We start from the raw sequence: 72089 nt of genomic DNA, 5'->3' as shown, positions 1-72089 counted from the left end.
TTGTGGGAGGATCTTAACTGTGTTCCTGCAGCACAGAGGGAGGTTCTTTACTGTACTTGTGGGTGGATCTTTACTATATTCCTGCAGCACAGAGGGAGGTTCTTTACTGTACTCATGGGAGGATCTTAACTGTGTTCCTGCAGCACAGAGGGAGGGTCTTTACTGTACTTGTGGGTGGATCTTTACTGTGTTCCTGCAGCACAGAGGAAGGTTCTTTACTGTACTTGTGGGAGGATCTTTACTGTATTCCTGCAGCACAGAGGGAGGTTCTTTACTGTACTTGAGGGTGGATCTTTACTGTGTTCCTGCAGCACAGAGGGAGGTTCTTTACTGTACTCATGGGAGGATCTTAACTGTGTTCCTGCAGCGCAGAGGGAGGTTCTTTACTGTACTTGTGGGTGGATCTTTACTATATTCCTGCAGCACAGAGGGAGGTTCTTTACTGTACTCATGGGAGGATCTTAACTGTGTTCCTGCAGCAAAGAGGGAGGTTCTTTACTGTACTTGTGGGTGGATCTTTACTGTGTTCCTGCAGCACAGAGGAAGGTTCTTTACTGTACTTGTGGGAGGATCTTTACTGTATTCCTGCAGCACAGAGGGAGGTTCTTTACTGTACTTGAGGGTGGATCTTTACTGTGTTCCTGCAGCACAGAGGAAGGTTCTTTACTGTACTCATGGGAGGATCTTAACTGTGTTCCTGCAGCACAGAGGGAGGTTCTTTACTGTACTCATGGGAGGATCTTAACTGTGTTCCTGCAGCACAGAGGAAGGTTCTTTACTGTACTTGTGGGAGGATCTTAACTGTATTCCTGCAGCACAGAGGGAGGTTCTTTACTGTACTTGTGGGAGGATCTTTACTGTGTTCCTGCAGCGCAGAGGAAGGTTCTTTACTGTACTTGTGGGAGGATCTTTACTGTGTTCCTGCAGCACAGAGGGAGGTTCTTTACTGTACTTGTGGGTGGATCTTTACTGTGTTCCTGCAGCACAGAGGGAGGTTCTTTACTGTACTTGTGGGAGGATCTTTACTGTGTTCCTGCAGCGCAGAGGAAGGTTCTTTACTGTACTTGTGGGAGGATCTTTACTGTGTTCCTGCAGCACAGAGGGAGGTTCTTTACTGTACTTGTGGGTGGATCTTTACTGTGTTCCTGCAGCACAGAGGGAGGTTCTTTACTGTACTTGTGGGAGGATCTTTACTGTATTCCTGCAGCACAGAGGGAGGTTCTTTTTGTTTCTTTCTGTCTTTTTTGTTACCCGCGTCTATTTTTATGTCGCCCGCGTCTATTTTTTTGTCGCCCGCACTTTTTGACGCGGCCGCGCCCAATTTATGCAACCGCGTCCTTTTTTTACACGACCCAACTTGACGTGCGACAAAAAAAATTTCCGCGCAACAAATTTTTCCGCTGCAAATTTTCACAGAGGTTTCGCCTCTTTGCCAATGGCGAAATGCGGAAATTCGCTGCGAATTCATGCCTGCCGAAAAAGTTCGCTCATCACTAATTAAGTCCATGTCTAATATATGTTCATGCCAACACTGGAACATTGAAATCCTCTATCGGAGACTTCTCTTCAGGATCACAGCACTTAAGTACGGAGTGTCGGAAAGCCCCAGGGATGACATTCTTGAAGATTCTAAATAGATTCTAAATAGATAGATAGAACCTACAGCTTTACTTAAGTTGCTGAAGATAAGTGATAACAATAAGAATACAGGTATGTTGCCCAAATGTCTTCCTTGATAATCCCTATTCAGCTGCTCCCAGCCACTTCCCAAAGCCACCGTTCTCCGGAGGATCAACAGAGCCGTAGATCATTCATAGCTGACAGAAGCCATGCTTAATAGATTTTCCTTTAAAAGGGAATTGGGTAATCCCGGCCTTTCATCCTGTGCTGTTATGGGTCAGAGGTCAGAATAAAGATTTGCTTTCTAATAAGCTCCTTCTGCCCATAAATATCCCACGGCACGCTCCGTGGCACCTCGGATCAGACTGGATATGCTGATAATGTCCAGAGCGCCTCTTTAAAGATGTTTTCCTCATAGAAATACACAAAGGGTCTACTTACTCTATAGTTACACAACTGCGTCAGCTTGTCCCCCCCCTTAGTTCACAGCTTGGGGTCTACCAATACCTAAGGCATAAAAACTAGCACCCTGGATTACTGTCCAGCTTGTATTATATTGAGAAATGTCCCAGGTCGCTCTCCGTAGGGCATGACATGTGATGGAATGCAGGTTTTATCATTGCCATTAAACATTCCCTGGGTTATTGTGCAATCATTCCTCAACCAAAACACTTTGGGGATTCATTGCTCGGGTTTAATGAAATCTGTATATCAAGGCGGGTTGGGATTCCTACACGGAGCCGTAGGACTGGACGTTTGACGGGGACCAGTCACAAAATGAGTTATTAGCCCATCTGCCTTTACTGCAAAATGCTTGGAGATGTCACATATATATTATTGGCTGCCCTGATATACCAAAGGGTTGGTTGGTGCTATGAATTCCCGGGGGAGCCCCGAAATTGATGGGGAAAACCTGGAAATAATATGATCATCAAACTCACAGTTGTCAGGATTTCAGCCCCCAAAAATGACATTATAAAACAAAATATTTCTGTTTCATTTGTAATCTTTATTAGCACTGGGCATTTCTATTATTAAAATAGGAACAAAATTTGCTCCATTAGATAAAGAAAAATGGATTTTTTTTAAAAAAAAGAGATTATAATTAATGTCCTTAATGGGGAACTATTACTTTCTAAATAAAAGTGTAACTAAGAGAGACTTTGTATCCTCATATTTGCCCTGTCAAAGAATCAGATCAAATTGACATTGGCAAATTGCCTATTTACATCTTGCCATAAGTGTTGGAGTAGGAAGACCACCAGGGGGCAGGCTGGAGTGGAACCGGGCAGGGCAGGCAGAGCCACGCTGCACCTGTAGAACTTAGGATCCAGATTTAGTGATGAGTGAATATTTTCGCCAGGCATGGATTCGCAGCGAATCTCTGCATTTCGCCATTGGCGAATTGTTTTGCAAAACTTTAGCGGAAATTCACTGTGGAAAAATTTGTTGCGCAGAATTTTTTTTGCCGCACGTGCAATGGTGTCAATTTTGGTGCGGTTGTGTAAAAAAAGGGGCGCGGTCGTGTCAAAAAATCGTGTGCGACAAAAAATAGACGCGAGCGGCAAAAAAGACGTGGGCGACCAAAACAAAAATTGCGCGACAAATGCGTTTCACGAATTTTCAACAGATTCGCTCATCACTATCCAGGTTGGCATCTCTACTGTAACTGGCAGAAGTCTCGGAGCAAAAGACATAGCTCTGTCCAATCACTGGCTGATGTGAAAGCATGTACGCACATCAACAACACGCAGGCCCCATACTATTAAAATAGCCAGGCCCTCCCCATCAAGGTGGTCCGCTGACAACAAGTAGAATGGGGCCCCAATACAAAAATTACCTGTGGGAGCATGGCCACACCCCTGAACTATCCCAGTCATGCCCATAATATAAAAACCCCTCCCATTATCCAGCCCACTCCGTTGCCCCTTCCTGACCCATGAATCATACTTGCAAATTTTTGGGGCCCTCTTTGCCATGGGGCCCCTGACTGCAGTACCCCCTGGTGGCCCTGTGTATGAAGTCTGTAAGAGTACAGAGCCTCATATAAGCCATCAACCTGCAATGATCAGGGGTATAGTTTCCCTTTAATCTCCCTCCCTGTGCCCTGTGTTTCAGACTGGGATAAATCAATGCATGCCCCCCATACATACCGATCCACAAAGTGCAACTCTCATAATCTATTTAACGGAAAAAAGCTGCATTTGAAATTTTAATAAGTGAATTTAATAACGTTAATATGAATTGTTTTTTGGGGGAAAGGAATAAGTATTAATGATTTTTTTTATTTTATCTGTATGGTGCTGAGATTTAGCTATATTTTGGAAGAGCATTTTGAGAGCTGACTGTGCAGGCTGCTTTAATGTAAACCATTAATATTATACGATATCGCTGACTTGCTTACTGGAATGTACAAGTGGCATCTATTTCTGACTCAGGATCTATACGGCTGCTCCCTCTGTCCTGGCCGGGCACCAGGTATAGGCCAACAGGTGTACTGACCTTTAGCCGTACATGCACAGTGCATTGGAAGCAGGTGTTTCCTCGCTTTATATAGTAGATTAGACTGAAAAAAGACACTTGTCTATCAAGTTTAACCTTTTGGACAAGTAAATCCTATGTAACTACTACCTGTTCCACAGGAAGGTGAAAGAACACCCACCTGAAATTACTTAATTATGAACTATAATGTAGACATTGATATTCTGAGACAATTTGCAATTGGTTTTCAGTTTTTTATTTTTCGTAGTTTTTCAGCTATTTAGCTCTTAGGTTAAAAGCGCTTCAGTTTGGAATTTCAGCTGGTTGCTAGGGTCTTGCTTACTTACAGGGTCGGACTGGGGGGTGCAGGGCCCACCGGGGCTCCTGCCCCAGGGGCCCTGCAGGTGCCCCCGCCGGTTGCATCCCCTAACACCCCCCCGCAGGGGCCCCCCTAACACCCCCTCAGGGGCCTCCACCCGGCGTCCTCCCCTGAGCGCGAGTAAATTAAACACGTCAGGGGAGGAACGGCCGGACAGGGGGAACGTCGCAAGGTTCGTATCTGGCCCAGTCCGGCCCTGCTTACTTAAGAAACCAGGCAGTGGTGTCAATGAGAGACTGGAATATGAATAGAAGAGGGAATAAATGAAAAGATGAGGAATAAAAAGTAACAATAAAAAAAAAAGACAAAAATTGTTTTGGCTAGCGGGGGTCAGTGACCCCCACGTAATGCTGGTAATCTTGTAATAAACCTTCTTTGTCTAGTATTTGCCCCTGGGCCACCCACTATGTCTTCTTTCTGCCCCTGTTGTATCATTAGCCTGCCTCGTTACGCCGCCGCCCCTTTACATCACCACCCTGCCCCCTTTAGCCACTCCCTTAGGGGAATAAAAATTGGTAGTTGTGATGTTTTTATAATTTAATATTCAATTAATTTGTGTGTGATTTGTTCACTTAATCTATTGGGATTTGTCCACTTCAGATTATATAACATGGTACTTTATTATGAGTATTTGGTCTCTTGCCTTATTATACACCTCCTAATAAAGTTTGATGTATTTATTTATATATACTCGATGCAGGGTTATAATGTAGCTCAGCAAGGTGTAGAGAATATAAGTGGAAGGTATATAAGGGAAATGAAGTGATAAGGATTAACACAACCTATAGGTAAATTTGGATGTACATCAACATTTTAAAGGTTTTTTTAGTGTCAGTATCACTTTAAGAACGTTGACAAAAGGGAACTGTGGTGCCTAATGATCTGGTTGTGGAGGGGGTTAATGGTCCCTGTGCAGGACAATATTGGGTAAATGAGTGTACTCTTTGGAAATATTATGTATTTCTGAAAAAACCATAGTCACTTTTAATGTCTGCGTGGGGGACAGCTTTATGGTACTTGAGAGCAAAGCAAGTTTCCCATAAAACACAGAGATTATTCAGATCTGTTTGTTCCTACCAACAGAATTTAAGTGGTAGTGGCACCAAATTGCCTAGATTTAAAGAAAAAAAAATGTTAACGGGAAACTTTACTGAAACACAACTTAAGCTTTTTGAGAAGTAAACATAATTTCAAGCAACTTATACAATATACATTAGTTCAAAAATATGCAGCCTTTTTATGATATAATAATATGGTTTGGAACAGTTCCCTAAGCCCCGCCCCCTGTTCCCCTGCTGATCCGGCTGGCTACTTTGTGACTCCAACAAATGTAACAGTAGTCGCCTGTCCTCACCCTGCCTTCAGCCTGCATCCTCCCAATCCCACAATTCCCTGCACACGTGATGTCAATAAGGAAAGGAATATCACAGTGCAATGCATTGTGGGTTATGTAGTTCCTGCATGCTGTCTGTAAGCTGTGGAGAAGTTGTTACAATTTGTAACATCAGTGTTTTAGTCCCTCCTGCAGAAAGAGAACAACTGTTTTGCAGCTGGATTTCAGCCTATAAAAATTGTATTTATTTATATTTTTGATGGAACAGATTACAGTGATAGGTATATTAGGGGTTTCTGTGTTGTGTGGGGTTCTTTAACAAATTTTGGTTTGGAAGCCGGAGTTCCCCTTTAAAATACAGCAATAATACACAAGGCGCTGTCAGTCTGAGTTGGACAAATAAACTCAGTAAGTGACATATATTCATGGCTCATTAGCTGAACAGAAACAGGTAAAGGGAAAACATGAGCGGTGAGCATGGAAAGCAGAATGGAAATCAGCAGTCCGGGGAAGAGCATCACCGTGTTCTCAATCCTCAGTTCCAGGTACCGGCTCTTCCTCCTCCTCCTCCTCCTCACCTCTATGTTCAGAAAAGGACTGGTGCCAGGAAATCCATATTAATCACAGGGACCTGGAACAGAAGGTCAAGGAAAAAACGAGAACAGCTGTCAGGTCACCTATGAGACTGGGTAGGATTCAGATAATGAACGAGGAGAGACTCATCTATTGTACCGCACTGCAGAATATGTTGGTGCTGTATAAGTACATGTTATATGTTATGTATATATGTTAACCGTAATGATAAATGGGAAAGGCAGCCAAAGTAGGAGAAGGGACCAGAGGCAGTGCCAAAAAGATGAGACATAGAGATCCTGCTGTAAAACATCCCAGAACATAAGATCACAAGGCTGATGAATAACGCTGCTTTAGGCACAGTTATATGTCTGGCTATAAAGTATTTTTCACTTGAGCCATATACCTTAATGGTAAATATGCTTTTATTGCAGCTCTTTAGTTTTGGGCACCTAGGGGGCACAATCGAGTCCGTTTTAGGGAAGGTATACATCGTATTTGTTGCCTATTTTCTCTATTTTGTTCCAGCACTAAGATTAAAGCATTTCTAAAATCTGTACACAGGGGTTTGTTCGTGCCTCATTTTTATTTTGGAAAATAATAAAAGTATAACTTTTTAGAACATTGCGCTGTGTTCCTGTTAATGGCCAACCACTGTTTTTTTAAATTAAAACCCTATTTTACTGGGGGTGCCAATTTTTTAAACTGGAAATTCGGCTCTGCTAGTCAAGAGAGTGCAATTGTGCTCTCTACACTAGAGATGCGCCCCGGTTCCCCCCCAGTGCTATAACGGTATGGGGGGGTGGTATCAGGGGCAGCTCAGGGGCCAAAAACACCCCTGGATCCCACCTAAAGTTTCCCCCTGCCCAGTATTTGACTGCCCTAACTATTAAATTATCAGCTAGTCCTGGGATTACAAATTATCGGCAATGTATTTGTCAGTAAATTTGTAAAACCCTATGAATCCCCTATAACAGGGGTGCCCAGACTTTTTCCCGGCGATCGAGTTTTGGCTCCTCCCCGCACTTCCGCATTTCCCGGCTTCACCGCGGTCCACCAGAAATCCATGGGGGATCGACTGGTGGACCGCAATCGACGTTTTGGCCACCCCTGCCCTATATAGTTACTCCTCATTAGCACAGGCCTGCCTCTGCTCTGTCCACTTACCCACCCAGGCCACCCATTTTCCCAACCTGTGACATCATCACTCCACCCCCAAATGATGTCACGCACGACCCCCACCTGAAGGCTGGTATTATACGGCAAAAAAGGTGGCAACCCTACTACCACTTATATAAAGTAGGCACAATACTCCTGGCTCACACACATACAGGACTTCCTGAGAAGCAGGGGAAGGTAACTCTACAACTTCGTTTTACTTCCTGTGTTTTGTTTACACTTGGTTGCTATGGCAGCTATCATCGTATGGTACCCTTTTAGTGGGGAGGGGTATTTGGGAAAGCCCTGTAAGTGCAGTACAGGTATCGGACCCCTTATCCGGAAACCCATTATCCAGAAAGTTCTGAGGCCATCTCCCATAGACTCCATTATAAACAAATAATTCTAATTTTTCAACATGATTTCCTTTTTCTCTGTAACAATAAACCTGTACCTTGTACTTGATCCCAACTAAGATAAAATTACCCCTTATTGGGGGCAGAACAGCCCTATTGGGTTTATTTCATGGTTAAATGATTCCCTTTTCTCTGTAATAATAAAACAGTACCTGTACTTGATCTCAACTAAGATATAATTACCCCTTATTGGGGCAGAACAGTCCTATTGGGTTTATTTCATGGTTAAATGATTCCCTTTTCTCTGTAATAATAAAACAGTACCTGTACTTGATCCCAACTAAGATATAATTACCCCTTATTGGGGGCAGAACAGTCCTATTGGGTTTATTTAATGGTTAAATGATTCCCTTTTCTCTGTAATAATAAAACAGTACCTGTACTTGATCCCAACTAAGATATAATTACCCCTTATTGGGGCAGAACAGCCCTATTGGGTTTATTTAATGGTTAAAGGATTCCCTTTTCTCTGTAATAATAAAACAGTACCTGTACTTGATCCCAACTAAGATATAATTACCCCTTATTGGGGCAGAACAGCCCTATTGGGTTTATTTAATGGTTAAATGATTCCCTTTTCTCTGTAATAATAAAACAGTACCTGTACTTGATCCCAACTAAGATATAATTACCCCTTATTGGGGGCAGAACAGCCCTATTGGGTTTATTTAATGGTTAAATGATTCCCTTTTCTCTGTAATAATAAAACAGTACCTGTACTTGATCCCAACTAAGATATAATTACCCCTTATTGGGGGCAGAACAGCCCTATTGGGTTTATTTAATGGTTAAATGATTCCCTTTTCTCTGTAATAATAAAACAGTACCTGTACTTGATCCCAACTAAGATATAATTACCCCTTATTGGGGGCAGAACAGTCCTATTGGGTTTATTTAATGGTTAAATGATTCCCTTTTCTCTGTAATAATAAAACAGTACCTGTACTTGATCCCAACTAAGATATAATTACCCCTTATTGGGGGCAGAACAGCCCTATTGGGTTTATTTAATGGTTAAATGATTCCCTTTTCTCTGTAATAATAAAACAGTACCTGTACTTGATCTCAAATAAGATATAATTAATCCTTAGCGGAGCCAAAAAAATCCTATTGGGTTTAATTACTATTTAAATAATTTTTTTATTAGATTTAATGTAGGGGATCCGAATTACGGAAAGAATCCTTATCCGGAAAACCTCAGGTCCCGAGCATCCTGGATAACAGGTCCCATACCTGTACCTTATTTAGTATAGGCACTTGACTATTGAAAGTATATATATATATATATTTATACTGTATATATATATATATATACTGTATATATATATATATATATATATACATTCCTGCGATTCTCATTTTTATGGGTCCCTATAATAGAAAAGACTGGACAGTTGGACAAAGTGTTTGCTGAAAATGACAGAGATACCCATGAATTCAGATAGCCATGATATTTCATGAGGCACAGGCCTCAGGTCAGGCCTACTGGTTATATGGACAGTTGCACCTCAAAGTGTCCCGTTATCCCCAGCAAACAGCTGCCCCGTCCCCCCTTTCCTCCTCCCGAGTTTGGTCCTTGTGATGTATAGAGGTCAGGGAAAGTTTACTCTTCCCGGCCTAATGGAGGTAAATAGCCGACTTATTGGAACAGCAAATCACGGGCCTTTAAAGAGCGACGGCAACAGACGATAAATGTGCGGCTTCCCCCTGACGCCTGTGCTAATGAGAGTCGCTCATTTGTTACTGCTGTGGCAGATGAGACTTCCCGAGCACATGGAAAACATAAGGGACATGGTCAGAAGGAGAGTAGTGCCCTTAATCTGCTGGGGTGGAATATTTATTTTATTTCTATGCTTTTCTTTTCCAAAAGAATTACAATGCCTTGTATATGGGCTCTCTTTACCTCTTGTATCGGTTATTGATTGCTTTATATGTTACTCTGTATGTCCAATGTATGTAACCCACTTATTGTACAGCGCTGCGGAATATGTTGGTGCTTTATAAATAAATGATAATAATAATATGGGGCCTTCCCCCGAGGACCCAAATTAAATCTCAAAGTCACTTTCACTATCCAAAAAGCAAATTTTAATTAATGATGGTCTTTCTCCTTATTTCTGCCAACTACTGTAGGAAAAAAAATAATTCACTTTATGATAGGAATGGTGCAGAGTCGCTGTAAACAGCAACAGGTTCTGACCTATAGGTTAAAAAAAAAAGCCCTGACTTGTGGAAATTAGTCTACACTCCATGAAGAGGTTAATGGTTGAACATTTCTATGCTATTTCAGCTTCACAAAACATTGAGGAATCCGAAAGGAACACCCAGGAATGAAAGTAATACCATTGGAGATAAGGCTTCAATCTCCAGTAACTGAATCCCAGGCACTAGGTACTTAGCTGACAGGACCTGACATTCAGGCCTCCATAAGCTGCATTCTTCTCCTTTACCTCATCCTTGACAGGTTTGTGGAGCAAAAGAGAAAACACTTCGGGCAGCTGTGAGGCAAGATGGGAGTGAGGAACATAGTGCCCAAACTTCTCCCAACTGGGCCATTTAAGGTCTTCACAGTCACAGATTGTGCTTCTTCTGCCAGGATATGGGTGTCGGCCATATTGGCTGATCATCTCAGATTACTGATAATGTGCAGCTGTTTGCGTAGTTCCATCCACCATCAATTTTGACCTGGTCTTGTCGGCCGAGGCACTAAATTGCTATTAGAAATTACCATTACGTAGAAATTCAGATGCAAATGATATATACAAGTGTTAAGGAGGCCATACAGGGGCTAAAAAAAGCTCTTGCTTTGGTCCTTCAGGAATGAGTCCGCAGCTTATTAGCCCTTGTATGGGGCCCTGCGACGAGCCTGTCAGACCGATATCTGGCTGAAGACTGGGCAGATCTCATTGATGTAGACTTCAAGCTGGGCATATCAGGGAAAGAACCAGTCGTGGCTATTTAAATGTATAGCCAGCTTAAAGGTGCCCATACACCTTTAGATCCGCTCGCTTGACGATGTCGCCAAACGAGCAGATCTTCTCCCGATATCCCCACCTACAGGTGGCCAATATTGGGAGAATCCAGGCTAATTCGATCCTTTGGCCCTGGGGCCAAACAATATAATTATAATGACAGGTATAGGCAAAGTCGGTCCGACTAGATTTTTTAACCTGCCCAATCGAGATCTGGCCGATTTCAGGCCAGATAATGGTTGGGCAGGCCCGTCGGTAGTGCCCATACATGGGTCTATTAGCTGCCGAATCGGTCTAAGGGACCAATATCGGCAGCTAGAATCGGCCCGTGTATGGGGACCTTAAGTCCCTTCTAATAGGAGGAGTATAACTTTGCCTCCATAAGGGGGGGCATTTATTTTGTGCAAGGAGTCAGGGCCAGGGATAGGCCTAGGGCACATGATCCCATTCTTTCTCCCCATGGTGGAAAAAGCCATGAAAATCACCAACTCTGGCATTTCCATGTATTTTTCACCAACATCATTATCATTGGGGAAGTGCTTTGAGCACAAAAAAGTCCTCCGACCCTCCAGCTGTTATGGAACTACAAATCTCACCATCCCGCTACAGCCTTCATTTGTGGAAAATGTAATGCATAATGTTCTCTGCGCACAAATAATAAGTTAATATTACAACACAAGTTAATATTTCTTTTCTTACAGAAATATAAAGAAATCTTACCCTTATTTTCTGTCTTGAAAAAAATAGCAGGCAAGGTCCAGGATTAAACCTGGTCTAGTAACCCATAGCAACCAGTAACTTTATATTTCTTTCTTTCTTTCTCTTTCTTTCTTTCTTTCTTTCTTTCTTTCTTTCTTTCTTTCTTTCTTTCTTTCTTTCTTCAAACTACATGAAAGGCTTTCTGTCTCTTTTCTGAATTATATTCTGTCTCTCTCTCTCTTTCTTTCTGTCTCCCAGTGTTTCTGTCAGTAAATTACCCCCCCCCCCCCCCGATCATTCGCTTGGGCAGCTCCAGCGTTGTCCTACTTCAGCTCTATGAAAGGCTTTCTCTCTCTCTGTTTTATCTGCTAATGTTCTCCAGAAATATCAGTTTTCCATTTCCCTTCAGATACCCAAGAACTATCAGCTTTCTGGCTTTTGACAAAGGCTTGTAGGGAACTCGGAGGAGAGAGCTATCCATGTTGTCATGTAAATAGCAAAACTGATGTCAGCTGCAGATAAGCTGCTATTGGCAAGCTGAAAGGGAGGCATACGGTTGCTACATTAGCATTAACCTTATTTTGAAAATCACATTTATTTAACTTTTATTGTGAGTCAGTCATCTAAACCAATGCAAGTATTAAATTATTAATAGGAAAAAAATCTGAGTGTGTAGGAGGGGGAGTAGGAGGGAGAGTATCCTTGTACTACATCTCAATAGCTATTCTAATGACATGGGACTTTTTACAAACATTGCGATGTGTCAGTCAGGTTTATCTTGTAGAAAAGTTTTACTAATGTTCTAGGAAAACAATTTAAAGGGGACGTAAACATGGTACTACCCCAGTATATGTTATATATAAAATATATATATTAGGCAAGTACAGAACTAGTAGGATTTATACTGGACAATTCCTTGCATTACTTCCCCCCCCCCCCCCCCCCCCACACACACATTGAAACAGAGGTTTTCTTTTTAAAGGGGTTAAAAACCCAGCCATGATGCTGTCCCACTGCGCCCCCTTAGTTTTGCTATAGAAGTTGCCAGCCTTCACCCTAAGGGTAAAGATACACGGAGCTACTAGTAGCAGCTACTTTTTCACGGCTACAAAAGCCAGAAAATCCCCTGCCATAGACAATACTGAGAACTGCATCTGCTAAAACACATGTAGCGACAATTATCAGTAAATGATCAGCACTGTCTGTTTTAGTAGCCACGACAAGTAGCTGCTACTAGTAGCTCTGTATGTTTTCATCCTAAAGGCTGTTTTAGATATTGGCCTCAGTGCAAAGTATTCCTACTGTCAGGGCAGTGTCGGACTGGGAACCCAGGGGCCCACCAGAAAACCTTAGACCATAGGCCCTCTCTCCAAACTATTTTTCCTCTCCCACCCACTAGTCTATTTTATTTACATGCTAGCATCTATTCTTCCATCCATTTCTAGTCTTCCTTCCCATTCAGAAATAGGGAATGACCATGAAACAGGCCAAATGGTCAAGAGCAGGAGGGCCCACTGACACCTGGGCCCACTAGGAGATTTCCTGCTATCCTGATGGGCCAGTCTGACACTGTGTCGGGTTTAGTCTGGCCTACCAGAGTACAAGCAGATCTGATGGTCCCAATGGAACCCAACTTAGGGCAATTCCCATCAGTCCACTCTTATTTCCATCCAGTGTGAGACTGAGAAGGCAGGGACCCACCAGAGAACCCTGGACCATGGGCCCACTCTCTAAACTTTAACTCCTCCTCTCCTCCTTCAAACTCTTTATTATCCCAGTCTCTTTTCTCTACATACTATACTCCATTCTTCCACCTATCAAGCTTCCTTGTTCCCATTCAGAAATAGGGAATGACTATGAAATAGGCTAAATAGTTAGAAGCAAGAGGGCCCACTGACCCCTGGGCCCACTGGCAGTTTTCTTGGTATCCTGGGGGGCCAGTCCGACACTGTTTCTATTATGGGCCTCTATAACAACCTATATCACTTTGCCAATATCTTATATCTAACTGCTGTGGGAGCGGGCCCAGGATGTCAGGTTATCTGTCGGACACTAGGAGACCCAGTTCGACCCCGGCTGAGTCTCAGCTAATTTGTCGCTGCATCTTTCCCCCATTACCGCTCACTGAGCGCTATTATTTCTCTAATTTGGCAGTGTCGGAGAGCTCTGTCGGCTGTGAGTTAATATAGAACTCTGGAGCTAACAGGAAGCACAGCGCATGATAAATTTGTACGTTTCCTGCAGAAACAGCAGAAAAGTGTGCCGTTAATAAAAATAGTCTTTGCTTTGCCCTGGTTCACTCTTCGCCAGGGCACTTTCCGATCTGCCTGCTGCCTCAGCGCTTTTGTCCTTTAAAAATAAATCAGGGTGCCCATGTAGAAACGTAACGGGATGTTTAGGGAAGACTAAAGAACCTTCTCAATTAGGTTACAAACAGCTTTTTGCCAGAAAATATCATTCTAAGCAACTTCCCAATATTTATTCATTTAACATTTTTCACAAGTTTAAAGTTATGCATAGGACTGGTCCCCGGTGGCCCAAAACCGACCCTTGCTCAACTGTTCCTCCCCTGACGCGTTAAATGTAAGCGCTCGGGGGAGGACGCCGGGTGGGGGGCCCCTGTGCGGGAGCCCCGGTGGGCCCTTCACCCCCAGTCCGACCCTGTTCTGACTCCTGAAACAATGTTGAAGAGGGCAGTGAAAACCTGACCTGGAGGAGAAGTGACTCCTAATATTGTTTCAGGAGTCAGAACCAGAAAATGCTAAGCAAATGCTGCTTCCAGTAGCTATTACATTGACAAATTATTTAACCTAACTGAATATAACACAATAATTGAATGAATCAAATAATTGATTTTAATAAATGTATATTAGGAAGTTGCATAGAATTAAATTGTGTTTTTTCGCAAGAAAAAGATTTACTGTGAAATTCTGCAATTCACCATTGGCAACATTCGTGAAACTGCCACAAAAATATGCCTTGAGCAAGAGCAAGAAAAAAGTTGCGTCAAAACAGTTGCGGGCGCATCAAAAAAGTCACGCGGTAGCCACATTTCATGAATTTTTCACTACTGCCATTTTATATGTGTTTATGAATAAAGTCGATTTCTCTATTTCTCACTTTAATGAACTCCCCCATTGCCCACATCCTGTTGTTGGCATCCAATAGCCCCTATAAATCCACTGGGAATTAAATTCCATGTGGATCTAACTATGTTAACGCATTTTGCAGTGGCTTTGGCTTCTATCTATGTATCTATCGATGACCTATCTATCTATAGGTATATCCAGTCATGTAACTTGGGTCCTGCGGATTCCCTTGTAGTGGTAATGGCGATTGCAATCCCCTTTTTTATGTGGGACCCCCCGTGTGTTTGTTTATCAGCCTGTACCTATTTCTGATGTATTATGTGGGTTGCAACATCTAAAGCTGAGACCATAGATTCCTATTATGAGGCTGATTTAGTACAAGGAAAGCAACTGGCTAGGCCACAACCTGCTGTGAGCAGCACAGGCCTCATCCATATATCAGGCTAGAATTCCTTCCACAGCTTCTGTCCCCCCAACAGGTGCAGCGTCAGACCCCACAGATTCAGATCACGGAAAGGAAAGTGTCTGGCAGGAACGGCACCAAGCCATGACCTTCTGCTGATAAACACAGGGACCCCACTGACTCACTGCCATTCCACTTAGAAAGAGAAAACATTCCTAAGCCTATGAATAGAATCCCATGATACTCAGCTACCGTATCCTTCCGCCAGTAGCCATGGATGAGACAAGATACTATAGTAGTTCCAAGCTCAAACATTTATGGGTACCCATTAAAGAGAGAATATGTAGTACAGGTATGGGACCTGTTATCCAGAATGCTTGGGACCTGGGGTTTTCCAGATAAGGGATCTTTCCGTAATTTGGATCTCCATAACTTAAGTCTGCTAAAAATCATTTAAATATTAAATAAACCCAATAGGACTGTTCTGCCCCCAATAATGGGTAATTATATCTTAGTTGGGATCAAGTACAGGTACTGTTTTATTATTACAGAGAAAAGGGAATCATTTAACCATTAAATAAACCCAATAGGGCTGTTCTGCCCCCAATAAGGGGTAATTATATCTTAGTTGGGATCAAGTACAGGTACTGTTTTATTATTACAGAGAAAAGGGAATCATTTAACCATTAAATAAACCCAATAGGGCTGTTCTGCCCCAATAAGGGGTAATTATATCTTAGTTGGGATCAAGTACAGGTACTGTTTTATTATTACAGAGAAAAGGGAATCATTTAACCATTAAATAAACCCAATAGGGCTGTTCTGCCCCCAATAATGGGTAATTATATCTTAGTTGGGATCAAGTACAGGTACTGTTTTATTATTACAGAGAAAAGGGAATCATTTAACCATTAAATAAACCCAATAGGGCTGTTCTGCCCCCAATAAGGGGTAATTATATCTTAGTTGGGATCAAGTACAGGTACTGTTTTATTATTACAGAGAAAAGGGAATCATTTAACCATTAAATAAACCCAATAGGACTGTTCTGCCCCAATAAGGGGTAATTATATCTTAGTTGGGATCAAGTACAGGTACTGTTTTATTATTACAGAGAAAAGGGAATCATTTAACCATGAAATAAACCCAATAGGGCTGTTCTGCCCCCAATAAGGGGTAATTATATCTTAGTTGGGATCAAGTACAGGTACTGTTTTATTATTACAGAGAAAAAGGAAATAATTTTTTATTATTTGCTTATAATGGAGTCAATGGGAGATGGCCTTTCCGTAATTTGGAACTTTCTGGATAACAGGTTTCCGGATAATTGATCCCATACTTGTATCATATAATGTGTATAAAGTTGCCCCAAGGTTTATTGAGAGGGATCCTCCAGCTGCCGGTGTCCCTGCTCACAAGAGCTTGCACTCAAACGGATAATGAAATTTATATTGATAAATACTGCATATACTTGAGGATGCACAAAGGGATTTCTCTTGTCTGTTTGCTTTTTTCCTGTTGAATCAATTACTCAGGAGTAAAGAAATGTGCAACAAATTTGCATGAAAAGCAATCTCCTGGAACTGCCAATGAATTGCCTGGCCTGTATATTTCTATGGTATATCCGAGCCCCGCAAACAATGCTGCACAGATGTAATTGAATTTGCTGCAGAACACTAAATCCCACACTGTCCCGGGCCCACAAATTCACATTCTCAGGATTTATGTGGCTATACTGCTCCTGTTTGGGAGAGGGGAAAAGGGGGGGAAAAAAAAGCTAAATTTCTTTCCTCCATTGCTAATAAAGCATCGGATCTTGGTTAACCCCAGTGTGCAGGGAGCTGTGTAAGAAGATTAAAAATGCATTACGGTATAAGACATAAGCAGCCGTTTGTATCAATGAGCAACAGCAAGGATATATAGATTTGTTTTGCCTACATTGCAGAACTGTCCCTGTCCCACATTAACACGTTAGGCAGCTGAGTGTACCAACGAGATTAATTGATGGAAAGCAAAGTATTTTAATCTCCATTTTGCTTGTGGTTATTGGATTACTCTGAGAGAGAGATAATGATGTCTATAGAGAAATGAGCAAATGTTGGACTCAAAACCATTAACAGTATATTGGGTTTCTTATGGCTTTAGAGAGTATACCCTGTTGTCAGTTTTGTCTTCAGGGGGATCAAGAAAGCAGTTGGATAATAGCCTGTGGCTGTGGGATAGCAGGTATAGTAGGGAGAGATGGTGCCTATAGTAGCAGTGGGATAATAGCCTCTGGGAAGGGACTGGGGCTGTGGGATTGCAGGTATAGTAGGGAGAGATGGTGCCTATAGTAGCAGTGGGGGGATAATAGCCTCTGGGAAGGGACTGTGGCTGTGGGATAGCAGGTATAGTAGGGAGAGATGGTGCCTATAGTAGCAGTGGGGGGATAATAGCCTCTGGGAAGGGACTGTGGCTGTGGGATAGCAGGTATAGTAGGGAGAGATGGTGCCTATAGTAGCAGTGGGGGGATAATAGCCTCTGGGAAGGGACTGGGGCTGTGGGATAGCAGGTATAGTAGGGAGAGATGGTGCCTATAGTAGCAGTGGGATAATAGCCTCTGGGAAGGGACTGGGGCTGTGGGATAGCAGGTATAGTAGGGAGAGATGGTGCCTATAGTAGCAGTGGGGGATAATAGCCTCTGGGAAGGGACTGGGGCTGTGGGATAGCAGGTATAGTAGGGAGAGATGGTGCCTATAGTAGCAGTGGGGGGATAATAGCCTCTGGGAAGGGACTGGGGCTGTGGGATAGCAGGTATAGTAGGGAGAGATGGTGCCTATAGTAGCAGTGGGATAATAGCCTCTGGGAAGGGACTGGGGCTGTGGGATAGCAGGTATAGTAGGGAGAGATGGTGCCTATAGTAGCAGTGGGATAATAGCCTCTGGGAAGGGACTGGGGCTGTGGGATAGCAGGTGTAGTAGGGAGAGATGGTGCCTATAGTAGCAGTGGGATAATAGCCTCTGGGAAGGAACTGGGGCTGTGGGATAGCAGGTATAGTAGGGAGAGATGGTGCCTATAGTAGCAGTGGGATAATAGCCTCTGGGAAGGGACTGGGGCTGTGGGATAGCAGGTATAGTAGGGAGAGATGGTGCCTATAGTAGCAGTGGGATAATAGCCTCTGGGAAGGGACTGGGACTGTGGGATAGCAGGTATAGTAGGGAGAGATGGTGCCTATAGTAGCAGTGGGGGGATAATAGCCTCTGGGAAGGGACTGTGGCTGTGGGATAGCAGGTATAGTAGGGAGAGATGGTGCCTATAGTAGCAGTGGGATAATAGCCTCTGGGAAGGGACTGGGGCTGTGGGATAGCAGGTATAGTAGGGAGAGATGGTGCCTATAGTAGCAGTGGGGGGATAATAGCCTCTGGGAAGGGACTGGGGCTGTGGGATAGCAGGTATAGTAGGGAGAGATGGTGCCTATAGTAGCAGTGGGGGGATAATAGCCTCTGGGAAGGGACTGGGGCTGTGGGATAGCAGGTATAGTAGGGAGAGATGGTGCCTATAGTAGCAGTGGGGGGATAATAGCCTCTGGGAAGGGACTGTGGCTGTGGGATAGCAGGTATAGTAGGGAGAGATGGTGCCTATAGTAGCAGTGGGATAATAGCCTCTGGGAAGGGACTGGGGCTGTGGGATAGCAGGTATAATAGGGAGAGATAGACATTGAGGCCCAAATAAGCCTGAGTGCTGTTGGCAGCAGTGATCCCCATCAGAAGGACAATAGGGTGAATATAAATAATTTGATATCCAAAATATGCTTTGCCACATGCTCTGTGTGTTACCCCCCTAATATACCGCTATTTCATATTTTCCTTCATACTCATGTATAAAAGATGAATCTGTAGGCGCTGGAAGTGGTTGTTGCTCTCCGCAAGTTCAAATCTCACTCTTCGAATTTTTTATGAACAGTTGAAATAATAAAATAAAAGCAGAACACAGATCCGATTTAACCCCCCCGGCCCCCTGAGAGAGAGAGACTTTGTTCTGCTGTGTTTATTTAGAAAGGATGGCTGTTCTAAGCCAAATCATATATATATATATGAATCCCCCCCAGTTGGCGCGCGGCTTCGGCAGTGTAAATATCCCCCTTGCGCTGCAGTAGTGAAAACCAGTATTCTCCCAGGGCTTTCCCTGACAGTTCATTGGGAGTGGTTTTTCCGAATATTTCTCGTGTGGTCTGGGCTGAGCCCAAGCTGTACACAGGTCTGTGATATGATACCAGATTTGGGCTACACAACTGTGAAATCCAGACGTTCCCCCTTAAATGGTCTGTTTCGCTTTCCTCCTCATTTCTCAAAAAAAAAAACCTAGGAATTTTTTTCTCTATTAAAGGGGAATGTTGCCCTCTCTATAATTATGGTTTTTTCTTAAATAGAGTGTTAAATATGAATATATGGAGTACTGAGGGCACAGGAACATTCCTTCTCTGCATAGCTGCATTTATACACTGGAGTGGGTGCTGCCATATTGGTTAAATTGGCCCGTGACCACACCTCTCTGCCGGCCCCCTATATAGAGGAATATATATATGTTAGATATAGATATTATATATAGATATATAGATATTTATTGGTTACAGATATATAGAAATACTTGGGGAACAGTCACCCTGCTATAGTTCCAGGGGTACCCAGGGCACAAATAAGCACTCACCCCAAATCCCCCCCTAACTGGCCTTCAGGCAGGGCCCCCTTAGCCCATAACAAGGTTACAGATATATAGAAACATTGGGGTAACAGTCACCCTGCTATAGTTCCAGGGGTACCCAGGGCACAAATAAGCACTCACCCCAAATCCCCCCCTAACTGGCCTTCAGGCTGGGCCCCCTTAGCCCATAACAAGGTTACAGATATATAGAAACATTGGGGTAACAGTCACCCTGCTATAGTTCCAGGGGTACCCAGGGCACAAATAAGCACTCACCCCAAATCTCCCCCTAACTGGCCTTCAGGCTGGACCCCCTTAGTTCATAACAAGGTTACAGATATATAGAAACATTGGGGTAACAGTCACCCTGCTATAGTTCCAGGGGTACCCAGGGTACAAATAAGCACTCACCCCAAATCCCCCCCTAACTGGCCTTCAGGCTGGACCCCCTTAGTTCATAACAAGGTTACAGATATATAGAAACATTGGGGTAACAGTCACCCCGCTATAGTTCCAGGGGTACCCAGGGCACAAATAAGCACTCACCCCAAATCCCCCCCTAACTGGCCTTCAGGCTGGACCCCCTTAGCCCATAACAAGGTTACAGATATATAGAAACATTGGGGTAACAGTCACCCTGCTATAGTTCCAGGGGTACCCAGGGCACAAATAAGCACTCACCCCAAATCCCCCCCTAACTGGCATTCAGGCTGGGCCCCCATATTGTTGCTAAGGGAACACTCCTTACATTATGGTGCAGCATGTGGTACATTCCTTTAGTGAATTCAATGGATAAAAGGAACAGGGAAGGGTGAATCCATCTCTGATATCCCATGTAACAGTGTCTGTGCCATATGTACGAGCCCCCGGGCTAATATTTTTTTTTGGATGCTGAAACTGTAAAAAATACTAATCGGCAGCAGAATTTTCCTCAGCTATGTATCTGCGAATTAAAAGCAGATGTAACGGTTACATATAGGACAGGTACATCCCAGCTATGTGCAAATCCTAACCTTATGTAGCATAGATATACATGGATTAATGCACCCCAATGGTACATGCCTATACATGATAAGGATATTAGAAGTCACTGAGGGGTTCTGTGCCCATATAAAGGCACAAGGCTGCAGGCTGAGTTATACAGGGAACTCTGAGTATCACTCATGTATTATAAGGGATAATGTACCCCCTACTGTAAATGATAAGGATATTAGCAGTCACTGAGGGGTTCTGTGCCCATATAAAGGCACAAGGCTGCAGGCTGAGTTATACAGGGAACTCTGAGTATCACTCATGTATTATAAGGGATAATGTACCCCCTACTGTAAATGATAAGGATATTAGCAGTCACTGAGGGGTTCTGTGCCCATATAAAGGCACAAGGCTGCAGGCTGAGTTATACAGGGAACTCTGAGTATCACTCATGTATTATAAGGGATAATGTACCCCCTACTGTAAATGATAAGGATATTAGCAGTCACTGAGGGGTTCTGTGCCCATATAAAGGCACAAGGCTGCAGGGGATGGAACTCTGAGGTGAAATATTATATTACATTATATATTATATATATTATACACCCTAAAATACTAATTAGAATTGATAACATCACTAAGCACCATTTCTAGGGATATACTTTATCCTATACAGGATATTTATTGCTTTTGTCTATTATTATTATTATTATTATTATGAGACAAATATGATTATTGCACATTTGTGTAAGAAATATGGCTGTATATATGTAGGCAAATATAATGCACATACTATTCATAAACCATGTTCCTTCAGGGCCCAACTAAGCGCCTTCTATGCCAGAACTTTCCACTGATTCATCAAATCTGAATCTATGGTGTGAGTGGCAGCCTTAATGCAGAATACTGGCTGAACCGCTCCCCTCCTTCTCTATTACTCCTGCAGGGGGCGCTGTGCTTCAGCCCCATCACACTGATCCCTGTGGCCATTCAGTGCCTGGAGGAACAAATTCATTACAAATATTTTCTGACAGTAATTGTGATAAAATCCCACCTGCTGGGAATTCCCAATTTAAGTTTAAATACATTTGCCCCACATTTGCAAGTGGGTGTAGGGGAAATGGTGGCATTTGGGTGGATCATGGGCAGAGTTTGGGCACAACTGGGGAATCTGTCTGTGTGAGCAACAGGGGTGTATTTTATAAAAGCTATGATCGATGGATAGATAGATAGATAGATAGATAGATAGATATACAGACAGGCAGAGATGAATGTATGGATAGATAGACAGATAGATAGATAGTTTATAGATAGATATTATTAACATTTATTTATAAAGTGCCAACATATCCCGCAGCGCTGTACAATAAGTGGGTTACATACATTGGACATACAGAGTAACATATAAAGCAATCAATAACCGATACAAGAGGGGAAGAGAGCCCTGCCCAAAAGAGCTTACAATCTACAAGGATAGATGATAGATAGATAGATAGATAGATAGATAGATAGATAGATAGATAGATGATAGATAGATAGATAGATAGATAGATAAATAGATAGATGATAGATAGATAGATAGATAGATAGATAGATAGATAGATAGATAGATGATAGATAGATAGATAGATAGATGATAGATAGATAGATAGATAGATGATAGATAGATGATAGATAGATAGATAGATAGATAGATAGATAGATAGATAGATAGATATAGACAGATAGATAGACAGAAGATGATAGATAGATGATGATAGATGATAGATAGATAGATAGATAATAGACAGATGGATAGGTAGATAGATAGAGACAGAGATAGACAGAGAGATGGATAGATAGACAGACAGACAGATTGATAGGTAGATGACAGAGACAGAGATAGATAGATAGATAGATAGATAGATAGACAGACAGAGAGATGGATAGATAGACAGAGAGATGGATAAGTAGACAGAGAGATGGATAGATAGACAGACAGATTGATAGGTAGATGTCAGAGACAGAGATAGATAGATAGATAGATGATAGATAGACAGAGAGATGGATAGATAGACAGATTGATAGGTAGATGTCAGAGACAGAGATAGATAGATAGATAGATAGATAGATAGATAGATAGACAGAGAGATGGATAGATAGACAGACAGATTGATAGGTAGATGTCAGAGACAGAGATAGATAGATAGATAGATAGATAGACAGACAGAGAGATGGATAGACAGACAGATTGATAGGTAGATGTCAGAGACAGAGATAGATAGATAGATAGATAGATAGATAGATAGATAGATGATAGATAGATAGACAGACAGAGATAGACACATCATGTAGGACAGTACAAGATGACAGACTAACCCTGTGGGTGCGATTATAAGCAGCAAAGCAATAAAAGTAACCTGCAGCCCCCCAGCCCAAAAGCCGATGCAGGATCCCCCCATCCAGCCCAGTGGGAGGGGCTGTCCCATGTCACAGGGACCCGTCCCCTGACACTCCCCCCAGCCCCAGCACTAACCACAAACCACGCTGGGTAGCAGCATGAAGCTGTGCGACTGTGTGCAACTCAGACAGACTTCCCTCTGGCCATGATCCATCCCTCAGCCGGGCAGCCCAGGGCACCATGCGGGCTCCCAGGGAAGCAGTGACCGACAGCCACCTTGTCTCCCTGCTTGTTACTGGGCTCCGGGGGGTTTGAGCAGAGCCGCAGTGCAATGAGTGCCCCCTTCCAACTTGGTCCCCGACCCCACTCATGGGATGTGGCATCCTAACGCTTCGGATTGGCTCTGGGCACCTGGGGGCACTGAGGGCTCAGCCCAAAGTCTCCCTCCTGCTGACTATGATCTTCCTATTCACCTACTTCTTCTACTGCCTGACCGGCTCCTGCTGTGACTCTCAGCCGGGCGTCGGCTCTTTGCGCTCCCGGTATCCTGTCAGCTCGGCGGGGTCGGTTCCCATGGGGACCGGGGTGCTGGGGGCGCAGGAGTCTCTGCGCTCAGACTTTACATCGAGGAACTCTTTGCTCTTGGATTCTATTCTTAGTGACTCTTTGCGCCCTGACTCTGCACTGAGGGAAGCCCTGCGCTCTGGCTCTGCGTCTGGGGATTCTCTGCGCTTTGGCGCTGCGTCAAGGGACCCTGGGAGTTCGGTCTCTGAACTTAGGAGCCCGGAATCTGTATCGAGGGACTCTCCTGCTCTTTGGAGCTCTCTCAGCTCTGGATCTAGTCTGATGGACAGGTTGCGCCCCAGTATTTCCAAAAGGGACCCCTCAAGTTTGGGAGCTGCTGAGGAGAACACGGTGGGACCTGTTTCTGACCCAAAGGACACTTTGCACTGGCAGGAAGCCTCCAAGGATCCTCTGAGCTCAGGCTTTGCCCTGAAGGAATCCCCACACTCAGACTGGCGGCCCCCCGGTTATGTCCCACTAGACTCTCTGCGCTCTGACTCGGACCCTTTGCGCTCTGCGCCAGTAGGAAGGACGCACATATTGGCCGCTGAGGATACCCAGCAAGCCGACTCATCCGACTCGCTAGAGAGTCAGTATAAAGGCATACCGGGTCACACAAGGGCACAGAATGGGACAAACCCCTATCCAGCTCCCAGTCCTGGGGCGATCTCCATCCACAACAGTTTTGGGACTAAAAGGTTCCCCCAGGCGATCATAGTGGGGGTGAAGAAAGGGGGGACCCGGGCCCTGCTGGAATTCCTGAGAGTGCACCCTGACGTCAGGGCATTGGGGGCCGAACCCCACTTTTTTGACAGGTGTTATGACAAGGGACTGGAGTGGTACAGGTAAGGGACACCCCATTTATATGTTACTTTAAATAACATTTGTCTGTCGGAGACAACACCGAGTGTTAGTGGGTAATGTAAGGGCTGCGCTTCAACTAAACCTTCTCCAACCGAACCCCAAGCTACTCCTTGTGTGGGAACTCATTTGTTCATTGGATTTACTGATAGACGTTCTATCTGTCTATCATCTATCTATCATCTATCTATCTATCTATCTATCTATCTATCTATCTATCATCATCATCTATCATCATCTATCTAGTATGTATGTCTCTATCTATCATTTATCTACTGTATCTATCTATGTATCTATCTATCTATCTATCTATCTATCTATCATCTATCTATCATCTATCTAGTATGTATGTCTCTATCTATCTATCTATGTATCTATCTATCATCTATGGATCATCTATCTATCATCATCTATCTAGTATGTATGTCTCTAGCTATCTATCATCTATCTACTGTATCTATCTATCTATCTATCATCTATCTATCTATCTATCATCTATCTACTCTATCTATCTATCTATCTATCTATCTATCTATCTATCTATCATTTATCTATCTATCTATCCATCTATCTATCAACTGTATCTATGTATGTATGTCTCTATCTATCATCTATCTACTGTATCTATCTATCTATCTATCTATCTATCTATCTATCTATCTATCTATCTATCTATCTATCTATCATCTATCTATCTATCATCTATCTATCATTTATCTATCTATCTATCTATCTATCTATCTAGTATGTATGTCTCTATCTATCTATCTATCTATCTATCTATCATCTATGGATCATCTATCTATCATCATCTATATAGTATGTATGTCTCTAGCTATCTATCATCTATCTACTGCATCTATCTATCTATCTATCTATCTATCTATCATCTATTTACTCTATCTATCTATCTATCTATCATTTATCTATCTATCTATCTATCCATCTATCTATCAACTGCATCTTTCTATTTATCTATCTATTTAGTATCTATCTATCATCTATCTATCTAATATGTATGTATGTATCTATCTATCTATCAGTCTGTCTATCTGTTAGGAATACAAAATCAGGAATACTGACATTCTGGAGATATAAAATGTATTATTGTTCTTTTTTTTCTATCATCTGCCTATCCATCTCTGTCTATCATCATCTATCTATTTAGTTCTCTCATCTGCCTCTTTTCATCATTTATTTCCCTACCTGATACCTGTGTTACTCTCCATCTGTTCCTGTGGGAGGGCAGGCTGTATATACAGAGGAGAGTGCCATGGCTCTATTCCCATGGATCCCTTTCAGAGTTCCCCTCCGACCAACTTTGATCTGACATAATTCAGGCTGAATCATCAACTGTTCTAGAAGTTACAAAGAAATCTCATTGATGCTTTGAGAATGTATTACATCCAGCTGCCAAGTTATACAGTGAGCCGTGTCCCATTCCGTCTGCTCAGTATCTATCTATCTATCTATCTATCTATCTATCTGTCTATCTATCTATCATCTATCATCTATCTATCTATCTATCTATCTATCTATCTATCTATCGTCTATCTATCTATCATCTATCATCTATCTATCTGTCTATCTATCATCTATCTATCTATCTATCATCTATCTGTCTATCTATCATCTATCTATCTATCTATCTATCTATCTATCTATCTATCTATCTATCTATCTATCATCTATCTATTTATCTCTATCTATCTATCTATCTATCTACCTATCAATGGTCTGTCTATCTGTCTGTCTATCTATCTGTCATCTGCCTGTCTATCTGTCATCTGTCTGTCTATCTGTCATCTGTCTGTCTATCTGTCATCTGTCTGCCTATCAAGAGCAGTAGATATGTTTACAGGAAGTTTTATTTACAATGACAGGAAATCATTATCTGTATGGGGGAAACTGTATTTTTCTGCTGTTCCAAGGCAGCTCTCATATTGCTTTTATTAAAAGTCCAACGAGTGCTGGTTTATTATTAGCCAATCAGTGACTGAGCTCTCTTACATCTATTTATTTTAAACATTAGGTCCTTTTGTTTGTTCTGGCTCAGCTGAACTTTCTTATCTGTTTTACTCTTATAACTGAATCAGAGATTTCAGTAAAAACCAATATCAGCTATATGAGGGCATGGAAGTATTATGGGCTGTATTAGGGAATGGCCAAGGCGAGCAGCTTGGTCATTTATATACATCTATATATATATATGTGTGTGTGTGTTCCCTGGCACTTATACATTTGTGAGAAAATCAAAGGCACAGACAGACCCTGCTTTCAGTAGCAATTACATTTACAAATAACTTCAAAACCATTTCATATATGTAATAAATGTGAACTGGAAAGTTGCTTAGAATGAAATTTTCTTTTCCCGGGCAACATTTTCAATAAATAGCCCCCATAGCCATTGCCGGGTTAAGAACTGAGTGGAAGGGGTCTCCCCTCCAGACTTTAGCCATAACTCAGCTGATGCTTTGGCATTTGAATTAGTGTAAAGGCAAAGTGTACCATTCTGCAAAATATAAATGTAGATGTATTCTGCTTCCCTGCTGCAAATCTTTTCATAGTGCATAGAGTTGAATTCTCAGTTGGCTTTCCCAGGCAGAGCAGTGCCAGAGGGACCGGGCACCCAAGGCCAGAGCTCCTGCTTGTCTCCCCTCCAGCTCCACTTGCTACAGTTACTCCCTTTTGCCCACTTCCCACCAAACCTTTGGTGCCCCAACCCTCCCAACATTTGCTCATGGACTGCTTCTGGGGCAAAGTTACAGAGGGCAGCAGAGACTGGGGTGCCCGGGGCCCATCATGGTTGTCACCTGGGGGCCAGTCGCAAGTTGCTCGGCCGAACATCAATCCCCCTCCCCCCCACCGTGTATCACACTTCCTGCTTGCGGCTGCGATGGGGAAATGGCGAGCACTGGGGCCCACAGTTACCGGTGAAGGGAGCAGGCCTGGGTCGGCGGGGGATCCACTGGGTTTTTTTAGGCAGGGTCGGACTGGGCCGCCGGGACACTGGGAAAAACTCCGGTGGGCCCCGGCCCTAGTGGGCCCCGTGGCCCAGACCCGACCCTTGATGCACTCCCTCTGCCCGACCGCTGCTCCCCTGATGCATTAAATTTACGCTCGCTCAGGGGAGGACGCCGGGTGGGGGTCCCTGCGGGGGGTTAGGGGGACCCCTGCGGAGGGAGGGGTTAGGGGATGCGGCCTGCAGGAGCCCCAGTGGCCCCTGCACCCCCCAGCCTGACCCTGTTTTTAGGGATGCAAATTCGGGTTCGGTTCAGTATTCGGCCGAATCTCTCATGAAGGATTTGGGGTTTGGCTGAATCCAATAAAAAGAGGATTCGGTGCATCCCTAGTTCTTTCCCACCGGCCCAGTCTGACTGAGCAGAGGTATGTGGCTAAGGCCCCAGGGCCCCCCAGTTCCCCGCTAGGCACACATTATCCTGCCTGCCCTTAGTGCCGGCTCTGTTCCCAGGCAATAACTGTGCCACTGAGCATTTTCCAGATGTAGCCGCCGTGCCCTTGTTCCACTCGGAAAGTCACACATAGGCCCTATTGTTCCTATAATTAACCATTATAACGTGCCCCCTTTAAACTCCGAGCCATGTATACGGCTAAGAACCTATTAACAGCCACAAGAATGATAATGAACTTTGTGCTGGGGCTATTTTCCATGGCCGGTCCCTCGGAGAGATCCAGCCCCTTGATGCTGCCATGTTGCTTTTTTTTTTCGCTTGGTTCTGACTTGCCGGCAGCTGTTCTGTATTGAAGGGAAAATCTGGGATTTAAAGTGTCTGCAGAATCAAACGCTTCCCCCAGTATTGTAATAATTAATGGCGTTTGATGTTCTGTGTGTTCCTGCCAAGAGTCTTTATAAGCCAGAACCCCCCCCCTCCCAAAAAACTTCTGGACAAATAGCAGAAACAAGTGCGAGCGGTTATTTGTACAAGAGGAAGCGTTTTATTCGGCGCGGGCAGTTTTATACAGTAGAAACGCCGATCTATTTGATCTTGCGCTGTCTGGGGCGCACAATAGTCCTGTATCTGCCCAAGTGTTTATTGGTTACAATGACATGTTATATATAGTTTCCTGCAGATGTGGTTGGACTACAATTCCCAGAATACCCTGGCAGCTATATAACCCATTATATGGTCACAGAACCCCTCAGTGACTGCTAATATCCTTATCATTTACAGTAGGCGGTACATTATCCCTTATAATACATGAGTGATACTCAGAGTTCCCTGTATAACTCAGCCTGCAGCCTTGTGCCTTTATATGGGCACAGAACCCCTCAGTGACTGCTAATATCCTTATCATTTACAGTAGGGGGTACATTATCCCTTATAATACATGAGTGATACTCAGAGTTCCCTGTATAACTCAGCCTGCAGCCTTGTGCCTTTATATGGGCACAGAACCCCTCAGTGACTGCTAATATCCTTATCATTTACAGTAGGGGGTACATTATCCCTTATAATACACGAGTGATACTCAGAGTTCCCTGTATAACTCAGCCTGCAGCCTTGTGCCTTTATATGGGCACAGAACCCCTCAGTGACTGCTAATATCCTTATCATTTACAGTAGGGGGTACATTATCCATCTATTCTGTATAAAGCTCTGTAGCATTACCAGTGGGCACAGTGGGACAATAACAAGCAGTGTAGCCACACAAACATATGTTTATATGCAGACATAGAGAAGGGAAATAGTATTATTCAGTATATGGCACGCCATACTCACACAAGCATATACAGTTGGAAGGGGCGGAGCTTCATAGAGAGTGGACTGGAAGGGTTAATATTTCCGAGGCCTTGGGGCAAGTGCAGTTAGAATGTTCCCAGGTATGATGAGGAGACTATAAAAATGATTAACTAGAAGATAAGCCATTGAATCATGAAAATAGACAGGCGCTGTCCCATAAGGGTAGAATTATGAATTTATTGGCTGACAGGGCACAGCGGGATTCCTGCGGCACGTTACATTAGTACAGTGCCAGACTATCAGCAAATCCATCATGGAGCCGCCACCTGCGCATCCCTACCCGGGCCCTACCTGTGGCTTCCCCGCTAATAATTACTGCATTTCCCAGCATCCTCAGCAATCCTAGTAGTGCCTAGTAGAGGTTACACTCAGCAGTATCATTATCTTCCTGGGTAGAAACAACATCTCAGCTTAACCTGATTTCCTATTTGCTTTCATTATTCTGATTGCATGAGACTGATCAGAATTAACTGCTGATTGGTAGTTATGGGTTACTGGCACGCATGGCGCAGCCCCCGCACATGCACTACGTACCCCCCCAACTCTAATTAAATTATACCCTTTCCCTCCCCCCCCCCCCATACTTTATAGTCCTTAGAAGGCCCTGACATGCACGGCCACACCCCTGGCCACTTCCTGGTCAGGACAGAACTCCACCCCCACCCAAGCCCCTCCCCTTTCATGATATAGAAGTATAGAAAGAGGCAGGTGGATAGATGATAGATAGATAATAGATAGATGATAGATAGATAGATAGATGATAGATAGATCGATAATAGATAGATGATTGATAGATAGATAGATAGATAGATAGATAGATAGTAGACAGACAGATGATAGATAGATAGATAGATCGATAGATAGATAGATAGATAGATAGATAGATAGATAGATAGTAGACAGACAGATGATAGATAGATAGATAGATCGATAGATAGCTCAGACTGGGCCGGTGGGACACTGGGAAAAAACCCAGAACCGGTCTCTGATGGGCGCTCTGGGCCCGAAGGTGCCCCTTCCCAACACGCCTAAGTAAACCCGCTCAGGGGAGGGGGTTGGGTGAGTGGCTGGGGCCGGGAGGTGTGTGGGGACCACAGCGGGGGTCCCTTGGAGGGGATGAATAGATGATAGAAAGATAGAAAGAAAGAAAGAAAGAAAGAAAGATAGATAGATAGATAGATAGATAGATAGATAGATAGATAGATGATAGATAGATAGATAGATAGATAGATAGATAGATAGATAGATAGATGATAGATAGATAGATAATAGATAGATAAATAGATAGATAGATGATAGATAGATGAATAGAAAGATAGATAGATAGATAATTGATAGATAAATAGATAGATGATAGATAGATGAATAGATAGATAGATAATAGATAAATAGATAGATAGATAGATAGATAGATGATAGATGGATAGATGGATAGATAGATAGATAAATAGATAGATAGAAAGAGAGTGGTTCCTACTGACAGTGTCTCAGGGGCGGTTGCTATGAGAGAGGCATGTGGGTTATGCTCGGTGTCCCATGTATGGGTGCTAGAGCAGGGCCCGGGCGTGGGAGGGTGCCCTTTGCTAGTGAGGGAATCCGATAGGGGAGACCCCTGACCTTAACCCCCGGACAGTTGTTATTTTGGATATTGCTTTCTAATAGAGCTAACAAGAGGGTCAGCCCCTGTGTAACACAAGCCTCCCCGTCCCACTCCCAAGGTGGCACATTTATTGCAGCCTGGAGTCTCCCCGGACACTTTCTGTGGCTCCCACATAACCCCCATCCCATCCATCCTCTTCCTCTCTTCCCAGCCCTCTCCCATGCCCGGCTCGCTCGTAAATTCTCACTTCATGGAGTTATTGGTGTAACCCGATGCTCGGAACCTGCTACTGTCTGCTCCCAGAATCCCCGCTCCAATGCATAGCGCTGCTCGTTTAAAGGGAATGTAAACCCAAAAATGGTTTTAAAGTTATTTGCAAGTGTAAGTGCTATTTAAAGCGGCATGTGTATGTCCCTTTCTATTCTCTGCCCTGGTGGTTCTGACCTTTGAAACCATGTAGCGGAAGCCAGCTGGTTAATAATACAGGGCTTGACTTCTGCTACATGGTTTCATGAGTCAGAACCACAGAAACAGAAAGGGAAGCCAAGCACTGCTTTCGGGAGCAAATAAAATTAATTTTCAATTAATTTGCTTAGAATTACATTTTTTTCATTTGGGGAAAGTTCTTTTTTTTTTACATTCCTTTTGAGGATGAAGATTCCAGAAATATCAACTATGCAAAAAGTAATAGAGATAACACCCCCTCACTGCACTGCTATAGTAATTGTCCGGGCTTTGTAAGGGCACAGCACCACCCCCATTCCTAGTCAACCATCCTAGATTTTTGGGGAGTCACTTAGTATTAGGTCCAGACTGGTAATCATTGGATTTTGGTAAATTCTGTAAGATGCCATATACTATTCACTATTTATTGGCCCTATGTGGTGCTGTTTGAACCGCTCTGTGCTTAGAATGCCAGGACCAATTTTGACTCCCAGTCCAAGCCAAGCCTTGGGAGAGGCCAAATCATAAGGTCCAGGGGGTGGGCACCCCTGCAGCAGCATGTGATAGTGTATTGTAGACCAAAAGGACTATTGATTGTTGATCAAAGGACTAGCCCATTTGCATTTGCAGAAAAGTGATGCACGGGGCTTGTAACCCATAGCAACCAATGAACAGGTAGCATGTACATCCACTAACCCTCTCATCTTTTTCCACTGGGTCTGCAACCATGGCCACTTGTATGCCCGCTCATATCATGCCATGGAGGCATCCAGGCCCGGACTGGCAATCTGTGGGTTTTAGCAAATGCCAGAGGGGCTGCTGTAAGATGCCATAGTCACTATTTATTGGGCTGTTTGGGCCTCTGTGTGCTTGGAATGCCAGGGCCCATTTGGGGGTCTCAGTCTAGACCTGAAGAGCCTCTGATGCAGGGGAGACAAATAGAGTTGGGGAAAATATGCTGTATTTATAGCCACAATTCAGTCTCCTATTGTTGTTAAACTACAGCTTTCAGAACCAGGGGCAGATCAATGGCTGATGGGGCACTGGGAAGTATCTTGCCCCACCCCAGACAAACCCTAACCACTCATTCCAGGGCATTGGTTCTCACAGGGGCAGCAGGTCCAGCTGGCTCATTAATATAGGTCCCAAACTGGACTTATTCTCCAAGGTGGGGGTTCCAGGGTGGCCATGTAACCAGCCCTAGCCATGCAACCCCACAGCAACTGAATCCTATAGACTGAAATAGACCTATAGAAGAAATCGTTAGCCTGATAGAACCTTCCCTCGTTAATAACCTTGCTTAGATGGAACATTCATATGTTTAAGGAACAAAAGCACGGAATTGGGACAGATACGCAGAGTTTCATGCCCGTCCGGGTTTGGCAATGAAGAGAAATGCCAGGACAGGGGCGATGCGGCCTTGCATGTTGTCATTAGGGGGCTAATTATCTCCCATAGGATAAAAACAGCCCCATTAGACAAATCACAGCTTTTGTCTGCCTTTAATGATAGACACATTCCCTAAATCTGCCTAATTAACACCGATTTACAAGCTGATCCTTATTAGCACTAAGTGGTGTCAGAAGGAGGAGCGGCGGGAATGTCCGTTTTTGTAGGGGGGGCCAGCCAATGGCGCAGGGAGAGAGAGTTTGACATGCCGTGATTAATTAGTGGATAGGACTCGTCGTTAGTGTCATTCGTTAAACCTGCCAATAAGCCCTGCCAGTTGGCTGTGAGATCCTGCCAGGCCGCTCTTTGCCTTGTCAATAGGCTTTCACTTATTGGCAGCTCTAATGAAAGCATATGGGGGGGGGGGGTGAAGTTAGCCCCCCAGCACCAGGGTGTATGATTAGGAAGTTAGATTGGAAGCTTCATTTGGGGCAGGGACTGACATGGTTAATAATGTGCTAAATTACAATTAACTGGTAACTGGTACAGTAAATGTGTAATTCTGGCTCTTTTAGCCAATATTTTTGGTGAATATTTTCACAAAACCAAAGCAAAACTCTGCTGGGAAAATACACACATAGGGGCAGATTTACTAAGACACGAAAACTTGGAGCGTATTTTCACCGGATTTTTCGTCGCCTGCGCAACTTTTTCGTACGCATGCGGTATGAAAATTTTGTGACTTTCGGATCGCCAATACGATATTATTGTGACTTATACAATTTTTTTGTAAGCATTTTCTTGATATTTGCGATCTTCAGAAATTTTCATATCCAATCCGAATTTATCCCATAGACTGCCCCATAGACTGCAACATCTAAAAATCGTAAAAACGATTACAAAATTGGAGCAAGAAAGTCAGCACAAAAAGAATGCCCATTGACTTGCATTTTTGCTGTTTCCAATGTTTTCCCACGGAAATTTTTGTATGAAGCAAAATAGGAGAGATTCGCTTATCACTACTGATGTTTCCTATTTGTCGACCTGCGTCCAACCCTAGCCCACCTGGACCCAGCCTATAATAGATCCCACCCACTTATATGCTCGCGCTCAACACGCCCATCGCTGAAGTTAGCGGAGCCAACAGAAGGAGAATAAACTGGGTTGGACTGGGCCAGCAGAACACTGGGAAAAAATACCTTGTCGGTTTTGGCGACCCAGACCCGATCCCTGCCTGCCCTTCCACCCCGATGGCAGCAAAAGTAATGGGGAAAGGGCTGGCACTTGGTGAGGAGGTGAGGGCCCCAGAGAGATGTGGGGGCCCCTTGGGTAGCAGCACCAGTGGGCCTTGCACATTCCAGTCTGACCCTGGGAATGAAGGACATTTTGGCACAAGCTGATGTTGCAGCCCACCAGAAATGTTGTTGCCCCGGCCTGTACCCCCCCATCCAGTGGGTATCAGACTGCCCCTTGCTACTACTGCCTACACCAGTGATCCCCAACCAGTGGCTCAGGGGGGCAACATGTTGCTCCCCAACCCCTTGGATGTTGCTCTCAGTGCCCCCAAACCAGGGAGTTATTTTTGAATTCCTGACTTGGGGGCAAGCTTTGGTTGAATAAAAACAAGATTTCCACCAAATAAAGCCCCCTGTAAGCTGAAGGGTGCATAGAGGCCCCTAATAGCCAATCACAGCCCTTATTTGGCTCCTCCATGAACTTTTATGGTACTTGTGTTGCTCTCCAAGTCTTTTTACATTTGGCTGTGGCTCTGGAGTAAGAAAGGTTGGGGAGCCCTGGCCTACACCAACACCTGCCTTGGGCAGCCCTAAAGCACAAAGCTCCTGCTGCACCTCGTATATATGAGTAAAGGCACCTATGGGCTTCCCATGTTCCAGCCCTTACTTGGCAGCCGCAAGATTCTCTTCCTATTCACTATCTGGTGCAAATCTTTGCACTTCCGGAATAAAGTCCCAATCATTAGTGTTGGATATCAGTGGGCGCTTGGATAAATGAAGCATTTCCAGCATATAATCTTGTACCCTTTACTGCATCCAATCGTAATTACCTTTATACATAGCGTTAAACCAAGTGTAAAGTGCAATGTATTGTTCCTTTCTCATTCCTACTGTGTGTCCGACAGCGCCCAGTGCAGCCATGTCAGAAAGATGTAGTGTTACTTCCAGCATTGGCTCTGATCTCCCTGCTTCATCCATCCTTGTTCCTTGGTCAAATTTTTCCCTAGCAAAGGGCCGGTGCCCGAGGCGGCCTCTCGCTGAGGGTCTGAGTGTATCGGCAGAGGAACAAGCATCCTGTTTTGTTTGCGCCAGAGATGAGTTTAAATGATACCATATGGGCGGTGGGGGCAGTGGAGCAGCACGGCCCTAAATTTGTTTCAGATTTCATTGCTTCCCATCTGTTTTGGCTTTTTGCTAATTGCGCAGCGACGAGCCGAGGGCTTTGACATTGGCCGTATCAGCGCTGGTTTGGAGATGTAACCAGTCAGCCTTGGGGGCGAGCGGCATATGCCTGTCAGTCAGATACTATCTCACTGTCTTCACTAATAAGGCGGAAGCCTCACCCCCCCCCTTCTCCGTGACAGATCTTAGGTCACAGAAAGTTTCCAAATATGGAGCAGAAATAAACAGATGGACAGACAAACAGACCAATGGCTTTAGATTGATATATAGATGATGGGCAGATAGAAGTTCAAAGCACTGTGTATTTGGCCCACTATGCTTCTTGCCACCCAATGAGTTGGAGATAGAGATTTTAGGCACAATTCTGCCAGATTGTAGCCATTGGGCCACTATCAGTGTGTTGTTCTGCCCATGTCTGGCAGTGGTGTATAGGGAAGCGGGCAGGACATGGGTGAACCCTTGCGCCCCATTAAATTAGTGAACAGGGGAAAGCAAGGTGCAATCCAGAGCACAGTCGTGCCACCCACGGGCCCGAGGAGGCGTAAGTGGCAGTAGTGTAACTAGATATTACTGTGCCCCACAGCAAATTACATTTAGGGTCTTACATTGGTAAGTTGATAGTTCTACCAAAATATATTGAAATTGCTCATTAATTAGACCCTCTCTCCTGGGCTCCCAAAGGGTCTGCTTCCTCTGTAGTTACACCACTTGTAAGTGGTAAATGGACCCATTAGCACTCCAGCACTCTTATGTGTTCTTCATTTCTTCACCTTTTTTACTTACCCTGTAATTTCATCATGATGCCTAATTAGAACTGGGCTGGCGGGACATAGGGAAAAAACCCGGGCCTTGTTGGTCCTGCCGACCCAGGCTTGATCCCTGCCAGCAGCGTTGGCCCTCTATCCACACCCCAGGGGGCAGGGGGGGTAAAGGGTGGTGGAGGCACGTCTGTGTTTTCCCTTATATGTCAGACTCCCGTCGCTGACATTCACAGGCGCTAAAGCAAAACATTTTAACAAGCCTCACCTTTAAAGTTCATGTTGCCCACTGACAGGTGAAGTGAAACCCCGAGTCTCCGTGGCCCACTCGCTGGTTCTGCAAACAAACCCACGCCCCACGTTTATTTTTCCAGGCAAGTAGAAATTCTCTTAGTGATGGGGGAAAAATAGCCAGTGGACATCCACATATGGCAGAACCATGATCCGGCGCTGTCTTCTGCTTTCCCAACCATAATTGCTCCGCGTTTAGCCGGGGATAATTGATGCAGTCACATAATGCTTCAAAAATGCTTAAAAGCTTGAGGGAATGCTTGGCAGTTCTTTAAAATAATAGTTCCGTGTGATGGCTGAATACTTTATAATTTAATCATTAATGAAGGCCTTTTTTCATGATTTAGAGAAAATCACAACCGGTTGGCCAACTCCAGCCTCTTTCCCAGCTAGGGTACTTGTTTAGTTTGTAGGACTGAAGAGAACAAGATTTAGGCCGAAATGTTGCCACCCCCTTGCCCCATATCCCCCACCCTTTCTACAACTCCTACAATGTAGATTGTTTCCATTTATTCCTGTTTATCTCCTGCAACCGCTACTTACTGCTGTCAGATAGGGTTGGTCCATTTTTCCTTCTTGCAGCTACATCCAGATGCAGTAGGTTCCTTCTGTATCACCTGCAAATTTAGCTGCTTCTTATTATCCAATTTAATTGGTTCCTACTTGCTCTCCCCTTCTCTCTGTACATTCAAATACATCTTGCTATCAGATAGTAGATGGATCCTCCATCTCCTTCATGCTCATCTGTTTCTTGCAATAAGATGTAGTAAGCCTCTCCTTCTCCTTGTTCCATTTCTTACAAGCTCGTCTGTCTCTTGCTGAAAGATGCGGTACGCTTCTTCCTCCTTTTCCACCTCCCACAAGATCATCTTCTTCTTGCTATAAGATGTAGTAACCTGCTCCTTAATCTTCTCTCATCTCCTACAAACTCATTGTTACTGTTATAAGATGTAGCAAGTTTCTCTTTAATCTTCCTCATTGCTTCGTGCTATAATGTGTAGTAAGTTTCTCCCTAATCTTCCTCCCTCTCCTATAAGGTCATTGCTTTTTTTGCTATAATGTGTAGTAATCTTCTCCCTAATCTTCCTCCATCCCCTACAAACTCATTGCTTTTAGCTATAAGATGTAGTAGGCTTCACCCTAATCTTCCTCCATCCCCTACAAACTCATTGCTTTTAGCTATAAGATGTAGTAGGCTTCACCCTAATCTTCCTCCATCCCCTATAAACTCATTTCTTCTTGCTATAAGATATAGTAAGCTTCACCTTAATCTTCCTCCATCCCCTACAAACTCATTGCCTTTTGCTATAAAATGTAGTAAGGTTCACCCTAATCTTACTCCATCTCCTATGAACTCGTTGCTTCTTGCTGTAAGATGTAGTAAGGTTCACCGTAATCTTCCTCCTACAAACACATTGCTTCTTGCTATAAGACCTACTAAGCTTCTCCTTGTCCTTCTGCCATTTCCTACAGACGTAGCTACTTCCTGCTCTGTGGCACAGAAGTTCCTCCTTACTCTATGCTTTGTCTCTTACAGACTTAGCTTATGTCTGTGTTACAAGTTCATATACTCATTACAGTCCAAGCTAACCCTTTCACGGTCTTGTCTTCCACCCCTACAAGCTTGGCTGACCCGGGGGTAGTAGACTCTTACTTGTGGAACCCTTTGATCCTACATAACTTGGCTTCCCTTTGTTCCACTACGCCAGTGCTGTCCAACTTCTGTGGTACCGAGGGCCGGAATTTTTCCGACCTACGTGGTGGAGGGCCGATAATGGAAGCCAGTTTTGACTACTCCCCTTTTTGAAACCGCACCCACTTGAAACCACACCCATGTTATCACATGACCATACCCATATTAATGGTTGTAGTACAGCAAAAACCTGCCATACTCTGCCTGCCCTACCCTGCCTGTGTGTCCCATACTCTGCCTTCCCTACCCTGCCTGTGTGTGCCATACTCTGCCTTCCCTACCCTGCCTGTGTGCTATACTTGGCTGGTTTGTGCCATACTTGGCCTGTGTGTGCCATACTCTACCTGCCCTACCCTGCCTTTGTGTGTGCCATACTCTGCCTTCCCTACCCTGCCTGTGTGTGCCATACTCTGCCTTCCCTACCCTGCCTGCATGTGCCTTACTTTCACTGTGTTTGCCATTCTTGGCTGGTTTGTGCCATACTTGGCCTGTGTGTGCCATACTCTGCCTTCCCTACCCTGCCTGTGTGTGCCATACTCTGCCTTCCCTACCCTGCCTGTGTGTGCCATACTCTGCTTGCCCTATGATGCCTGTGTGTATGGCACACACAGGCAGCCTACAGTGACACAATGCTGGCATTGCTCCTACAGTCTGCACAATAACTATATATTAAAAAACTTTTTAATTGCAGTACCACCTCAGTATATGTTCTTTTTGTAGTGTGCAGGGATTATTTGTGGGTTTCTACTGCTCCTGAGGTGTGAACAGGGGAACAATATGGGTGATTACAGCCTGAGCCTGAGGTGTGAACACTGCAGGGGGTGAACAATGCAGAGATTAAAAGGTGTGAACAACACAGGGGATTACATATTTAAACAATACAGCCTGATTACAGCCTGAATCTGAGGTGAGAACCATGCAGGGGGGCAGTTAATCACAGTACTGATACCATTTAAAGCTTACACAAGAGTAAGCCATCAAAGCAGCCAGACAGGTGGGGGGCCACACAGAGGGGGGTCGCGGGCCGCATGCGGCCCGCGGGCCGCCAGTTGGACAGCACTGCACTACGCCATGAGTTGTAACCTGCTCTCCCTCTGCATGGGGAAATAAATATACTGGCACAACCCCAGACTTACAATTAGTGTAATGAGCAATTAATTGTGTGTATCAGCACAGCACCACCATTATCCGTTTAGCCTTTTAGTGTTAGACTCCACTACTACAGCAATATTTTAATGAATATTTACCCAGGGCAACACAATGAACTCAGCAGAGTGGGTAATTTGAACTACAACATTATGCACTGCGCAGTCTGCGTGCCACAGGTTTGTGCATGGATAGTAGTGGAGATATCTCAGGAAATTCCAAGAGCAGAAGTCAAAAGGCTTTCCAGATACAATAGGCATGTTATAGGGCAGGGAGACAGATGGGTTTAGTGCAGCGGGGCTGAACAGCGGCATTCTTTGAGTGCAGTCTTAGTGGAGGGTAACAAGCCTTTGAATTCTGGCGGTAATGGGATCAGTAGTCTATTACCAGTTATTTGGTGCTTTCATGATGGGAAGGCAAGGTGCATCAGAGACCAGGGTCAGATTTCCGGGAACCCTCTGCTTTTCTATTCAACAGCACAATCTTTGTGGGATCTGCTAGGAATAGAATAGAACTGAAAAGGTGCTTGTTCCCACAGGCCGCTACCAACCCAGAGATACTTAATGGGAGGTGAAACTTATACATTTCTTCTACAGTTGCCTCCTATAATGGGAAATCTTTATCAAGACATGGTGCACACTTGCTTCTAGACCAAAAAGCAGTTTGCAAATCTGATTCTTCCATTTAATTTTGGCCCCGGGAGAAAGTAGTTAACAAACGCTGGTTTACACAATGGCAAAACCACTGAAAATTAAACAGAAGCCTTCTTTTGGATAAGTGATCCTCATTAAAGGCGACCATACACTAACCAATCCTCCATTGCATCTGACTGTTAGTGGCCATACATGTGCATGGCCTCTTCCCATTGTTCCCTTCATTCAGTCCAACAGACAAAACCATGGGAACTGCTGGTTGTAAAGATTTGCCTCAGCTGCCGTTGCACCTCATTGTCTTTCCATCAACATGGTGGCCAAAACATGGGCATGTATGTAGGTAGAGTTTTTCCTTGTATACTATAGGTTCTTTACATGATAGAGGGCTTATTTATGTAGGGGGGATTAAAGGTGGCCATACACTGGCAGATTTAAGCAACCAATTCGGTAGCTCATATGCCTGTTTATGCGACCCTCCAATGGGACCACCCAACCAATATTTGGCCAAAAAACAGACAGATGTCAATCAGGCAGGTTTAATTTTCCCATTGGATTGACAAGGCTGCCCTTGCCCCAGTGGCCTGTATTGTCATCATTGACATCATGTGTCATGGTCATGTGTTCATTTCCCCAATCCAAGCCCTTAGGTGGGCATATCGGGGCAAAATCCGCTTGTTGACCCTCGCCAAATGAGTGGATCCTATACTGTATGGCCAGCTTAATAGGCACGACATTGCATCCCGTAAACATACCATTCATTAGTACTGGCCAATACCCCCTCTGCAGGGCAGGTGTTCTTTGCACATCACTTATGGGCACAAGGCATCCCGGTACTTACAACATGCCCTGCCTTAAGCTGGCCATACACGCAGTAATATTTTTGTACTATACTCTGTGCATGTACGGTGTAGGGATGCACAGAATCCTGGATTCGGTTCGGGATTCGGGCTGAATCCAGTCTTTTTTCAAAGTATTTAGTTTTGGTCGAATCCCTGCTTGGTATTCGGCCGAATCCATCTGGGTAGGTTTGGGGGTTTGGCCAAACCCAAAAATGTGGTGCATCCCTAGTACGGTGGATCGACAAGGCAACCAGTTTCGCAAAAGCCTTGGATAACGGTCGTCTCGTCGATAGGGTGGGACAAAACATTTTGATTGGGCAGTGTTGAAGACACCCGAGCAAAAGCTGCGTTTAGGGTTGAATCATCAGATAGGGGTAGAATTCCTACTCTTTCTACCTTCATATCTGACCATTCAGCCCTGAACATCAGTGGAGGGTACGAACAATCTTTCCTGCGACCAATGGTCCAAAGATTGTAATAGTTACGTGTATGGCCACCTTTGGGCCCCATAAGTGCTCCTCCCAGCTCTATGGGTCACTCACATGTTTACATTTATTTCCATCTGCCTGTCCCAAGTGCAAATCTTTGTGCGAATCTCCAGGCACAGTCATATGGCATTTTGGGACAAAAATGTAGGCAAAAAAAACCTTATTTTGCACCATTTTTTGCACTTTGCATCATGTAACTTGAGGCTCTGTGAGAATATTAACAATCATTCCTTTTAGCGAGGAACATGCCCTCTAGTCCTGCTTTTCCTTAAATGTCTTTAAAGTCGAAGCTCGTCGCTGCCAGTAATACGTTTCCCTCTGATCTGGCTTATGGTCCGGCTGCAAAGTGTCCCCCCGACTCCCCAAACAGAAATGCTAAAGAGGGAATTCAGAGGTAAATGAGAAACTGAGCAGAGCACTGAGCAATAAAACGATCCTGACAAGCCCTGCAAAGAGAATGAATGGGAGACTGCAGAAAATGCCATGGTCTGCGGCACATAAAGCAGAGCCGCTCCGTCTTATAGTCTAGTTTATAAAATGCAAATTGATTTTATACATAACGAGGCATTTCCTGGAACCTTGCTTGATCGCTCACAGGGGCCAGAAGGACATTTTCCAGAAGTCCTGTGTATTGGTTTTCTTGGATTTCATGGGAAATGCACTGCTTAAAGGGAAACTATACCCTTCACAGAAGTGATTGCTTGCATGTAATACCCCTTAAATGGACAGTAAAGTACGAAGCTTGTAATTGGCTGTCATATGCAATGGCGTGCCACTCTTTGCTGTGGATGGGGCATACGTTGGCAATAGGCGAGGAAAACGATACCCACCCCATACCCCATGAGCCTTATGCTTGAAGGTGAGAAGGCTCCTAAAGAACTGTCCAACTGCACCCCCAATCTCTCCAAAATAGTCAGCAAAAGTTTATTACTTGGGATGCACCGAATCCATCATTTTTGCACTTGGCCAAATACAGAATCCTCCACCAAATATTCATCCCTTTATTCATATCACTTCTTAAAGGCATAGTAACAAATCCAGACCTGTCACTATGCTACATAGACCCTAGCGATGCTATAGTTTTCTGACTGATGTGCCCCCTGCCTCCCCCTAATAACCTGTGTTGGTCTCTGGCTTCAAGTTATACAGCATCCTGAGTAATGGCGGCCTTGGGGGCTGGACAATGTTCTGATAGGCTGTAGGACAAAAGTAAACAGTGCCCCAGCCTATAAAAACATTGTCCTGCCCCCACTGCGCCGTCACTCAGGAAGCCACGCCAGAGACCGAACAGGTTAGAATTGGTGAGAATGGTGAGCCGGGTGGGGCGGGGGGGCACAAAGCATACTGCACACAAGGCATAGGGACATGTTCCTGTTAAAATTGGAATGTGTTACTATTCCTTTAAACTTTAAAATCATTCTCTATTCAACACATAGCCCAGCAAAAAGCCCAAAATAGATATGATGTGCCCGGGTATCACCCCACCAACACCCCAGCTTGATGCCCTACACCTGTCTCGGGTTCCTCTAGCACAGGAAAAGGAAATGTCTATGTTTCTCTACTCTCCCCTCTCCCACCTGTTGGCTTCGCCTTGCCCCATTACACTCCCTTACTGTTGTTCCCACACATTTGTATTTATCCCCTACAAGTGGAATATTGTTATGTACCTTCAAACCCACCTTAGTAACCTCAAGAACTGATCCAGGCAACCTTGATATGCCACATTCATAACATTTCTGTCTTCCTATTTCCAGCAACTTTTGCATTCCAACCCTTTCCATGACCCCTTTAAAACTTGAACAGGTTTAATCAAGGCCACCACTGACACATCCTGCAAAAGACTGAGGAGATAATTCCGTTCCCATACTCCTTGACCTTTATGTAGTATTTGATACTGTTGACAACTTTCTACTTGCAAAGCATCCATAACTTGGCTCATTCCTGGCCTTTTCCCACCCATCTTCTACATTGCCTTTACTAGCAGGTCCTCTTCACTTCTGGAGCTCTCTGTAGGGGTTTCCTTCTAAGGGTCTGTGCTATGCACACTATGGCCTTACCATATTTATATTATAGTTAAATATTAAAGAAAAATAAAAACAAAGGCCCTTAGGCTGATGGCACTTGGAGCTGAAGGTAAAATACCGATTGCCACTGCAGTCTCCCATTGACTTGAATGAGAAACCCCTGACATGCTTGTTGGGATACACTTGAGCCAGTTAAAAAGTTCCCCTTTTACCATAATCCCTAAAATGTCCCTTTGGCCAAAGCACAAGATCCTATGAATCTGTAAGCAGCCTGTTTTGCTAAATATACCACCAGCTGCCAGTTTAGAGTGTCATAAAGTTCTTCCAGGGTGGGAACTAGGGGTAGGCAGCCTAGGGTGCAACGAGATGGGGCGGGCAAGTTAGTCTTGGACATTGGGGATGTGCACGAGCAGCAAGATAACGGTAGGGGTGGGATGAGAACTGTCAGAGGTATTGATGTGGGGAGGGGCTTGTGTGCAACTGGCAGCAGGTATGGGGCAGTATGGGTAGGTGTCTTGCCTTGGGCGCCAGTATAACTTGGCCTGTCATTGCTGGGGTCATGGGTTGGGGGTCTTGGATAGTAATCAGAAATGGGGTTGTCATAGCAATTGGATGGCGGCTGGCAAGTGGGAAGTTTGGAAATGGTAGCGGGGGGTCAAGTAGTACTTGATTTGGGTCCCAATACCTCTTGGCCCAGCTCTGATCCCCTTCAATCTCAAGTTAATTATTGGACTTGTTATTTAATTTATATGGTTTTTGAGTTAATAATGTTATAATTCTGTTCGTTTCCTTCCCTTAACTGAAAAATGAGGGTCGCTGACCCCGACAACCAAGGAAACAAAAAAGGTTAAATATCAGAGTTCAAGTTTATGACTATTCTGATATTTTATCGCTCAGCTTTCCTTTCAGGCCCTCTCCTATCTGCCATTGCGACTTCTGAACCCCAACTAGATAGCAGTTTGCATTCCAAGCCAACTAAAGACTAATTGCTGTCTAAGGATAAATCTGTGTCGTTCTACATATTACTGTGAAGGTTAACTTCCCCTTTAAGCCGGATTTCTGTCATGTAAGATACATTTGGTATTGCTCTGTATTTTTATCACCGTAGGATATGTTATTTCACTGCTCCATATAAACCTGAGGCTTTTCCTTAAAAGGAATTCGCTAGGAAACTCTATCAGTTGCACAGTCCTGGTTTATAGCCCAAGAACAGATCCATTCTCTTCCTCTAGGGGTAATGCTTGGGTTTCATTTGTGCTTTAAAGGGAGACTTTTCAACTAGTTTAATGCTTTAAGTTACCTGATATTCTTTAAAGCCACATCTGGCTTCCTGGTAGCTTATTAAGGGTGTATTTATCGTACGTATGGAGAAGGCTGTAGCTCAGGCTTGTAACAATAGGGCGCCTACGCTTAGAGATTTAGTTTGAAGACATTTATGGATATATTTCTATTGATCTTTTCCTTCTATCTTTTAAATGACTGAAATAAGCACTATTATGACCTAATTAGGGTGGAAAAGTGCTCCATAGTGACCAGAAGCACATTGATATTATTGATACCCAACAGAGGTATAAGCAGTTTATATTAAAGACACATTTAAGCCCCCTCCGAGGCTGACAGTCAAGGCAAAGACCCTCTCTTCCTTACCTTTACACCAGCCCCGAATAAATGAGGATTCCATAAAGCATTCTGGTTGGAGTAGCCTTATTTTATGCCATGTGGTCTAGGTGTGGATAGGTGATTGTATTGTCCATAAATGGACAAGAAAACTCACAGGAGAAGGTACAATTTCTGCACCCAATCAAAAGGCCACGAGGTCGCCAAGCGAGCGGATCTTCACCTGATATCCCCACGTACGGGTGGGCGATATCAGGGAACATGTAGGCTAAAGGTCCCCATACATGGGCCGATTCTAGCTGCTGATATGGGTCCCTCAGACTGATTCGGCAGCTAATCGGCCCGTGTAGGGACACTACCGACAGGCCTGCCCTACCGATATCTGGTTAAAAAATCTAGTCGAACCATTTTGGCTATGCCCATCGTTATAATTCGATCGTTTGGCCCCAGGGCCAAACGATCGAATTAGCCTGCACGTTCCCCAATATCGGCCCGTAGGTGGGGATATCGGGTGAAGAACCGCTCGCTTGGCGACCTCGCCAAACAAGTGAATCTTCGCGTGTATGGGGACCTTGATTTGATCGTTTGGCCCTAATTATAGTGGTGGGGGCAGGGGGGCAATGGGACAGTCGGTCCCCGATCCGATGCGGTCCCCGATCCGACTGAATCTTTTAACCTGACCGATCGATATCTGGCCAATTTCAGCCCAGATATCGGTCGGGTATGGCCATCGTTTCTGCCCCTACATGGGCCGATAAGCTGCCGAATCAGTCCAAGGGACCCATATCGGCAGCTGCAATCGCCCCGTGTATGGGGACCTCTAGCCATACGAAGAAGCCAATTATGGAAACTTATGGAGCTTATTTACAACTGCAACTGCAGTTATAGTCCAGGTACATCTCCCTCTTGTAGCGCAATTATGCTGGAAAACTGCATTGTGGGTAAAAAACATGTCAACTAGCATTCAGAATTGCACTTTGTACTTGTAATTAAGCCCCTGTGGCTGTACCAATTGAAGCTATTTCAGGCTTGATCCTCCCAAAATAACCCTGGCTGAAGACTTATGGTGCTGATACAGGGGCAGACCATTCAACCTCTCAAAGTGATTGCCTTCCTGATTTATATCTTATCATGGCTCGTTCAGATATTGATTTTGCCAAGCAGAAAAAAAAAACTGTTAGCCAAGCACCTCATAGGGATTCTACATGTTGGCCCTAGGGGCTGATTATTTAGAAAAGCACATAGATGACCCAATTGGGCAAAGATCAAATAGTCCCATGACCTGTCTATTAAGGTTCTTGTGCTTAACTGCAGAGCGGTAATTATTATTGATTTTTTTAATAACGTGCAACTTAGTTGGATACCCAAGATTTGCCCCGGGCACTGTGATAGTTTCAACTTTAAAGATATATTCCGTAAGACCTATCATTACCAACACTGAGGCCTTTGATTTGGATTTCCCAGATGCTTCCGAGGTGTAATTATCCGTAAAAAAAAGCCTGAGCTGTGTGTCATTCTGCTGGGGAGGCCGGTAAGAGCTCCAACATAGAAGATCTTAAAAAAGAAAAAAAGTGGAGGAGGCAGGGAAACCTCAAGGATGATGTGAGATTTGGTGCCTATGAAGGCATTTAGCAGATAACCACTTTAAAGGGAGATTACGAAGCGTAATAGTTGGTTAAAGCCCAGCCATCCTGTTCCGATCCCACTGCAAAAATGCATGAAATATGTTTGCCAGGAGGGCGCACAAAGGGCCCTTTCATTTCATTAATAGGACTCTTATGGGGAGAACACTTTCATTGGCTTTATGATTCTTTTTTCTGCCACTCTTCCGCCGTTTTTAACCGTTTTTGCAGGTCCGCCCCGACAGCCAGCGAGATAAAGTCAGATTCCCAAACATATAAAACCCATTAGTTTTATTTTTGAGGATTAGACGGAAACCCGTGCACCAAATAGGATCCTTAACGGGCTAAAAAGAAGGATTTTGCACTTAATGCACTTTCTTCCCCCGCCCAAAAGCTCCTCAGATTTTCGCTTTGCCACAGCCACGGATTTGCGGTGGAAATTCAGACTCTCGGAGGCTTCAATAAATGCAGTTTTAGTGAAACCATGAATTCACCCTGGGGATTAAGGTGGAGGCTTTCATAACATCTGCCCACTTGAAGAAGAGACAGAAATCATAGTTGGCTATGTCAACATATTTGACCCTAGCAGCGGGGATCAGAGCGTGGAGCCGGGGGTCTGTGATGTTACAATGAGCTTCCAGGAGATCGATGGGCCTCATTATAGGATTCATTTGCAATGCGGCCTTACAGCGAGGTGCATGCCCGTCCCAATGGGTCATAATTAACATTTTTAAATGAACTGCTGTCCCACTATCCACCTTCTTATACAGAAGGCATGTACTGAATATGGAATTTCTACATGTTCATTTGAAGTGGGAATATTCTCAGGAAATCAGCTTTAAAAGAAAAAAAAATCATAGCATTTATATTTGTATATGTTATAGGGGTAGTTCAGCTTTAATGTAGCTTTTAGTATGATGTAGATATTAATATTCAGAAATAATTTGCAATTGGTCTTTTTTTTTTATTTTTTGTGTTTTTTTTAACTATTTATTATTATTTATACATTTATTTATAAAGCGACAACATATTCCGCAGCGCTGTACAATAAGTGGGTTCCATACATTGGCCATACAGAGTAACATATAAAGCAATCAATACCCGATACAAGAGGGGAAGAGAGCCCTGCCCAAAAGAGCTTACAATCTACAAGGAGTAACATATTAAGCAATCAATAACCGATACAAGAGGTGAAGAGGGCCCTGCCCAAAAGAGCTTACAATCTACAAGGAGTAACATATAAAGCAATCAATAACTGATACAAGAGGTGAAGAGGGCCCTGCCCAAAAGAGCTTACAATCTACAACTATTTAGTTTTTTTTGTTCAGCAGCTATCTGGTTGCTAGGTTTCAGTTTACCCTGGCAACCAGGCAGGGACTGAAATATGAATAGTAGGGGCGCCAGAATAGAAAGATAAGTATAACAATAAAATAGCCTCATGGAGCAATAGCTTTGAGAAATGGAAAAGGAGAGGAAGAAAAATCAGAAACCAGTGGTGAAACTATAGAGAAAGCAGAGCCTGTGGTCACGGGACCTCTGTTCCTCTGTAGCTTTAGGGAACCCCCCCCCCCACTGCTTTCCAACCTGAGAGCTAGTGGGCGGGGAGCTGGGATGAGAGAGGTGGGTGGGGAGAGGGGGACGTAAGGGGTGGGAGGTGTAGAACAGGAGGGGTGGGGTGGGTAGTGCCTGAGTTGCAAACAGGGCCCCTCCGAAAATGTTTTGAAAGGGGGCCCTGCGCAGTCTATGAACATCCCTGTAAAAACTATAAAAATAAAGACCAATTGAAAAGTTGCTAAGAATGCCATTCTATAACATAATAAAAGTTAACTGAAATGTGGCCCACCTCTTTAAAGAGGGGGTGGGGTGTCCAAGTACTCACTCAAGGTCAGTTTGGTCCACCGGAGTACCAGACGGTCTCCCTGCAAGCCCAGACCCTAGTGGCCCCAAACCTGGGAGAATTCCCATCCGCCTGGGCCTATTTATCTGTATCTAGTAGTTGTGAGAGTGGGCCGGGATGTCAGGGTCTCAGTGGGGCCCAAGGAGGCCGAGTCTGACACTGTACTCACACCTGCACAATAGGTCAAAGCAACATTAGGTAATAAAACCACAATGGATTCTTGGATATCTTAGACAAGGGGGGTACAGAATAGAGGGTGGAGATTACTTGCATCCAGCTAGAATGGCACCATGGAATGTACCATCGCATTCTCTAAAGTCTGAAGTTCCAAGCCTCAGGCTCAATGAGCTCCGTCATGTCATAGATTGACTCATGTTGAGGTTGAAGGATTTTGTGCATAATAAATACCAAGCATTCATGTTTTTGAAAATATCATTCGAATTTGGGTGTTTTTGTGCAAAAAAAGTCAAATTGTGGAAAAACAATTGATTAGAATAACTTACCCCCCAAACGTCTTGCACACCAACCAAGTAAGCAAATAATTACAGTAATCATATATAAACACATCAGAGCCTATGAGCAGTAAGTAAAGGTGGCCATACACAGGCCGATTGTAGCTGCCGATATGGGTCCCTTAGACTGATTCAGCAGTTTATCGGCCCGTGTATGGGCACTACCGACAGGCCTGCCCGACCGATATCTGGCCTGAAATTGTCCAGATATTGATCAGGCAGGTTAAAAAATATGGTCGGATCAGGGACCGCAACGGCTCGTTGACGCGGTCCCCGAACCGACTGCACCCATTGCCGCTGTTATAATCCAATCGTTTGGCCCCAGGGCCGATCGAATTAGCCTACATTTGCCAGATATCGCCCACCTGTAGGTGGGGATATCGGGAGAAGATCCGCTCACTTGGCGACCTCGCCAAGTGACCGGACCTTAATGTGTATGGGGACCTTTAGAGAGGGACAGAAGGAAAGATATTGGAATAGCTATAGGTTCCCTTTTGGGGATTGTCACGTGGTCGTGGAGTTGTTTTAGAAAGAACCTTGGACCAAGGGTCCCTCCGTAGCCCTCTATAACAATCAATGTCACAATTTAAGGGGAAAATTATTATGGAAGTCAATTTTTTACAGCGTAATATTGGCATGCACAAATATCATGGTTCACAGAATAGTAGATAGCGTTTTAGAGGATGTAGAAGTAGCAGTAGGTTTGGGATACAAAAGGTTTATCTTCCCTCTTAACAGTACTAAAGGTGGCCACACACGTGACGATCTGCGATCTTTCGTGTGACCATCGCTCGCACGAAAGATCGTCAGACCCACCACTAACCGTTCAGGGCTGAAACAGCAGATAAGTAGGTAGAAACAATAGGATTTCTACCTCCTTCTGCCGATTCAGCCCTGACGGCAGATTTTGCTCAGACGCCTTCTATGGCGCCCAATCAAAATCTTTTGACCTTGCCGATCGGCGAGTCGACCGATATCAGCAGCCTCCTTGCCGATTTGCCATACACGCACCTAATATTGTACGAAACGAGGTTACGATGTGTAATATCAGCAAACCAAAATGCTATCTCCCTATGCTAGATAGGAGCCATCTTGTTCTTATCTAACATAGGGAGATTATATATCATTGGATGACCCTTTTGCATCTGTAATTACGTTCGGCCCGCCTACTCCGGAGAGCAATTTTATGGCACTTTAACATCATTTCATTGAAATAATTTTATTTCTCAATGTAATTTGTAGTCGAGATTCTTCTTTAGTTATAAAAAAAAACGTAACCCGTATTGTTGTCGGCCGGCGAAACATACAATCCGTCGGTGGGACTTGTTAAACCAGGGCTTGTAAAATTATTCCCAGTCCTGTTCCTGAGAATGGCATTTTATGTACATTCTAGATTAACGCGATATTGTAATTCCAGCGTCTACAGGGAATAATTGGCTTTAGACAGGGCCTTGCCTGACTGGAACAAGCTTGACAGACCTGGTTAATTTTATTTTCTCTGTTTATTAGCCTGCCTCGGCCTCTGGGGAAGGGATAAAAAAAAGAACAGAAACTGGTGCTGGTAATGATGGAGCACATTTACCTTTTTATGGCCCTGCAGACAGTAAGTCATTGCACCTTTATAGGGCAGGAAAGGCAGCAGAAGGCAGATTCCAGAATGCGACTGCTCTGAAAGGTGCATTGATCCGACTGATCGGCAGCTGATTATTTACTGCACCGAAGGCAAACATTATTTTCATTCAGTCTTTGTTTGCAGTAAAAACAGGGTTAATAAAGGGCAGTCATTAGCAAATACAGGTATGGGACCTATTATCCAAAATGTACACTCGGGACCTGGGGTTTTCCAGATAAGGGATCTTTTTGTAATTTGGATCTCCATAACTTAAGTCTGCTAAAAATAATTTAAACATTGAATAAACCCAATAGGGCTGTTCTGCCCCCAATAAGGGGTAATTATATCTTAGTTGGGATCAAGTACAGGTACTGTTTTATTATTACAGAGAAAAAGGAATCATTTAACCATGAAATAAACCCAATAGGGCTGTTCTGCCCCCAATAAGCGGTAATTATATCTTAGTTGGGATCAAGTACAGGTACTGTTTTATTATTACAGAGAAAAAGGAATCATTTAACCATTAAATAAACCCAATAGGGCTGTTCTGCCCCAATAAGGGCTAATTATATCTTAGTTGGGATCAAGTACAGGTACTGTTTTATTATTACAGAGAAAAGGGAATCATTTAACCATTAAATAAACCCAATAGGGCTGTTCTGCCCCCAATAAGGGGTAATTATATCTTAGTTGGGATCAAGTACAGGTACTGTTTTATTATTACAGAGAAAAGGGAATCATTTAACCATTAAATAAACCCAATAGGGCTGTTCTGCCCCCAATAAGGGGTAATTATATCTTAGTTGGGATCAAGTACAGGTACTGTTTTATTATTACAGAGAAAAGGGAATCATTTAACCATTAAATAAACCCAATAGGGCTGTTCTGCCCCCAATAAGGGGTAATTATATCTTAGTTGGGATCAAGTACAGGTACTGTTTTATTATTACAGAGAAAAGGGAATCATTTAACCATGAAATAAACCCAATAGGGCTGTTCTGCCCCCAATAAGGGGTAATTATATCTTAGTTGGGATCAAGTACAGGTACTGTTTTATTATTACAGAGAAAAGGGAATCATTTAACCATTAAATAAACCCAATAGGACTGTTCTGCCCCCAATAAGGGGTAATTTTATAGAAAAGGGAATCATTTGTGTTGGGGAGCAACACAAGCATAAAAAAAGTTCCTGGGGTGCCAATAAGAGCACAAACTTTCAGTTATGGAGAACAGACTGACACCTTGGTGCAGGTAGATCTACCGGTTTTACCCCATAGACCCCAACATCTCCTCTCCTGGACCCTGGGAACCTTTCTTTTAGTTGCTGCACTGCCCATAGTTGGGTCTGCAGAGCAGCAGTGCTTGGTAGGAACAACGTTGGTTGTGATTGATTGGTTGAAGAGTTTCTATGGAAAGATGATGACGGTAACTATTTATATAGGTGCTGCCCTAAACGTAATTGTTACTAAAATAGAAACATTTTCTCTTTAATTTATACAGTTTTTGTTGTTGCTCTGGGAGGAAAACCTGATATTTTCTACATGAATAGCTTTGTCACTTGCCCATAACTGTGCAGGTTATAACACATTGAAAGGTATGATAGCAGCTATTTAATATTATATATAAACCATTGTGGCTGAATGACTCTTATGACTAATGGAGGAAATATTGAATATCTTATTTTTTTAATGAAGATTCATTTTACAAGATGAAATCTACAAATGCTGAAGGAAATACCTTTGTATAATCAGACACAAAAGGCGCTTGTGGGATGTATTTTATTCCGGCACCTGTAGGTTCCATTTACCCAAAGTCCCTGAAGCACGGATATTCGTATTGCGCGGAAGCTGGGTATTATGGAGCTCGGCCAAATGTTGGCCACAGGGAGATCTTTTTCTATTTGAAGATGATGATGTCTGTATCTGTATCATTTGGAATATACCTAAAGTTGCAGTATAGGTAAACTTTATTTTGATTAAAGCCCCCCATTGGAGGTCCAACCTTAGTTTTATCCCCCTTAATTAATTTAACTTAACTTTAAGGGGTATATTAAAGAGAGAAAAGGCCTTGATGCCATATCTCACCCAAACTGACCTTCTAGCTGGGTTTTTATGGGTAGCTAAAAGAGAAAATAAGCCTTGTTGTTGAATCTTACCCTAACAGACCTTCTAGCTGGGCTTTTGGGGGTATCTTAAATAGAAAATAACCCTTGTTGCCAATTCTTGCCCAGCCTGACCTTCTTCCTGGGTGTTCAGGGGTATCTTAAAGAGAAAATAAGCCTTGTTGCCTATTCTTGCCCAGCCTGGCCTTCTTCCTGGGTGTTCAGGGTATCTTAAAGAGAAAATAAGCCTTGTTGCCTATTCTTGCCCAGTCTGGCCTTCTTCCTGGGTGTTCAGGGGTATCTTAAAGAGAAAATAACCCTTGTTGCCAATTCTTGCCCAGCCTGACCTTCTTCCTGGGTGTTCAGGGGTATCTTAAAGAGAAAATAAGCCTTGTTGCCTATTCTTGCCCAGCCTGGCCTTCTTCCTGGGTGTTCAGGGTATCTTAAAGAGAAAATAAGCCTTGTTGCCTATTCTTGCCCAGCCTGACCTTCTTCCTGGGTGTTCAGGGGTATCTTAAAGAGAAAATAACCCTTGTTGCCAATTCTTGCCCAGCCTGACCTTCTTCCTGGGTGTTCAGGGGTATCTTAAAGAGAAAATAAGCCTTGTTGCCTATTCTTGCCCAGTCTGGCCTTCTTCCTGGGTGTTCAGGGGTATCTTAAAGAGAAAATAAGCCTTGTTGCCTATTCTTGCCCAGCCTGGCCTTCTTCCAGGGTGTTCAGGGGTATCTTAAAGAGAAAATAAGCCTTGTTGCCTATTCTTGCCCAGTCTGGCCTTCTTCCTGGGTGTTCAGGGGTATCTTAAAGAGAAAATAAGCCTTGTTGCCTATTCTTGCCCAGTCTGGCCTTCTTCCTGGGTGTTCAGGGGTATCTTAAAGAGAAAATAAGCCTTGTTGCCTATTCTTGCCCAGCCTGGCCTTCTTCCTGGGTGTTCAGGGGTATCTTAAAGAGAAAATAACCCTTGTTGCCAATTCTTGCCCAGCCTGACCTTCTTCCTGGGTGTTCAGGGGTATCTTAAAGAGAAAATAAGCCTTGTTGCCTATTCTTGCCCAGTCTGGCCTTCTTCCTGGGTGTTCAGGGGTATCTTAAAGAGAAAATAAGCCTTGTTGCCTATTCTTGCCCAGCCTGGCCTTCTTCCAGGGTGTTCAGGGGTATCTTAAAGAGAAAATAAGCCTTGTTGCCTATTCTTGCCCAGTCTGGCCTTCTTCCTGGGTGTTCAGGGGTATCTTAAAGAGAAAATAAGCCTTGTTGCCTATTCTTGCCCAGTCTGGCCTTCTTCCTGGGTGTTCAGGGGTATCTTAAAGAGAAAATAAGCCTTGTTGCCTATTCTTGCCCAGCCTGGCCTTCTTCCTGGGTGTTCAGGGGTATCTTAAAGAGAAAATAAGCCTTGTTGCCTATTCTTGCCCAGTCTGGCCTTCTTCCTGGGTGTTCAGGGGTATCTTAAAGAGAAAATAAGCCTTGTTGCCTATTCTTGCCCAGTCTGGCCTTCTTCCTGGGTGTTCAGGGGTATCTTACAGAGAAAATAACCCTTGTTGCCAATTCTTGCCCAGCCTGACCTTCTTCCTGGGTGTTCAGGGGTATCTTAAAGAGAAAATAAGCCTTGTTGCCTATTCTTGCCCAGTCTGGCCTTCTTCCTGGGTGTTCAGGGGTATCTTAAAGAGAAAATAAGCCTTGTTGCCTATTCTTGCCCAGCCTGGCCTTCTTCCAGGGTGTTCAGGGGTATCTTAAAGAGAAAATAAGCCTTGTTGCCTATTCTTGCCCAGTCTGGCCTTCTTCCTGGGTGTTCAGGGGTATCTTAAAGAGAAAATAAGCCTTGTTGCCTATTCTTGCCCAGTCTGGCCTTCTTCCTGGGTGTTCAGGGGTATCTTAAAGAGAAAATAAGCCTTGTTGCCTATTCTTGCCCAGCCTGGCCTTCTTCCTGGGTGTTCAGGGGTATCATAAAGAGAAAATAAGCCTTGTTGCCAATTCTTGCCCAGCCTGACCTTCTTCCTGGGTGTTCAGGGGTATCTTAAAGAGAAAATAAGCCTTGTTGCCTATTCTTGCCCAGTCTGGCCTTCTTCCTGGGTGTTCAGGGGTATCTTAAAGAGAAAATAAGCCTTGTTGCCTATTCTTGCCCAGCCTGGCCTTCTTCCAGGGTGTTCAGGGGTATCTTAAAGAGAAAATAAGCCTTGTTGCCTATTCTTGCCCAGTCTGGCCTTCTTCCTGGGTGTTCAGGGGTATCTTAAAGAGAAAATAAGCCTTGTTGCCTATTCTTGCCCAGCCTGGCCTTCTTCCAGGGTGTTCAGGGGTATCTTAAAGAGAAAATAAGCCTTGTTGCCTATTCTTGCCCAGTCTGGCCTTCTTCCTGGGTGTTCAGGGGTATCTTAAAGAGAAAATAAGCCTTGTTGCCTATTCTTGCCCAGTCTGGCCTTCTTCCTGGGTGTTCAGGGGTATCTTAAAGAGAAAATAAGCCTTGTTGCCTATTCTTGCCCAGCCTGGCCTTCTTCCTGGGTGTTCAGGGGTATCTTAAAGAGAAAATAAGCCTTGTTGCCTATTCTTGCCCAGTCTGGCCTTCTTCCTGGGTGTTCAGGGGTATCTTAAAGAGAAAATAAGCCTTGTTGCCTATTCTTGCCCAGTCTGGCCTTCTTCCTGGGTGTTCAGGGGTATCTTACAGAGAAAATAAGCCTTGTTGCCTATTCTTGCCCAGTCTGGCCTTCTTCCTGGGTGTTCAGGGTATCTTAAAGAGAAAATAAGCCTTGTTGCCTATTCTTGCCCAGCCTGGCCTTCTTCCTGGGTTTTCAGGGGTATCTTAAAGAGAAAATAAGCCTTGTTGCCTATTCTTGCCCAGTCTGGCCTTCTTCCTGGGTGTTCAGGGGTATCATAAAGAGAAAATAAGCCTTGTTGCCTATTCTTGCCCAGTCTGGCCTTCTTCCTGGGTGTTCAGGGGTATCATAAAGAGAAAATAAGCCTTGTTGCCTATTCTTGCCCAGCCTGGCCTTCTTCCTGGGTGTTCAGGGGTATCTTAAAGAGAAAATAAGCTTTGTTGCCAATTCTTGCCCAGCCTAGCCTTCTCCCTGGGTGTTCAGGGGTATCTTAAAGAGAAAATAAGCCTTGTTGCCTATTCTTGCCCAGCCTGGCCTTCTTCCTGGGTGTTCAGGGGTATCTTAAAGAGAAAATAAGCCTTGTTGCCTATTCTTGCCCAGCCTGGCCTTCTTCCTGGGTGTTCAGGGGTATCATAAAGAGACAAATAAACCTTGTTGCCAATTCTTGCCCAGCTTGGCCTTCTTCCTGGGTGTTCAGGGGTATCATAAAGAGAAAATAAACCTTGTTGCCTATTCTTGCCCAGCCTGGCCTTCTTCCTGGGTGTTCAGGGGTATCATAAAGAGAAAATAAAGCTTGTTTCCACATCTTACCCTAACAGACCATCTAGCTGGGCTTTTGGGGGTATCTTACAGAGAAAATAACCCTTGTTGCCACATCTTACCCCAACAGACCATGTAGCTGGGCTTCCAGGGGTATCTTAAAGAATAAATAAGCCATGTTGCCAAATCATCCCCTAACAGGCCATCTAGCAGGGCTTTCAGGTTATCTGGGAGAGGATATTCTTATAATTATTGCTGAACTCATTGTTTTTCTATATGTGTAACCTTAGGGGGACTGACCAAAGGTTGCTGCATAACTTGGTGCTACATAAATAAAAAATGGAGATGATGAAAATAACAATCAGAACTGAAATCTGAATTGGAATTTGCCTGCGCTGCTATGAACCTAGTTCACAATCAATCTTCCTATACAGGGTTTCTTGTCTGTGTGTGATATTTTATAGGATTGTAGCCACAGCTGGAGGGCTGCTAGCAGGAAAGCCCTAAATACATTAAATAACCAAAGCAGTCCTTGGGCCATGTGAGTATTACCGGCCACAAGCCTCTATAGCCAGAGCGGATGCAGGATCAAGATGTTAATCCCTGTGATGGTCCATGGAATGAGAGGCCACATTGTCCCCTTTATCTCACACATACCCCCAATATACCCAACACCTGCATGGGTTTAGCACAGCTCTAACGCATGGTTTTTGAAAACACTTTTCCCCAATCAGACACCGTTTTCAGTTCTGCAAACCAAAATGTGTTGTAGTATTAGCAGTGAGTGCATCTCCCTATCATCACTGTGTCTACAAATAAAATATGTGCTGTGATGGTAACATATATGTAGGCAGAGCATTAAGGTGCCCATACACCTTCAGATCCGCTCGCTTGGCGGATCTTCTCCCGATATCCCCAACCTACGGATGGGGCCAAACGATCGAACTATAACGACGGGTATAGGCAAAGTCGGTCCGGGGACCACATCCGACTAGATTTTTTAACCTGCCCGATCGAGATGTGCCCGATTTCAGGCCAAATATCAGTCGGGCAGGCCCGTCGGTAGTGTCCATACATGGGCTGATTAGCTGCCGAATTGGTCTAAGGGACCGTGACAGTGGGCAGAGGACCCATATCTATCCAGTTACAACCAGACACAGCCAATTACAGACCAACAGACTTTCAAACTCAAGGGCCAACAAAGATCCATCTCGAGAAATAAACAGATCAAAGCATTAACTGTAGAAAAATACCTACCCAATGTACATGGTTGGTCCAGGTGCTCAAACCCCAGACCCTCAGCATAGGGGAGCCATATAGGAATCAGGTAGAAAGAAAGACTGGCACTCCCAAAAAAGTTGAGTTACTGCTCAGGTATAATGTATTATGCCTATGTTTAAGTACCCAGGATGGTACAAAACGCGTAAGGCTTCATAGCATTAATGTGTAATACTTAAATAAACTCCTTTGTTTTTACATAATACCTGAGCAGTAACTCAGCCGGAGTGCCAGTCTTTCTTCCTACCTGATTCCAACAAAGATCCAGACAGAGGTCTCTGTTTGTTCATTATGGGCACCATGACCCATGGGTCCAAACTGGGAATTCTTAACATATGATATTGTCCTAGTGATCTTTAATAATGTCAACTTTGTTCCTACAATGGAGAAAAGTAACCAAAATGAGGTGCATAACTGGTTCTGAATCAATTTGGGACTCTTAAAGCCAATTTACCAACATAATTTGGGTCTCCAGAGAAAAAGATTAAGATTCAAATCTTTTAGGTCGTGTTGCATTTCAATCCTGTCTGTTTTGGCTTGAAAAATACTCCAAGCTTTGCAGACCTCAACAAAAAAGGATTAAATAAAAAAGTTGACTTTGCTCTGTCACTAGAAGAGCTGAAAAGGTTCCAACTCACCTGGCACCGAGCACTAAATCAGCCGAGTAATAAGGTAGCCGGGGCAAAGGCGACATGTTACGAAATGTATTTTCTTCTGCCCCCCTTCCGGCTAATTGAAAGGCCTGGAAGTCATTGAGAGTATTTTTTATTGCAGGGAGATCATTCCCTCATTAGGCAAGGACATTAGCATACACATCTTGCGCTGAAGGCAATTAAATTTCAACCTTAGTAGCACAAGGGTGGAGAGGCTTTTAAAGTTGGCTAATAGGTTCGAAGCTATTAATCACCCCACAAGCGGACAAAGAGGGAGGCAACAGGAATGACCTAAGGAAACCCTGCTGTGTTGGAAGTGGCATGGCTCGAAAGTGGGAAGAACAGGGAAAGAAACAGCAATTAAATCTTTACAAATAAAAAACCCTTCTGCCAATGGGCAAACAGCATTTTGGCTGTGTTTAGCACTGGAGACGTTGCCAGTACCAAATAGAAACAGGGCCAAAATACGAGTAACTAAAGCATTTTCCCAAGAGCCAAGTGTAAAAAAACGGATGCAAAGCACCATGACTTTTGCAAACTGGACCATCTTTTCCCATCAGAGGTTCCCTTGAGAACAGAGCGCTATCCAATGCCCAGCTGGCACAAGGGTGCATAGTGTAATAGCTCTGCTGCTGGACTAGTGGTATGTGTATTTGGGCACTGATGGACTGCAACTAATAAAGGTAAACAAACCCTTTAGTCTCCAAATCAGATGTGGTGTGGGGTCTTCTTTTATTAAAGTTATCATATTAGGGTCTTCCAACTTTTCAGCATTCTTCTTCAGCAGTAAGGAGAAGATCCGAGAAAGGATTCAAGGGTGATAAACAGGGTAGTATCTGGGCACCCAATACCCAACTAGTACAGTTTACCTTGGGTGCCAGGGTAATATCATATAAACTGGAAGGGGAAAGTAATAGATCGCCATGGCACTTGCTTGATCCATGTGTCAAATTCAGGGGTAAAAACCTATTTTTACCCTTTTATAACATGTTTTCTTTGTTGCTCCCTCTACAAAACTACATTCGAAATTTAACATCTTTAAACTGCATTTAGATATACAGTATATACCCTTAATAGCAAAAGGATCTGAACACATTTTTGTCAAAATATTTAGACACTCCGTGTAAAAGACATGCGTCGGAAGATGAGTAGCAAAGTGTCCCCAGAAGCAGCGGAAGCACAAAAACTATTTGTAGGGATTATGAGGTTTTTATGGGTAATCAAGCATTGGTTGGAGTGGTGGAAAGGTCACTGCCATGGGATAATAATTGGCATTCCACCATTTGGCATTTTGAGTCAAAAGTCAGATGCCAGGAGAACACTATCTGCTTCAATGCAAAATCCCAACGGTAAATTTTAGTGGAGGAAGAATAATGGTCTGGGGCTATGGTTAGATCTCGGGCTCCTGGTTCCACTGAAAGTGAACATGAAGGCTACAGCATATGGTAACTGTAAATGCAGTGCTTTGAGGCAGTGTTGGGGAAGGCTCTTTGCTGTTTCAGCATTATAATTTTCCCAGGCACAATTGAGGTCCAAAGAGAATGGGTTTGCTGAGATAGAAATGGAAGAACTTGAATGGACTGTACTGAGCCTGGACCTTAACCCAACTGAACCCCTGTGAGATTATCTGGAACCTTGACTGTGAGCCAGGTCTGATCCCCAACCTGAATTGTGGCTGAATGGAAGCAGATGGCACCAACATGCAGTGTTTTGACCCCTTCCAGAAGAGTAGAGGCTGATTTAACAGCAAAGAGAGGGTCAACTTCATATTAATACCTTTGGAATCAGAATCAGATGTTGGACAGGCAGGTTTTTGGATACTTTTCTGTGCATTTCACTTCCAGCAGAATCGCTTAGCAGCCCCTTCTGGACTTGCATACTGAGACCTGTCAACTGAAACACCCCGTCGATTGGTTGCCCCCCAAGCCATACCTCAAGTCTCATTGTTTTGATGTCATGACCATATCTTATCATCTTGGGTGCACATACAACCATTTTGTGGCTTCACATCTATTTTGGGATTATGCCATTTAATATGGTGCACAAATCTGTCAGCCACCAGTCTCATGTAACAAGATGCAGCAGTCTGTACGACCTTATTCTGCTTGTCTTACTATTATATTGTGGATGGAAACCCACCTATATATATATGGTGCATATACCTATTATGTGGTGTAACTGTATCAGTTAGGCAACAGACATCTAGGCATTAGGGGGAACTCATATCAACTGGTGACTTTTCCGTTCCATTGGTATTCCAGGCACACAGCCTATAGATTCCTTTTCCTGACCAATGTCCAATTAAAAGGAACCAGCATTTCCTGCGTTTCGTTGCTGATTGATCTGAATAGCATTTGACTCAATAATTCCATTTGTTTCTGCTTTTCTCGTACATATTTTCATCCTTTCCTTAGGTTTTTTTTTGCATTTAGTCTTTATTAGTGGATTGTGTGATTCCAACAGCCCATTAAGAATCATTAGAACAAGGTCTGTGCTCGGCTGCTAATGAGACTTTGTGATGTGAAATCAATTGGTTTGTGTACTGGCATATATCTGCAGCCTTGGAAAATCTATTCAAGTGCATTTAAGATGAAAAAACCCTGGATATATGTTTAATAATTCAGCGGCCAGGTAGTCTGTCTGCATTAGTGCAAAGCAGTAGCACTTTTATAAAAGCACTAAATTTGCTTCATATTTTCCTTCCCTTACCCAGTGGAGCTTACACTCTAAGGTCCCTATCCCATTCCCATCAGTCCCTGCCCCAGTGAGCTTACAATCTAAGGTCCCTATCACATTCCCATCAGTCCCTGCCCCAGTGGAGCTTACAATCTAAGGTCCCTATCACATTCCCATCAGTCCCTGCCCCAGTGAGCTTACAATCTAAGGTCCCTATCACATTCCCATCAGTCCCTGCCCCAGTGGAGCTTACAATCTAAGGTCCCTATCACATTCCCATCAGCCCCTGCCCCAGTGGAGCTTACAATCTAAGGTCCCTATCACATTCCCATCAGTCCCTGCCCCAGTGAGCTTACAATCTAAGGTCCCTATCACATTGCCATCAGTCCCTGCCCCAGTGAGCTTACAATCTAAGGTCCCTATCACATTCCCATCAGTCCCTGCCCCAGTGAGCTTACAATCTAAGGTCCCTATCACATTCCCATCAGTCCCTGCCCCAGTGAGCTTACAATCTAAGGTCCCTATCACATTCCCATCAGTCCCTGCCCCAGTGGAGCTTACAATCTAAGGTCCCTATCACATTCCCATCAGTCCCTGCCCCAGTGAGCTTACAATCTAAGGTCCCTATCACATTCCCATCAGTCCCTGCCCCAGTGGATCTTACAATCTAAGGTCCCTATCACATTCCCATCAGTCCCTGCCCCAGGGAGCTTACAATCTAAGGTCCCTATCACATTCCCATCAGCCCCTGCCCCAGTGGAGCTTACAATCTAAGGTCCCTATCACATTCCCATCAGTCCCTGCCCCAGGGAGCTTACAATCTACGGCCCATATCACATCAGCAGCCCCTGCCCCAGGGAGCTTACAATCTAAGGTCCCTATCACATTCCCATCAGTCCCTGCCCCAGTGAGCTTACAATCTAAGGTACCTATCACATTCCCATCAGTCCCTGCCCCAGTGGAGCTTACAATCTAAGGTCCCTATCACATTCCCATCAGTCCCTGCCCCAGGGAGCTTACAATCTACGGCCCATATCACATCAGCAGCCCCTGCCCCAGGGAGCTTACAATCTAAGGTCCCTATCACATTCCCATCAGTCCCTGCCCCAGTGAGCTTACAATCTAAGGTACCTATCACATTCCCATCAGTCCCTGCCCCAGTGGAGCTTACAATCTAAGGTCCCTATCACATTCCCATCAGTCCCTGCCCCAGTGGAGCTTACAATCTAAGGTCCCTATCACATTCCCATCAGTCCCTGCCCCAGTGGAGCTTACAATCTAAGGTCCCTATCACATTCCCATCAGTCCCTGCCCCAGGGAGCTTACAATCTAAGGTCCCTATCATATTCCCATCAGCCCCTGCCCCAGTGGAGCTTACAATGTAAGGTCCCTATCACATTCCCATCAGTCCCTGCCCCAGGGAGCTTACAATCTACGGCCCATATCACATCAGCAGCCTTTATGATCTTTTCACTTGTTACCTGAAGATGGAAAGAAGGGTACAAAAAGATGTATTTCCTTGAATACCAAGAATCCTTGCCAACTGCTGGGCAGATGACTCCATACACTGGCTAAAGTCACTTTCCTAAACCTGCAAAATAGATTGAGCAGCTTTAATAGACTGACTGAAAGCAAGCCAAGTGAATGTTAGTAGGTGAGCTCTCAGACATAAGAGGGACCAACTAGGTGACAGGTTGCACCCAGGAAAAGTCTCCTGACCAGTTCCAGGGTAATCGAGGCAGAGAACAGAAATGGGTCCTCCTTTCAGCACTACCAGCCCTAACCCTAACAGAAATATATTTACTGCAAGTGTGTAGCTTACACTATCTGTGCTGGAGCCTCTGCAGGATATAAAAGTCAAATTGTAATCAACTGACACAGAAAAGTTTAATGTCAGCCGGGCTACAGGTTGTTGGACGGATCCCCCAGTGACTTGCCTGGGGCCATGCTTAACATTCTGCGGATGGGATTTGTTTAAGGTCAGCACAGTATCAGCAACGACTTTAATTACAGCTTCCAAAATACACAACAAGGGCAGAGAATTGCAAACTCAATGTTTAGCCTCCATTGTATATCAGGGACAAATGGGCACTATCAATAATTAACAAAGGCAATTAGGAGAAGAGCAGCACAGGCCCTAATGAATACCGGCCTTGGAAAGGTTATGTAGCGGTGATGGAGAGAACTGTAACGCATCCCAGTACTTTGCTCCCATTTGGGCTGAGGGGAACCCGTGCCGGATCCCAGTCACAGTAAATGATTTGGCTGTTAGGGATGTCCTTCATCAAAAAACTGTATTTCCCATGTTTAATTTAACATTGATTTTGGTATTGGTTTCAAAATTGTTAGTGAATTTATCTGGCTGTTTTTATTCACTGCACTGCTGGTTCGGACTCCAGAAACGATGATGAGGATGCTGTCTCCACTGCCGGTGTGGGACTGGGGTATCACTGGGAGCAGCGCCGGATTTGTTATATGGGCACCCCGAGGTCGCCCCCATTCATTCCCCCATTCACACCCCCACCCCGCGTGTATGTGCATTTGCGCACCCATTTAAACTCACATATGGAGCATTGGGGAGAGGCCCCGTTGATCCGTTTGTGAGCAAAATTTCTTTACGACCCGGGCAGTATGCCACCCCCAAATTTGTGCTGCCCTAGGCCCGGGCCTTTATGGCCTCACCACAAATCCGGGCCTGACTGGGAGGCCCACTACTCCACCCCTTTTGTGAAATTCGCCACCATACCACCCCTCCCTTTCCAATACGTACCTTAGTGATGGTGGGTTGGGAAAATGTCCTGCCCATTCCCAACCTACACCTGGCCCAATCTGGTAATCCATCCCTATTTAGAGACTCATGCCTCATCACTGATGTCATAAAGGGGGCAGAGCAGGCATTCACCTATAAATAGAAGCTGACAGAAATGGAAGCCAGGCAGGGAGGGCACCAGAAGGAGTTTAGCCTGAACCAGCACGGAAAATGCGAATCTTGTGTGAATGTTGGGTTCCGCAGGTTTCAGGCGGCCTGCACATCGCCTCCTCTTCCTTCCTGTAAACCACAGTCTAGTTTCCCTGCAGGGCAGGCAGCAGGTTTTCTTCTGGTGTTCAGCCGGCACAGTCCAACACTGTCCACTGATAGGGTTGCTGCCTTTTCCTTGAGTCTTAAGGTGGCCATACACATGAAGATCTGCTTGCTTGGCGACCTCGCGGATCTTCTCCTGATAACCCCACCTACAGGTGGGCTATATCGGGGAAATGTAGGCTAATTCAATTGTTTGGCCCTGGGGCCAAACGCTCAAATTATAATGGCGGCAAAGAGGCAGTCGGTTCGGGGACCGATGCGGTCCCCAATCTGACAATCTTTTAACCTGCCCGATTGATATCTGGCCAATTTCATGCTGGATATCGTTCGGGCATGCCCCGCGTTCCTGCCCCTACACGGGCCGATAAGCTGCCTAATCGGTGCAAGGGACTGATATCGCCAGCTACAATCGGCCCGTGTATGAGCACCTTTACAGAGCTGTCAACCTGAAATGATCCACTGCTAGGGGGGGGTACTGCAGCACCTGGAATTTGATGTAAACATTGGGGGAATGCAAAAAAAAAAACTGGAGAATGCTATTGGGCAACAGGAGACTGAGGGAGAGAAGCCAAAATTTGGTAACTACCAAGATAACAGGTAAGATGGGGGAGTTTGACAGCTGTGGTTTTACCGGCCTGTGGTCCAGGGAAGTCTGCAATGACATAAGAAAGAGGGGGATTACAAATTTACTGGCAGTTACATTGCCTCGGTGCTAGATCACCTAGATAACCTAGACCCAGTGCAGTATACAAAGTGCCATTTTTGCTCGCAAATTGCCATGTTCTTTACCCACAACGCATCTCCCCCCCCCCCCAGTGTTGCAGCTGCTTTGGAAACTACCCTTTAGCCGTATGAGTGCACAGGGGGTACAAAGGGAACTGCTGTGTTGCCACGGAATTAAAGCATGTATTTGTCTTGGCAGCGCAGAGCTTGCAATTTATTTTGCTAAGGGGAGCTGTAAAGCGACTCCCTGGGGATATTTCACGTTCCTGGTTGTGTTTCCTCGGAGCGGAGCTTCGTTTCACAGCCGGAAAGACTGGAAATCCTTAAGAACTAGTCTGTTGTTTGATGCTTTGACTTTTCCAATTATCTATCTCTATATATATGTATATATACACGCATGTATACGCACAGCCTTCCCTACCTACACACTGCAACATGGGGATAGTTTGTAGAATGTTCTGCACGGTTTGGGTTCCGTGAGTGCGAGGATATAACAAGCATGACATGATCTGCTTCTCATTAGCCCTGCATAATGGAACGGCATGTCCCCCTGCTAAATATACAAATATGCCTGCCCTGAGCACTTCTGTTGAATATACTTGCATTTAGAAACATAATTGCAAACTTGTGACCAACTGCCCAACAACAAGGGGCAGGAGATATTGCTTTAATCAGCAACTTACCAACTCAACAGGGAATGTAAACTCCAGTTATACAGGGAACGCTGAGTATCACTCATGTATTATAAGGGATAATGTACCCCCTACTGTAAATGATAAGGATATTAGAAGTCACTGAGGGGTTCTGTGCCCATATAAAGGCACAAGGCTGCAGGCTGAGTTATACAGGGAACTCTGAGTATCACTCATGTATTATAAGGGATAATGTACCCCCTACTGTAAATGATAAGGATATTAGCAGTCACTGAGGGGTTCTGTGCCCATATAAAGGCACAAGGCTGCAGGCTGAGTTATACAGGGAACTCTGAGTATCACTCATGTATTATAAGGGATAATGTACCCCCTACTGTAAATGATAAGGATATTAGAAGTCACTGAGGGGTTCTGGGACCATATAAAGGCACAAGGCTGCAGGCTGAGTTATACAGGGAACTCTGAGTATCACTCATGTATTATAAGGGATAATGTACCCCCTACTGTAAATGATAAGGATATTAGCAGTCACTGAGGGGTTCTGTGCCCATATAAAGGCACAAGGCTGCAGGCTGAGTTATACAGGGAACTCTGAGTATCACTCATGTATTATAAGGGATAATGTACCCCCTACTGTAAATGATAAGGATATTAGCAGTCACTGAGGGGTTCTGGGACCATATAAAGGCACAAGGCTGCAGGCTGAGTTATACAGGGAACTCTGAGTATCACTCATGTATTATAAGGGATAATGTACCCCCTACTGTAAATGATAAGGATATTAGCAGTCACTGAGGGGTTCTGTGCCCATATAAAGGCACAAGGCTGCAGGCTGAGTTATACAGGGAACTCTGAGTATCACTCATGTATTATAAGGGATAATGTACCCCCTACTGTAAATGATAAGGATATTAGCAGTCACTGAGGGGTTCTGTGCCCATATAAAGGCACAAGGCTGCAGGCTGAGTTATACAGGGAACTCTGAGTATCACTCATGTATTATAAGGGATAATGTACCCCCTACTGTAAATGATAAGGATATTAGAAGTCACTGAGTGGTTCTATGACCATGGAAATGTAGAATTCCTTGCATTGGTACTTTACTTCTTCACCCACACCACTGAAAGGGTTAAACTAATGCTCTAGTGTGTGCTATTATTTCAGCAAATATTATATTTGGCTGAGAGCGGTGTTGCCAGTGCCCTTGTGCTACAGGGTCCCATGAGTCTAAAAAATGCAAAAACACCACTTTTCATTTTAAAGATTTTAGAAAAATTCCTCCATTTCTCCTTTTCTCCCTTTTATGCCAAATGAAACATTCGTGCAACTGGATACGCACCCATCCCAATGTTTGTGTATGCTCACAATCTAAATCACCTTTATGCCTCATTAAAATATACACAGATTGCTTGTATTTTGACTTAATTTATTAAGATAGTAAAGTAAAAATATCAGTCTTGGAACGGAGTTAGAATGTCGGAGGCTCGGGGAGCACAAGGGGCCCAATGTTTGGCCGTGTGTTTCTTGGAATGCTGCGCAGGAGCTGAACAGCGGCGGTTTGATCTCTAGAATGTATATGGTTTATGTCCCCTTTAAAGCATTAATTATGTGTGAGAAGGGGGACACGTTTGCTGAAGGTTTAAAGAGCACCTATACTGTCCGGGCAGGGACATTTAGAAACAAATGTAATAAAAACAAAAGGTAATATCTAAACTCCTGGGATGTCTTCTCTTTTCAACTGCTGGACCCTATGTAGTACGGCCCGATGGAGTAATTAGTAGACCTGCACACTGCACAAGGGTCGTCTTATGTAGAATTGCCAATGGTCCCCAAATTGCCATGGCAACATGATAATGCTCTGTTCTCATTCTTTTGGATTTATCTTCTGCTTTTGATACCACTGACCATCCCATTCCATTGTAAATTCTATTCTCTTGGTGTCCATTATGAAGCTGCTCCTGGGTCTCTTCCTACCTCTCCAACCACTTCTTTTCCCTTCCTCCCTCCCTCCCTCCCTTTCCTCTCCCTCCCTCCCTCCCTTTCCTCTCCCTCCCTTTCCTTTCCCCTCCCTCCCTCCCTCCCTTCCTTCCTTCCTTCCTTCCTTCCTTCCTTCCTTCCTTCCTTCCTCCCTCCCTCCCTCCCTCCCTCCCTTTCCTCTCCCTCCCTCCCTCCCTCCCTTTCCTCTCCCTCCCTTTCCTTTCCCCTCCCTCCCTCCCTCCCTCCCTCCCTTCCTTCCTTCCTTCCTTCCTTCCTTCCTTCCTTCCTTCCTTCCTTCCTTCCTTCCTTCCTTCCTTCCTTCCTTCCTTCCTCCCTCCCTCCCTCCCTCCCTCCCTCCCTCCCTCCCTCCCTTCCTTCCTTCCTTCCTCCCTCCCTCCCTCCCTCCCTCCCTCCCTCCCTCCCTCCCTCCCTCCCTTCCTCCCTCCCTCCCTTTCCTCTCCCTTTCCTTTCCCCTCCGCTTGGTGTAATGGTGCCTCGGGGCTCTGTACTCGGCCCTCTCTCTCTTTAGGAGACCTTATCTCTTCATTTGGTCTTAAATATCACTGACATGCAGAGGACATTCAGATTTAGAGCCCAGGCAGGGGAGTCCATACTTTTAGTCGTGCACCCACCCTAATCTATACAGGTAAATCCATGAGAGTCATGAATGTCCCATGCTGTATTTAAGGTTCTGATTAAACTGATGAAAAGTGTGAGGTTTAATCCACTCTGCTGAGGGTCAGATAGTGCTAAGTGTAATAGGTGTCATATAGATAGGGTTGACACCTTTTCTGCAAAAATAATACCGGCGGCCTTCTATTGTTTTTGCCTTTTTTCTCTATTAATAACATTGACATCAAGCCTTATATTTACCAGCCAGGTTGGTAAAATACAGGACAGGTGGTTACCCTTCATAGAGACCTATGGTTGAAATCAAAAAGGGCTGAAAGGAATTGTCCTTGACTTGGGATCACCAGGGCCATAGCCTACCAGAAGATCCTCTGCTTTCTCCATGGCTGAGGCAGCCTACTATTGTCTCCTTTGCAGAGACTGCACCATGGAGAACTTCATATGAGTAGAACTAGGGATCTGAAAACAAACCCAAGACTAAAGGCGGCCATACACGGGCCGATTCTCCCTTAGACCGATTCAGCAGCTAATCAGCCCGTGTATGGGCACTACCGACGAGCCTGTCCGACTGATATCTGGCCTGAAATCGGGCAGATCTCTATTGGGCAAGTTTGATTTTTCGTCGGATTGGGGAGTGTACATCGGCTCGTTGATACGGTACCCAAACCGACCAGCACCTATACCCATTGTTCTAATCCGATTGTGATCGGATGAGAAGATCTGCTCGCTTGGTGACCTTGTCCGTGTATGGCCACCTTACAGTTGTAGGATAAACCATCAGTAAATAAGCCCACCTCCATGTAGTGCTTTGAGAACATTGGAAGAGGACACTATTATCAGACTTTGTTATCTTTGTTATGTTGCATCCTTAAATAGCACAATTGCTCTGCCATCCATGATTAGTAAAAGGATATAATGACTTCTAGGCACGTACCAAGATATATAAATCCAAGTCTCGGTTTCTTGGATTCAGCAGAATGTTCTTTACAAGATCGGAAAAAATATTTAACAAAATCCAAATACTAAATTGCATAATAAAATGTCAATTCTGTGAGAAATGATGCCCCATTATATTCATGCAGTGCAGTAAAATAATTGTTTTATAGGGAGAATTTGGATTTGAGTCTAAAACTTGTAAAATACCCGAGGATTTGGCTGAATACAAAACCAAACGCTTTAATTTGACGTATCTCTAAATGGTTATTAACTTGCCTATTGTGCTACAGGGAGAGCCCAGAACCCATTAACATAGAGGATTATCCAGAACAGAACCATCGTGCCAAATAATAATACTGTATATGTCTGTATATGTTTGTTTGTAGGCAATGTAAAGCTGCTCATTATGTTAAATGGGTTTTAAACCCAGCCATGATGCTGTCCCACTGTGCCCCCCGGTTTTGCCATAGAAGTTGCCAAAATACATAATTATAGATGGAAGAAAATTCACCAATGAGAATTCTACTGATAAAAAACTTCATTATAAATGCAAAAGAACTGACCAATGAAAATGCTGATTCCCAGCACTGTGTCAGGCATCTTGCTGGTACCTTATATATAGAGATAATTATGTCATTATTTCCCCTCATTATATGGCACAGGAATCAGACATGGGGATAAAGGGACAGACTTGTTCAGTGCTGGGAAACTGGGCTTAATGCTCCCAACTCCAATTGCAGGAACAGAGAACAGGGAGCCGGATTTACACAGATCAGCTGGGATTCTCATTGGGGGATTATTTGCATTTTAAAGCAGCCGCTGCCTGTGGAGATTTGGGGAAAAATTTAGGAAAAGTTTTATTGTGCAATATTGCTTTAAGAATACAACCCTGATGTTTGACTACAGCTCCCAGCATGCCTCACCCTTATTATATGTTACATTATTCTGGGATTTGTAGTCCAGCAACAACTGAGTAAAGTTTGGTTGCGCAGCGCATCGGGGTTTACATTCCCATCAATGGTTGATACATATTTTTTTCTTTACAGGAACTTGATGCCAAGGACCTTTGAAGGTCAGATCACCATGGAGAAAACCCCAAGTTATTTTGTTACCATGGAAGCTCCAAAGCGAATTTACAACATGTCCAGTGATACCAAGCTCATCGTGGTGGTGAGGAATCCAGTTACCCGGGCAATCTCCGACTATACGCAGACACTCTCAAAAACTCCTTCTTTGCCCAGCTTCCAAGCACTTGCCTTTAAAAACACTAGCGGGCCTATCGACACCTCCTGGAGCGCCATTCGCATTGGCATTTATGCCAAGCACCTCGATAACTGGCTGCAATATTTCCCTCTGTCAAAGTTTCTCTTCGTTAGCGGCGAGAGGCTCGTCAGCGACCCCGCGGGGGAAATGGGCCGCGTTCAGGACTTCTTGGGGCTCAAAAGGGTCATTACGGATAAACATTTTTATTTCAATGAAACCAAGGGCTTTCCGTGCCTAAAGAAGCCGGAGGGGAGCAGCAAACCAAGGTGCCTGGGCAAATCCAAAGGACGGCCGCACCCCAACATCGACACCAAAGTCTTGCAGCGCCTTCAAGAGTTCTACAGACCCTACAACCAGAAATTCTATCAGATGACCGGGCAAGACTTTGGTTGGGACTGATAGTGTTTGTGTCTGAAATTGATCAGTTTCTGACTTTCCTCTGGTCTAATGCCCCCCTGTGGAAAGGGGAAGATTAACCTTCTTTCTTTACACATGAACTCAGCCCTTATCGATATTGCATTGGCCTAGAATCCGCCCAACACTCAATAGACTTTATACATACCCTATGCATTCTCCACTCCCAAGTGGAAATGGCTTTCTATAATTGTGATAACTATTTATATCAGAGAGGACATAATGTATGCTAAGGAGTAGAGACCAATATTTAAAGCACAAAATGAGAAAAAAAACAATGTATCACCTATGACTTTTACGTTTTATTTGATATATGCAAATAAAAATAATTTTTTTATAACTTATATGTCGTTAACGTTATTGGAACTGGGAACCAAAGGCGCAGGCAAATTTGGCCCTACCTATAGATAGGGATCCAAGCCATTATTCAGAACTATCAATGTCCAATCAGTGTAGACCAAAGTTGATTCTGACCAAGCAAGCCCTAACCAACAAGGTTGATTCCATGTCCGTCTTAATCAGGTTTGTAGGTCTTTAGTCTGTTTGGCCTTTGTATATGATGGAGCCTCTGGTTTGTTCAGTATATAACAGAGCACTATTAAATATTGCTTGTTTATACCAAGGCTGTGAGCCCATACAGTGTCCTGCCAACGTAGTCAACAGTGGTATCTGTCAGTGTATTGGCACCATAACCTAGGCCAGGGGCATAACTACAGAGGAAGCAAGGGGCCCTATTTATAGTGCAATTTCAATGTATCTTGATGGAATAGGTCAACTTTAGGGGCCCCAAACTGAATTTTCTGTGGCTCCCAGTAACATCTAGTTACGCCACTGACCTTGGGTGTGGCTACTTTTATAGGGTTATGGACCCCTCTCAGTTCATAGCAACATTCTAGATATAAGAACACAATGCTATATCAGCCATTCAGCCATAGTTCCAACAATACACAGAAGAGCACATACATTCTTATATCCCAAACCCCACCTTTATACAACAGTTTCAGGAGCATCAGAAGAGCAAATAGGGATTCCCATAGAATCTCTAGGCTCAGGATCAGGCCTATACCAGTCCCCCCTATCCCCCAAGGTGGGTACCTACTATTGGTACCCACCTTGCCTATGCCTACTTTTTGGTTTATGCCCCCTTTGGAGGTTAAACCTTTGACAAGGACCCTCTTAGCTCATAGCAAAGTTCTAGATATAAAGACACAATGCTGTATCAACCATTGAGCCATAGTCCCAAATATACAGAACAGCAAACACATGCTCATATCCCAAACCCCACATTGGTTCATCTAGTTATACCACTGACCTTGGCTGTGGCTACTTTTATTGGGTTATGGAACCTTCTCAGCCTATAGCAACATTCTAGATATAAGAACACAATAATGTATCAACCATTCAGCCATAGTTGCAACAATACACAGAGGAGCACATAAATTCTTATATCCCAAACCCCACCTTCATTCAACAGTTTCAGGAGCATCAAAAAAGCAAATAGGGATTTCCATAGAATATCTAGGCTCAGGCTCAGGCCTATACCAGTCCCCCCTATCCCCCAAGGTGGGTACCCACTATTGGTACCCACCTAGCCTGTGGCTACCTTTTGGTTTATGCCCCCTTGGAGGTTGAACCTTTGACAAGGACCCTCTTACCTCATAGCAAAGTTCTAGATATAAAAACACAATGCTGTATCAACCATTGAGCCATAGTTCCAAATATACAGAACAGCAAACACATGCTCATATCCCAAACACCACATTGGTTCATCTAGTTACACCACTGAACTTGGCTGTGGCTACTTTTATTGGGTTATGGACCCCTCTCAGTTCATAGCAACATTCTAGATATAAGAACACAATGCTGTATCAGCCATTCAGCCATAGTTCCAACAATACACAGAGGAGCACATAAATTCTTATATCCCAAACCCCACCTTCATTCAACAGTTTTTAGGAGCATCAAAAGAGCAAATAGGGATTCCCATAGAATCTGTAGGCTCAGGATCAGGCCTATACCAG

At 44.2% G+C, this 72089-nt stretch overlaps 1 protein-coding gene across 1 annotated transcript; it reads left to right on the top strand.

Moving 5' to 3' along the window:
* Window positions 1–23294: 23294 nt before the first annotated feature.
* On the top strand, window positions 23295–70412 carry hs3st6 (heparan sulfate-glucosamine 3-sulfotransferase 6). Its single transcript, XM_002935866.5, has 2 exons — window positions 23295–24564; window positions 69438–70412. Exons 1-2 carry the CDS (start codon window positions 23525–23527, stop codon window positions 70051–70053), a joined length of 1656 nt encoding a protein of 551 aa, XP_002935912.2. The 5' UTR covers window positions 23295–23524; the 3' UTR covers window positions 70054–70412.
* The last annotated feature ends 1677 nt before the right edge of the window (window positions 70413–72089 follow it).

Source organism: Xenopus tropicalis, chromosome 9, assembly GCF_000004195.4.
Source record: "Xenopus tropicalis strain Nigerian chromosome 9, UCB_Xtro_10.0, whole genome shotgun sequence".
Classification (NCBI taxonomy): Eukaryota; Metazoa; Chordata; class Amphibia; order Anura; family Pipidae; genus Xenopus; species Xenopus tropicalis.
The sequence above is the reverse complement of the archived record's forward strand: the minus strand, read 5'-3'. Positions and strand labels throughout refer to the sequence as shown.

What these genes read in the sequence shown, in the direction of transcription:
- hs3st6 (XM_002935866.5), top strand. Translation starts at nt 23,525, where the DNA reads ATGGGATGTGGCATCCTAACGCTTCGGATTGGCTCTGGGCACCTGGGG. An exon ending in AAGGGACTGGAGTGGTACAG is followed by an intron (nt 24,565 to 69,437) that starts GTAAGGGACACC and finishes TTTTCTTTACAG; the next exon opens with GAACTTGATGCCAAGGACCT.